This window comes from Psammomys obesus, unplaced genomic scaffold, assembly GCF_907164565.1.
Source record: "Psammomys obesus unplaced genomic scaffold, mPsaObe1.curated_primary_1811, whole genome shotgun sequence".
NCBI classification, from domain to species: domain Eukaryota; kingdom Metazoa; phylum Chordata; class Mammalia; order Rodentia; family Muridae; genus Psammomys; species Psammomys obesus.
The window spans coordinates 3,558,695-3,630,783 of NW_026596069.1; the positions used below are offsets into that span (position 1 = coordinate 3,558,695).

General features: G+C 39.7%; 1 protein-coding gene across 1 annotated transcript; it reads right to left on the reverse strand.

Moving 5' to 3' along the window:
- Positions 1 to 7,499: 7,499 nt before the first annotated feature.
- Positions 7,500 to 38,642, reverse strand: Wdr36 (WD repeat domain 36). The gene is made up of 23 exons (XM_055625708.1): positions 38,376 to 38,642; positions 36,294 to 36,321; positions 34,534 to 34,634; positions 33,613 to 33,730; positions 31,738 to 31,870; positions 29,979 to 30,033; positions 28,642 to 28,774; positions 28,278 to 28,453; positions 27,865 to 27,985; positions 27,208 to 27,273; positions 26,404 to 26,490; positions 22,754 to 22,899; positions 21,493 to 21,607; positions 20,941 to 21,106; positions 20,638 to 20,746; positions 18,634 to 18,713; positions 14,205 to 14,312; positions 12,247 to 12,344; positions 11,747 to 11,892; positions 10,385 to 10,504; positions 10,149 to 10,230; positions 8,680 to 8,867; positions 7,500 to 7,679 (listed from the first exon to the last, which is right to left on the reverse strand). The coding sequence occupies exons 1-23, from the start codon at positions 38,535 to 38,537 to the stop codon at positions 7,530 to 7,532; spliced, it is 2,688 nt and encodes an 895-aa protein (XP_055481683.1). The 5' UTR covers positions 38,538 to 38,642; the 3' UTR covers positions 7,500 to 7,529.
- Positions 38,643 to 72,089: the final 33,447 nt, after the last annotated feature.

The window sequence follows — 72,089 nt, forward strand, 5'->3', positions numbered from 1 at the left end:
TTGCTGCGCCCCAGGTAGTTCTCAAACATAGCTTCATTAACCCCACTGCGTTCCAGGACTCTCTGGGCCTGCCAGTCTTACCTTAAGCCCCTTTACTTTCTTTCCCTCTAGCATTCCTCTCGGAACAGGAGGGGTCACAGCATAAGCCACATGGCCTCCTCTCCTCTCTGATTCTTCTCAGTGTTCCAAGTGCAGTCAAGCCAAAGGCCTGTTAACGGCCTACACTCACCCCGACCCCGATGCCTTTACCGAGGAGGTTTGGGGCTGGGCCTGGGTGATACTGACATTGCCTGGGGGTCTGCTCCTTCTGAAAGCCGGTGTCCTTCCCTGTGACCACCGCACATTCGCGTATCTGCAGTTAGAGATCCACACAGGCACTGTGGTCTTCACATAAGTGAACGTCATATACTTGTAGATCACTGGATCTCTAGCGGAAGCACATGCAGGGAGCTTCAGGAGTCAGCCTCCATACGGGAAGGGCTGCAACACGTGGCTCATGCAGTTACTACTGTTTTGAAACAAACGACTGTGGCTTTGGGATCTCAGGATCTCAAATCGTTTCAGTAGTAAACAAGACAGAGCACAGAGCACAACTCTGACAAAAGTGTGCAAGAAAAACGCCTTTCAGACCAAGGACCTGGTTTTGTTTTTTATTTCCAGAAACATCACTTCTCAGGTTGCCTGAAGCAACCCAAGACTAGAATGTTCTTGACAGAGTTGTCAAGTAAAATAACATAAATAACTAATACTCAAGACACTGACAATAAAAGGGATTTTTTTTTTCTTTTTCTGTGAGGTGATAGCTCTCTCCCTGGGGGAAGGAAAGGAGTAATGGAGGGAGGGCGAGAAGAGAAAGCAGAGGGTTGCCCTTTCTGAGCTTACTCTCCAGCCTCTCTAGGTAGTAGGCTCTGCTGCATATCTGGGGGGTTACCTGCCTTGATATGAAAGGAATGAAATACTATGAAAAAATAAGTAGGCTAAAGTCTGTAACTCAATGACAGAGATATCACTTAGTGTATCCTGAGACAAGGGCACCATTAAATTCTTAAATTATCCTTCCTAAACAAACACCAAAGACTTCTCCAACTTGTGATCAAGAGCCCTAAATACTGTGTAACAAAAATAAGAACTTAAGGAGCTGAAGAGATGGTTCAGTGGCTAAGAGAGCTTACACCCTTAAAAAAAATAATACTGTGTAGGGTTGACACCTTAGGCTTTCCCTTATATGGAACAAGAATAAATGAAAACAGAGGCCATGAATTTGAAAGAGGTCAAGGAGTTTCAGTATATGCAGTTCTCAGACTGTGGGGCACAATCCCCAGTGGCATTCAATATCAGATATCCTACATACCATAGATTTACATTACTATTCCTAACAGTAGCATCTTTAGAGTTATGAAGGAGCAGTGAAATAATTTTATGGTTGGGGGTCACCACAACGTGAGGAATAGCACTGAAGGATCGCAGCATTAATAAAGCTGAGAACCACTGGTTTGGAGGGAGGGGAGAGGAAAATGATACAATTATATCACAATCTCAAAAAAATTAAACAAAGAACTAACGAAATTAATAAAAATTGATAAATAGTAACATGAAATTGATGACTAAATAATTAAAGAATATTAACATTGGCTGCACAGGGAGTCACATTATTAAAACCTTGTCTTGTCTGGGCTTCTTCCTGTGGCTGGGCTCTGGATCATAATATTAATCTAACTCCTCAATACAGAAAGTATGTATTTCAATCACTCTACATCTCTTCCTATTTATAGTGCTTTTACTTAAAAAGAACATGCAGGCAGTAGTAGTGCACGCCTTTCATCCCAGCAGTTGGGAGGCAGAGGCAAGCAGATTCTGCGATTTCAAGGCCAGACTGGTCCAGAGCAAGTTCCAGGAAAGGCCTATAGAGAGCCCTGCCTCTAAAAACAAAACAAACAAATAAAATAAAACAGATGGGCTGGAGAGATGGCTTGGTGGGTAAGAGCAGTGGCTGCTCTTCCAGAGGATCTGGGTTCAGTTCCCAGCTCCCACATGGCAGCTCACAACTGTCTGTAACTCCAATCCCAGGGGCTCTGGCACCTTCAGACATACAGGCAGTCAAAACACCAATGTACATAAAATAAAAATAAATCTTAAAAAAAAAAGTTTTCAACTGCACAAATCATGCTCCCCTGGTTCCTTTAATGAAAAAAAAATCAGTTCTCTAGGAAGAAATACACTTTTAGACATGTTTTTATTTTTGCCACCTTCCCCTTTTATCACAGAACACATTTACCTCAATCCATGTGGTTTTGTAGCTTCTTTTCCTCTCTCTCCCCTTTCTAGGCTTCAGTGAATGACTCGGGCCCAGCTAATCAAAGCTGAACCTCGCTGGCCACTCTAGCTGATTCAAAGGTTAGGGAGATTCACTATAAACCTAATCTGGGTCTCATTTTGTAACAAGTTTAAAAATAATACATGTGGCTGGAGCACTCAGGGGTTAGGTACACACACTGCTTTTGCAGAGGATCTGAATTCAGGACTCGTGACAGGCATCTCAGGAAATCAAATGCCTCTGGCCTCTGAGGGCCTACACCCCATGTTCCTACCCATACAGAGACACATAAACACACATAATTCTAATAGAACAGTGGGTGAGAATGGACTGAGCAGGGAGTCAGTTATGAGACTGGAGGGACACAGCAGCTGACTATCATGGAGCCCGCCAAGCAGCAGGTCAGACAGAGACAGCTTTATTCCTGGATTTGTTAGTGTCGGGCTTCTGTCCCATGTAACCAATCCACACAAATGCACAAGCCTTCATTAAAGAGCACAAGTCTACTTGAAAATCTGGATAAAATATGATTTATAAAGAACACAGAATTTGTCCATCTTGACTAGAGAAGAATCTTAAAAGTAAAGTAACCACAGAAGAAATGAGACAGAAAAAGTAAGAAGCAACAAAGTCAGGGCTTTTCACTCCCTCTGGGTAGGCTAAATTGTTGTGTTTTAAAATCAAAGTTAGATAATTCTATCAAACATATGAAACAGTTTTCATCTGATTTATAAACTGTGCTACCCTGAGAATAGCATTATTTAATTTGGGAAATATTTGAAATAAACTATACTAACTGAAGATCTTGATTTTTCTTTTAATACAAGTTTCAAAAAATGCCTTAATAAAATTCTATATTCACCTCCACCTATTGAAAAAGCATTAATAAAATGGCTCCTGATGACATTCTGTTATACTCACTGATTAGCCATCATCAGAGAAGCGTCCTCCTGCAGCAGACAGGAACAGATGCAGAGACCCACAGCCAGACATTCTGTGGAGAGACCTTGGAACACACAGCTCTAAATGGGATCTTTGCACCAAATGTGTCCCCTCAGAGCTCAGAGAACCTTGCAGAGGAGATGGAAAGAGTGCAAGAGACAGAGGGGACAGAGGACACCTGGAGAACAAGGATGTCTGCACCAACAGTGAAGCAGCAGCACAGGACCAACGCGGGTGTGTGCACCAGGGCCTCTATACACACTACAGCTTTCAGCTTAGTACTCTTCATGGGACTCCCGAGTGTGTGAACCAGGGGGCTCTGATTCCTGTGCCTGTCCTTGAGGCTCTTTTCCTTCTGTTGGATTGCCTTATTCATCTCAATGTGATGGTTTTTGCTTTATCTGGTTATATGTTATTTTGTCACCATTGGTTGTTATCTCTTAGAAGCCTGTTCTTTTCTAATGAGACATAAAGGGAGTGGACCTAGAGGAGAAAGGAGGGGAGGGGCCGGGAGGAGTAGAGGGAGGGAAAACTGTAAGCAGGACATACTGTATGAGACAGGAATCAGCTTTTAGTAAAGGGAAAAATGAAACAGCGCTGTGTTAACATATTAGAACGTAGTGAAGCACGCTATCTAGCAGACACTCAGGGATGCGTCATCCTGTAACAACAGACCGCTGAAGGCATCTGCGCCTAAGAGGGCAACCAGACAAGCGCTTCTGCAAGGCTCAGCTAGTAGTCTATGCAGACCCGGCAATCCTAACACAAACCAATCAGAGGGAACGGAGACACTGAGTAAGAAAGCCTTAGCAACTGCAAGACACTGTCTTGGAATTTTTAGGATAACATCTTTTTTTAAAAAAAAATATTTATTTTTATTATGTATACAATGTTCCATCTGCATGTACACCTGAACACCAGAAGAGATACCAGACTTCATTATAGATGGTTGTGAGCCACCATGTGGTTGCTGGGATTTGAACTCAAGATCTCTAGAAGAGCAAGCAGTGCTCTTAACCTCTGAGCCATCTCTCCAGCATTCAGGATAACACCTTAACACTTTAAAAAGAATTCTGTATTGTCATGACAAACCAGCACATAAAAATAAATGTTTTTTTCAGTCATAGCAGTAATGACAAAAATCCCCCAAAATATCAAATATGTACTTGCACACACACACAGTGAAACTAAGACACTAGCTAGCCTGCCCACAAACATCATGTAATAACACTCACTGTTCTTAAAGAGAAATACTCAATTTTGTACTTTTTTCTAAACCAGTTCTAGAACTTAATGCCACCCAAATCCAGACTTCAAGATATGCTCAACTGAAGGCAAGAAATATTTGAAAATTATTTAAGAGGATCTTATTCCACAAAACTACAATCAAGAGTACATTATTATTAAAACATGGAATAGCTCAAAAATTTAGCCTACAATGAAATAGCATTTCTGCTCAATGACAGAATAACTGGACCTTCAATTCATAATTTTCAAACAAATGAGCAGCTGAAAGCATTTCCATACCTCGCCTTCATCACACTGATCTATAATTATAGCTGAAGACTTAGCCATTAATCGCTCACACAGATACAAGCATGTAAACATGGGAAAAACAGCTTAAAGAATGGAGGATTTATTTTGCGACTTAGAATAAGACAAAAAACACTATCAACCTGACCATAAATAAAAAATGTAAAATGCCTATAAAAGAATCCCAGCAAACTAGAAACATACAACCAACTAGAAGCTGCGATAACAAAGATCAATGCTTAAGTTACATCAAACCTCAACACGAGTGGACATGGTGACAACATACCTTTAATCCCAACGCTTCCGAGGCAGGGGCAGGTCTGTGAGTTCTAGGCCAACCTGGTTTATATAGTGAGTTCCAGGCCAGCCAATGAGACCCTGTTTTAAAAAAAATTAGCTGGGTATGGTGGTGCACACCTTTAATCCCAGCACTCAAGGAGACAAAGGCAGGTGGATCTCTGTTCAAGGCCATCCTGGTCTACAAAGCAAATGCAGAACAGCCAAAGCTACACAGAGAAACTGTCTTCAGAGGGGCGCGGGGTGGGGGGAATTAAAACAAAACCCTTCAACAAATTTACAATAGATGACTCAATAGAACACACAGGTATGAATTCTAATATGAGACATGTATCCTTACCATCCTGAGGAATTAATGAATTAAAACACAGAAACAACAGTTGTTTTTGTTGATTTTATTTTTTATGTATGTAATATTTGCCTACTTGTGTGCCCACATGCCAAAAGAGGGCACCAGATCATGTAGATGGTTATGAGTTACCATGAGCTGGGAACTGAATTCAGGAACTTTAGAAGAACAGCTAGTGCTCTTAAGCTCTGAGCCATCTCTCCAGCACCTTTTATTCTTTTAATACAAGTGATAAAAGACATGATGCCAAATATCCTAACGTTATGAGATGCCAGGGACTCAGTGTCTGCTGAGTGGAACTAGGAAACAAAACAGAAACCCCCAAAACTGATACAACCGGTTTGGAAGTACAGTGGAAGCACCTCTTCAAATTAAAAGTGTTTCTCCTCTGGCCCATCAGTTCAAATCCTTGGCACAAGCTACACAGAAATCCTTAAATGCAGAGACCTGTGCAACATGCTTTTTTGAGCAGGCAGCGGTTTGTACAGTGTGTGTGGGGCGGGGGGTATCAGAGGAAAATTCCCTAATTTTATGACAGGCAAAGTAGTTTATAAGACATATGATATACATTACAAGTTAGAGTCTACCTCTCTTTATGTTAAAAAAGATGAATGCTACATTTTATTTTCTTTGGCTATGTACTGGAATTGAAAACTGTTGTACAAATGTCTGCATTTTTGTAAGCAAAATGTAGTCATATTAAAAAGTAAAGAAGTATGCAGAGACTGATAACATTTTAAGAAAAATATGTTCACAAAATAACACTTTGCATTTTTTTCCTTCACTTCCTTGGTAGCAGGTATCTAAGGTTTTGGAAGGTTATTGACAAAGCAATGTAATATTGTCTAAAGTCATCTCTTATAAAAATGGCAGCATGACCAACTTTGCCCTTTCACTTGAAAAGGTAAAAAAACTCAGTTCATGATTTATAGAAAAAAACACTTAGGCTGAAAGCTCCTATCATTTTGTGTTAATGTTACAGTATTGCTAAGAAGGTGATTATATGCACACAGGTTTAAGCTACTATCTTCGGAACATCCAGATGCATTCTAGGAGTCATTTTTCAAAGCATGGGGCTTTAAAAAGTGCTTACTTTCCATTCTTTATTTTTGTTGAGACAGGATCTTATGTTTTCCAGGATAGCATCCAGCTATGATTTTTAGTCTTTGTAACCTTTAACCCTGGAGTGTTGGGACTGCAGGGGTTATAACACCAAGGTTGGTTTACATGGCTTTGTGCTGTATCTCCAGCAACCCAAAATGCTTAATTTTAATTCCTGTGTTACTAAAGCATTGGGCCATAACAACAACAACAAAAATGATGCCAAGTGTAGTCAGCAGTTTCTTTCCAAATAAACAAATCTTCAGACAAGGAGGAAAATCAGAGGGACAGCCCTCAGCGAGCCTGGAATCTCCCAAGCAGGTCTGGTTGCACTTCCTCCTGCTGCTCCTGCCTGGGGCAAGTGCCTTTCACATTTCCATCCACTGAAAACTAGTCTAGGAAGGAGGCAAGGGAGAAAGCTCTAGGCTGTGTGCTATAAGCTAGCCATTTCACAGATCCCACCCAACCCTTGCCTCTCCTGTGACATGGGAGGGCTGTGCCAAAAGCTCCAGACATAAAACACAGCTCCAAGGATCAACAACCTATGTTTCCTCAAAAGCCACCCAGAAAAGAAACGCTCATTTTTCTAATATGATATTAGCATTTTTTTTCAAACTACATTACAGATCTGCTTTACCTGACATTGTCAATTGAATTCAGTAAAATTTCACACTAAATAGGCATGGTCTCTTATATGTGACATATGAAAAAATACAAAATGGCAATAATTAAAAAAGCCTCATGTATATGTCTAGTATGATGAAACTCATACTAGAATTTATTGGTGGTCTTATTTCCTAGGTGTTCAGAGGAAAAAGAAGGTAGAAGATATAGTTTTACATGCAGAAAGTTTTTTGCACTTTTGCTAGTTACAGAACACTAGCTGGTCAATAGTGCCAGCAGCCCATTCCACACTGAGCTGGGAATGAAGACAAGTTAAACAGAGAGCACTTCACTCACAGCTTTGATTTTTCATCACTTAAGTTTATTTTTTTACAACAAAGCACTTTTGATATAATTTAAAACACACATGCTTTGATTGAACAGCGACTGTAAATGAGTCCACTCTTCTTCTACCTGTGATGACAACCTTTCCAGTTCTTCTAAAAGCACTGGCTCTGAAGGAAGCATTTTGAGGTGTAACTGAAAAGAAAAGTATGATGGTTAAGGTTAAGTTGGACATTTTATTTAAAAATACCAATATTTTTTTCTGTCAAGGAACCTTAGAGGATAGTATCTAAATATTTTTCTTAAATGGTGGGTTACTGTTTTCTGATTTCTTGCTGTTGCCAACTATTTTTTACATCAAGTTTTCTTTTTTAAGCCATGAGCTCTCTTAACAGAACTGATGTAACTCTACTCTTCCACAACACAGAACCCCCAGGTAACACTGTTTCTGTGCTTCCACGTTTCCTTTCTCTATAACCCACTGATGATGACAGTCATTTGCTCTATTTCCTAAAGGTGTATGTAAATTTGTTTGTAGGGACTAACACCTGGTAAACACAGGAAAACCTACACAGATAATCTGGCATCTCTTTAATTAAGCTCTCTGGTCCTACCTACAGCTTTTAAACAGATTTAAAATGCTTGCATCAAGTAAAGACTCCCAGGCCTGGTGGAGAAGCACACACTCCTGAAACTAGCACTACCTATTCCTTCATCATGTTATACCACTAGCGTGGACCTGCAAAGAACAGCTTCATTTTATTAATCAAAAAAGCAAGTTGTGCCAAATTACTTGAAACTGATGGAGGTGAGTAGTTTGATTTCAGCAGAAGACAAAAATGCACAAACAAAAGAACCCGACTTTCCTTTATGATCACAGAAAATGTTAATAAATACTTAAAAGAAAGTCAAGGTCCAGCACAGGCAACAGATGACAAATATGGGTAAGTCAAATTGTGCCATCGAGTAATGACAACAATAGAGACTACAAAGCGCACGGCGCAGCTAGTTCAGGGTGGCGGCAGACAGCAGGCCCGTGCAGCTGCTGTTCAGTCACAGCTTGTCATCTTTCAAGTATTCATCAGCCATATGACGAGCGGCTCCCTACTTGACACCGTGGGTGCAGAACAAGCCCATCTTTGCAGAATACTGCTGACACTGCTACAAGGGAAGGGAGGTACCGTATCTCACTCACCTTCAAAAACAATGCAAGGTATGCCTGGGCCAACTCAAAATCACGCTTTCTGTCCAACATCATCCCGACCATTCTCAAAAAACTCTGCATGACTTCTATAGATCCACCATCATCGGGAGACAAGTTCCGAAGCTCTGTTTCAATCCCTGATGGGCCTAATTCTTTCAGAAGGTTAAGGGCAGTTTCATCTGCAGATTGTAAAAAGAATCTAGTTATTTCTTATAATTCCTTAATCTAAGAAGCTATGATCTTCCTTCATACCCAAGCAATATATATGTAAATGGCATTAACTTTCTGTGAATAATTTTTCACATTATAGAACAATGAACCCCACGATAAATGAAACAGTAAAAATGTAATACCAGTAAAAGTACTAAAAGTCTTTAAAGTTTTGTATTGTAAGGAATTTAAACTTTTTTTTTTTTTTGCTTTTAATGAAATCCTAATGACTCACAGTAGACACTTTATTAGTCATAATAGAAGAAAAAACTAAAACAATAGGTCATCAAGAAAGAGTGCACAAGGTATTAATAGTGATCACCACCAGAATGAAGTGGGGAAAGTACCTCTTCTTTCTCCACTTTCATTGTTATAAAAAGTAAAACTATCACTTGGTTGTTAAGAAGCAGCAATAATGCAGAAACAGGTACAGGGAAGACTCCAGGCCTCTTCTATGAATCCCAAGGCTGCCTGGGAGTTTGCAGAACTGTTTACTCTGCAGCCCACGAGAGCACACTAAACACATCAACACAACATTTTTATCAATCCCTTGCTATTTCAGTGGCAATGGCTATGATGTTAGTTTTTGAACCATCACAAGAGTCTGATCACTTTCATTTTCTGTTCTTTAGTAAACAATTCTGTTTATTCTTCATTCCTTGATAAACAAGTTATTAGTACCATTCTCTGACTTCTGCCCAGTGATACTGCAAGCATTTCGACCATAAAACAAGATGAGTCAAATTTCTTGAGTTTTTAACAATTACATATGTACAGTATTAGAAATGCAGAAATCTAAAAAGTTGAAATGAAACTAAATTACAATTTAATTTTCCGTTTCTTTTAAAACTATACTTCTACAAGATGATTTGGAAATATGTGAAATTACCTAAAACCCCTGTCTTTGCTGTATTAAGAATCATGTATCTAACCAGATTTTCAAATGAAAACGAAGAAGCTTGAGGAGCCCACTAGACAAAACTCTGACAGTAAAACAACTGAAAACCACATGCTACATGTTGTCCGTAAATTCTCCATCTCTAAACACAATCCCAGCAGGACTGTGCAGGGTGTAGTCTCAGCAGATTTACTATTAACATATCAGTCAGCATAGCTTCAAAGCTACACTGGTGTACCTTTAGTTTTTACTCTATTCTTTTTAACTAGTATGAACTCTGCTCAATTTTCCTTTCAGATAAACTAAACAAAAAGTGAAGATACTTGTTCAAATATTTTACAGTTTAACTTACATTGGTTATTTAGCAATCCTTCTTCAAGTGTCAGGTAGAAATTTGATTTTTGAGCCAGAATCCCAAGGTTTACCACCTTAGACTTAAAATAAAAACAAATACATATGACTTAAAAGAACATAAAAACCACCCAAAACCTAGCTTATCTTAAAATGAGCACTAATGTTCTCTGACACTGGGAGCCACATGAATGCCAGAAGCAGATCCCCATGAACTTGGACTGATGTGGTTCTCACCTGCTGGGGGTCACCACTCTGCTCGGGCACAGCAAACCTCGGCACGAGCCCCGGAACCGTTGGGATGAAAAACGGAGCTGACTGGGGTACTTTGGGTGGTTCTTTTGGTTTATTTTTTTTCTGATTAAGAAAAACGAGAAGAAAGAAACACTATTAAGTACTTATCTTAGAAACCGTTTCTAATGTCTTATTACACATGAAATTTAAAACCACCAAAATGAACTATAGGAATAAAACCTTTCCATACTACAATGCTAAAATAAAATCCAATGAGCAATGCTATAGCGTCTTCACCCAGGCTTCCCAACATAGAAAAAAGAAATAACAGCGTTAAGACAAGGCTCATCTTCACAAAGTGAATTGTTACACTCAGTCTCTCTTCAGCAAAACAAAGTATAAACAACTTAATAAAATGGCTTATTTCCAGAAGAAAGTTCAGAACCTCAAGTGCAGACTTCTCCATTAGAAATAATTTGTTAATATTTTGGAGAAGTATGACTCAAAATTCTTTTATTTTGTGGAAATTTTAACTTTTCTTTAGTACTTTTAAAAAGAAAACACTATTGCCAATTTATAAAATATTTCATCTCAATAAAAATCTGCTGGAATTTCAGCTAACAGAATTTTTTTTCTTTGCAAAATTTTATTTTTATTTTTTAAATTATGTGCATGTATGTATGTGTCTGTGGTTTTGTGAACTTTAGAACAGTGACCACAGAAGCCACAAGAAGATGTCAGATCCTCAGAGCTGGAGTTACTGATGGCTTTGAGTCACCCAGTGTGGGTGATGAGGATGACTCTGGTCCTTTGCAGTACCTCTTAGCCATGGAGACATCTCTCCATCGGGAAAAATAATCTTAAAATTGTACTGCCCTCAAAAAAAAATGGGCTTACTTTGTTTTCAACACTACAGTATTGATACACTGTCTCAGCCCTACTACATGGGCTCACTAGCCAACCTGATACAACAGCTCTGAGAGTCTACTTAGCAATAGAAAGAATATGGAACAATAAGTTAAATTGTGGCTTAATAATAACAAAAGTAATAATAAAACTAGTAAATTTTTCTGTATAGCAGTAAGACACACACAGTTAAACATCAACTCTTCTTTCTTATGTTTTGAAAGCAAGATATGAAACTTATTAGACTGGATACTGAAACAGCCCAGTCTGACACTCTACAGTTACAGACTGATTCCACTCTATCCAAACCCACAGTGCTTTTCGAGTGGACATACAGATGGGACCTCTGTGAAATACCACTCAATTAAGCAGTAGTGTCTTGACTGTCATTTTCCTCAAAGCAAGAAATGCTCATGGAATACAGGCTGGGGAACAGAATCAAGAGTGCTATGACATTACCTTGATAACATCAAGATTCAGAAGGTTTTTCCAGCGTGACTCAGGGAGAAGTGAGAGAGTCACCAGTTGCTCACTCAACTGTTCTGGCGACTCATACTCTATCATTTCATCACTTGGCTCAATCTGTTCTTCTAATACGTCCATGCCTGAAAACAGATACTCAGGTAAGACAAATGAACACAAAAGGAAACCATCATATAAAAGAATCTACTTCTTTCCACATTCGTGTCTTACATTAAATCAATTAGCTTTGTGAATGAACTCTTTTCACCTGTTTCTTTTGCTTATTCCCCCTTTCCTTATAATTCCCATCAATATTATTTTGTATCTTAAGGATGTATCATTAGTTATGGCTTTCTATAAACTGAAGTTAGTCAACATATATTAAACCAGTTAAAACACTTTGATTGGATGAATTAAACTGATTTTTTTTTTTTCGCAGCAATAACCTAACAGATTTATATTACACCTCAACAATTATTCTGTTGTTCTGTGATTACCTTCGGTCTGACAAGTGCCAGGAAGTGTCACCACTGAAGGGACATAATCTGGAGGAAGTGGCCGCAAGGAGACAACTGAATAGAGGGAAACATTCGACCTGAGCAAGCAGAAAGCAGAATTTTATGATAACAGCACCACTACAGAAGAAGCATTATCTTCAGAGAAACTTCAATACTTGGTAATGATCTCTATTTTAAATCTGGCCAGAGACTATAATCATTAACTAGTTAAGACCTCAAAGTGAGATTACAAGTTTGAAAATGCAATCATTAAAAAACAAAGCTGTATAAAAACCTTAATGGTGGCTGGAGAAACAGCACAGCATTTCAGAGCACTGGCTGCTTTTCAAGAGCAGTGGGATCAATTCCCAGCACCAACATGGTTGTTTCACAATTCCGTAACTCTAGTTTCAGCAGATCCAATGCCCTCTTCTGGTCTCAGCCGCACTGCATGCATGTGGTGTATAGACATCCATGCAGGCTAAACACACATATATATAAAATAAAATAACTGAAGATTTTTTTTTTTTGACAGGGTCTCTGTATGCAGCCTTGTCTGGCGTGGAGCACATTATGAGCAGGCTGGTCTTTAACTCACAGAGATCCACCTGCCTCTATGTCTTGAGTGCTGGAATTAATGGCTTGTACAAACATTCCAAGCCCAGAGTCTCTGAGGTTTTGTTGTTTGTTTGCTTGTAGAGAGGCTACACAGGTTTCTCTGTGGAGCCTTGGCTGTCCTGGACTAGCTTTGTAGACCAGGCTGACCTTAAACTCACAAAAATACGCCTGCCTCTGCCTCCCTGAGTGCTGGGATTAAAGGTGTGTGCCACATCCGGCTCTGAGTCTCTGCTTTTAACATAGTATAAAAAGTTGAAGAGACGCTAGTAGTAGGTAATATTTTTATGAGATACAATAACTTCCACATAGTGTTTGACAAATACCAATTTTTACTCAAAAGAAAAAAAAGCCTAACAAAAAGAAAGACTGAGAAAGTAAGTTAAAGTAAATACCCTAATTATATTCTTGGGGGCATTAAGTAGTCATTAATTGGCCTTTTCTGAAATGGTTAAGTAGCCATGTTTCTGCTCTGCATGTGCAAAGCACCATGGGTGAGTATTCAGGATAGAAATACCTGTGCCAAAGTAAGGTCAGATTTTCCCTACATTCATAATATGAATTTCAATTACAGACAAAAGTTGGGTACTCAGGCCTCAAATCACATTAACAGCTGTACTCTACGGAGAAGCAACACACTCCCACACAGGCCTCACAACTGCTACTAATCTATTAAGTGCTAAAGCTTCACAGGCTCCAAAAGACAACACATTTTGCTTTTTAAGAAATCAAATTTACCTTTTTCTACTTGATAATTAGAACTAGAAAAGACTGGTATGGTAGGACACCTGTGCAGTGCCAACACTTGTCAAACCATGACACGAGGAGAATAAGCTTAGGAGCAGCAGGCAGTAAACATGCAAGGTCAGGCCGCTAAAAGAACTGAATGTATAAACTCAGGAAAGAGATAGGTTTTTTTTCTAGGTGCAGGTTATTCACCATTAACTACAGTGTCTTCCGGGTTCAACCCAGCAGTTTGAAGAGGCAAACATTGTTTACGTGGTTATGGAAAGACATGCAACTAGGATGCATCTTCCCAAGCTCTGTGCTCACAAAAGTTCAGAAGTGATCAGTAAAAGCATACAGTTCTAGACACACAACATATATATATATAAATATAGTAGATTAAATATAACAACACAAAACATGTAATTTAGAATATGCATTTGAACAAAGCTGTCTAACTTACAAAGCATCAGTCGTAGATGCATGGTCGGTTAATTAGGCTGTGTGATAGATCCACTGTATGAAAACAAGCTAAACGGCAATTTTAACAACCACCAATCTTGACCACTGACATCTTCCTCCTCCCCCAAATAAAAGAGGTGTATGAAAGAGCTCACCATAGGTAAATTCCAAGGTGATCCACATGGGAAGTTGCTAGAAAGTCTCCAGTTGGGGACATAGTAACATTGAGAGGAGCTGAGTCCAACAAAAAGCAGTCAATAAGGCTACAAAAAAAGAAAGAAAGAAAAAGAAATAAAGGTACTTTTTACTAAAAGAAACAAGCAATAAAAGTTTTCTTTTTTATAAATTACAACCAGAAAGTTACCATAACCACTGCTTAATCAACTAAGCTTCTGTGTAAAAACAATTAATGAAAAAGAACCAGAACATTAAGCAAACTAATTAGCTAGACTCAAAGTAAGAAGAGTCTAGATGAAACACTGTTTTCTTGACCTGAGCTGGCATACTTATTGGGAGCAATTTTAAAGCCATCACACTTAGAGGAGGGAGAGGCCGTTACTCAGAGCACACCAACATAACCTTGCACAGCGTGATAGTAAGCCACTAAATGTTTTTGAGAAGATAATAGTAGATTCTTTTATTTAATAAAGAAATTTTCCATCAGGATGCAGAATATATTTGAACAGAAGGAACAATGGGATTGTGGTAGGAAATCATTTAGCAGTAACAGGATGGTTAGTGGCTACAGGGAGTAAAAGTAGGCTAGGGAGCAAGAGAATGACTATAGCACTAGCTCCTCAGGCTGAGGAGAATGACTTTAGCAAAACTGCTGAGGTTTTTTGTTGTTTTTTTGCTCTGTATCGCTGATTTTTATTTTACTTTATGTGTATGAAAGTTGTGCAAGCATGTATGTATGCCACAAGTGTACCTGCTAGATCCTTGGAACTAGGATTATGGACGGATTTGAGCTACTACTATGTGTGCTAGGATTCCAACCCTGGTCTTCTACAAGAGCACCAAGTGCTACTAGCTGCTGAGCGACTTCTACAGCCTCCAAGATTAGTTAGTTTTAAATTCAGCTGTTAAAAAAAAGTCACTATGTTAAAGACAATGCATTTTCATGGGAACATATAAGAAACATTTAAGTTCAGTCTCTAAGCTCATACAAGTGATTTAATAAAGAGATAATAGCAGTTAACGCATCCCTGCTCCTGTGTTTTGCAATTACAAGGGTCCTGATCTGAGCTCTTGAGTGAAATGACTAATGCCGTTTTTACAACCTGAGACAACAATTATCTTTACCATATTGGATCAGAAAACCAAGTCTCAGTAATATTTAAAAGCTTGTTTAAGATAGAAAGCAACTGACCAGGATTGGTGCCCAGGAAGACACTTTTAACTGTAACTGTAATTAAAGATGTAGCAAGCAGTGTGTAGGACACACCATAAGCAGTCCACTGTCATGACAGCTCTTCGGGGAAGACATTACATGACATGGTTGCTTAAAGACTCATTAACAATGTAAACCTTAAGTGACAAACCTACATAGAGAACAAACTGACTACAGTTAGGAGTCTGAAAAGTAACAAATGCCAAGGTGTGTTCAGGATAATTGCTGCTGGCCAGTTCTCAGCTATAGGAAAAGAGGAAGAAGCAGTTTGGTTTCTGCTTAGGTTTGATCAGGGACTCAGAAGAAACCACTTGTGTTAAGGGATTGAAGAAAAGGAAGCAGTCTTCAGCCAAGTAAAAGCCAGTGATAATTAACTGTCAGATTGTTCATCTTAATTCACTTAATCTGAACAACCCAGAGCAGACAACACACTATTCCAGCATTCCAAAGTAGCTTCCTCTTTTTGTTACTTCTCCTTTATCTTTATGCAAAGCAGAGGCTTAAACATGTAGGGGTGAAACTTCCTACCATGTTTTAATCCAGCTGTTCAGAGAATTAACTGCTCGAGCAAACTTGCTCTACTTCAGAATTCAATTTTGTCCATTTCATTGTGCAACTTCATTCCGACAGCTGTGGTGTGTGGGTAGACTGGCCTTCCACTATGTAAAAGCACCAAATTGAGAAAGGCAGTTTCCACATAAACAGCATATTTTCCACTGTTACCTTAAGCCCAGAGCAAAGCCTCCTGGTAGTCCTATAAAATCAGGAGTAACAGGTATGCTGTCATACCTGATGGACATTAGGAGCATTCCCATTCAGAGGCATCTGATTTTTTTTAACATCAGAGCCTTTGCATATACTAAGTAAGATTAAGTTATTTTCCTGTAATTCCAGAAAGCTCAGCTAATGTTAGTATGTTTATTGCAGAGGTAATGGGATCATGCTGCACAGGAATCTTCACTAGAAAACAAATGGGTGGTTCTGCCTGAAATGTTAAGTGCTGTCTGTTCCAATGTTTCCCATGTTAAAAGTTCCAGACTATAGAGCTGGGGAAGGACTGATAAAACAAAATGCAAACTTCTGCTAGAAAAACATTTAATTTTATGTATTTCTCATTCAGCCTGAATTTCCAGTAGATCAGAAACCACAATAAAACAAAGTAGCCTGCATTAGCTGACTGAGTAACTTGAGGGATTATGAATTCTACTTACATCTGTGATCAGTAAGGCTGAAATGTGCTTTAAAGGGGATCAATTCCAGATGGATACATCTGGATGGAACGATATTCAAATGTTTACTCCTACATCCCCTCACTTTTTAGGTTACATAGTAAGTACACTTTCTTTGGTTTTTCAAGACAAGGTTTCTCTGTGTAGCCTTGGCTTCCTAGAACTATGTAGACCAGGTTACCTTGAACTCAGAGATCTGAGGCCCAGATCTCTGCCTCCCAAGCACTGGGACTAAAGGTGTGCGCCACCACCCAGCTCATTTGTAATTGAGGATACTTTCTGTGTTCGAGCATTTTGCCTGCTGAGGCCAGAAGACAGTGCTGGATCCCTTGAAACTGGAGTTCAGACAATTGTAAATCACCAGCCCCCCGGGTTTGGGGGCTGGAACAAGGTCCTCTAGAAGAACAGCAAGTGCTATTAACTGCTGAACCGTACCTCCAGCCTGAGGATATTCATTCTTCAAACATTTAACACGCTATATAAATGATGAAAATGCTTACTGAGGGGAGAACAAGGAAACTCTAAAGGTCAGCTATCCTGGTATGGTTATAAAAGCCAGGAATACAAATAATGCAACAGTTCCCTAAGGGTCAAAGATATGACCCAAACACTTCTCTGTTGTCTACACCGGGACATTGGCGCCATCCTCAGACAGCACAGCCCCAATGGGCAAAGCTGACAGGAAGGATCGCTCTCCTGTGCTCACTGTGTGCTCAGCCTCGTTTTCCTAACCTGTCCAACAGAACTCATACTAACAACAGTACCATGTTTATTAGGATACTAAAAAAGTATAAGTATGAGAAGAATCCAATAACAGTGTAAATGCTAGCTTAGTGGACATCAAACACATTAGTTGTTTGATACTGATTTTCAAGTTATTTGTTCCACTCCAAATTTAAGTCCTTAATAGAAATACACTATTGTCCAACCGATGATTTCCCTTTCTTGTAACAACTCATGTCTCAATTTTTCTTGCTTTTGCATTAACCTTAAATAGTGTTCATCTAAAAACTAAAAAGTTTGAAAACATATCAGATTTAAATTTACTCAACTAGTTACTAAAATAATAAGTTCAGCAAAAGGCCAATGCTGAAACAAAACTTCAAGGCTTTAAATGTTACTTTCACATCCTAGTTTTCCACCCCAAAGATGAACTTGCTACTAAAAAAGTCACCATTCTTATTTAATTCCAATTCTATAACACTGGTTTTTAGAAAACTACAAGAGCCCAAAGAGGTAATAAATTGTCAATATTTCTAAGTGTCTTTAAACTTCTGTTTTCAAAGTTGAAGCTGAAAGTACACTAACTACATTTTACTTCACTCTGTAGTAAGTGAAAAGGTGACACACCTGTGGACAAAAGTCCCTAATGATGAGGACTGGACTCACTGAGGTTCTTCAGCTGTGCCTACTCTAGATCAGACGCATGTGCTGGAAGGTGGGTGTGCTTTCTGCCTATAGCAAAGTTACAGGGAAATGAGAAATTCGGGTTTTTCCTTTTTAAAGGTCACACCGCTGCTACATTTGAAGTTAACTAGTTCCTGAGAATGTGCTGGATTAGCAGTGAGTTTCACTCATGCAACAGATTTCTGACACTGCCATATTACTGAGAGAAGGGAGAAAAACAAAACTGAGGAAAGCTCTAGCTTTTTTATTTTTTAGTTAAATTCAGTATGCACTATAGCAAAAATCCTCAAGATTAAATTTGAGGCTCTACTTAGAGCACCAAGACCACACGAGATTTCTTCAGATTGATCATTTCTGGATCTCTATTTTGTAGGAATGAGTAAGAGAGATTTGCATTTTCCTTGCTATTTTTTGTCATGCTAGTGCCGGATACTTAAGAGATCAAAAACACTACACAAACAAAACAGTGTGCCAACTACATAGCCATAAACAACAGGCGAAGTCTCATGTTCAGAAAATGACTGAAAAATCATCCGTGAGACTTGAAAATGAACTCACCACCCGGATGGAAGGTCCCAAGTCCTAATTGAACAATCCATCGAAGCACTTATTAACCAACGGCCATCGGGACTGAACGTCTTTAACACAAAACAAAAAATATGTAATATGTAATGTATACATATATATTAGTATGTATATATGGATACATTTATATACATAAACACCTAAAGCATATAAAATTTGAAAAGATTTTAAGCTTCATGAAATGATAAATGTGACTATGAAAATTTCAGGCTTTAATATAAATAAAAATATATTTCCTAGACATCACGTCTCTGGGACTTACATAAGTACTAGGTTTTAAAGTAAATTACAAGTTAACAAAATTAAGAACATTATGCCAATTTTTACAGCAATATATATTTACCAAAAGAATTAATAAGCTGTGACTACACATCATTATTGAAAGTAAACTTTTAAAAATTCAAATATTCTGAGACTATGTGGTTAAAGATATTCTGCAGTCTAATTTCAGCTGTAACTTACATATAAATGAAGCCAATGTTGTTTCTCAGACAACTTATCTACTATACTGACACTCTAGGAATGTTATCTAAATCACTATGATTCTGAAGAAAAAGAATAAAAATTCTGTTAAATATGTTAATAAAGAAATTCTAATTTTACTTGTAGCTTTATTTAAAAATCACCTTTTCTCCTTTAATGAAAGTTTTATTTCCAAAATAGTTTAAAGCAACAGTGATCAAAAACATTCTACTTTATCTGTTTCTAACCATGAAGGATGGACAGGGGCTCCTCTTCTATGTAGTGCTGACAGCCTTAGCTTACCAGGGGAAAGACCCAAAAGGAAAACTGTAAGGTTATGGTAGCTACACCACACGGATTCTTTCTTATTAGCAATTGTTACTGCAGTAAATTCAGTGCTACCTTCTTCACAGGCTGCAGCAAGATTACTACAATTCAAACTTCAGGGTACAGAACAGCTCAAGTTAGGGAGGGCGGTGCAGATGGTATAGGATGGGAAAACTGGTTCTCAGGGATAGGCCTGTGTTATATCGTGTGTAAACACCTCTGCGCAGGAGAAACTAGATACCAGTGGAGAAGTAAAAGTTACAAAAGGCAAAAATAGGAAGAGCAAGCTGACAATGACAGATGTTTTTTTAAAATGCTACTTCATCATCACATCCCACTCCCACCCCTAGTTCCTCCAGATACTGACAAAACAAAATCCATTGAAGGCTAATTTTGCCCATCTCCATGTTGTACAATATAATTCCCCGACCAGTTTCTCCTACTGCTAAAGGAAAGGGTAAGGGATTGTGCCAATTCTGACTTATGCATTTACCTCTGATAAGGGACATGGCTGTTAACTACAAACTTTATCATGCAGTAGTTACCATTTTCTTGTTTTTTTTTTTTTCCTCTTTCTGAATAAACAGTGGATCTGCAATTAATACTAAATGATACCATGTACTCAATACAGTCGTCAGTTAACAACTTTTAGGCTTATTTAAATAAAATGACACTTTAAAACCAGATTACACTGTAACAGTATCACACAACCCATTGAAAAACACAGTGCAAACTTCATCATACTTTTATTGAATCCTTTCAGAGTTTAGGTATATAAATTCTACAGTAATACTACATCAGAGCATATCAGCTGTTTCAGACTACTATGAATTCATTATAAATAGAAAAGGAAATAAATTCTCTCAGCTTAATTTAAAATCAAATGAAAAATGATATATTCACACTTAATGGAACATTCACGCTACAAAATAAATTATTTGATATTATTTAAATACAAAAAGTCTAGCATTTATACTTCAACCTGATAGTATTAATCCTTGAAAAGTAATAAACCATCTCCCAAATTTTTCTTAAAATCTCTTTGAAAATTAGCCTGCAAATTATTTTTTTCTGGAAAACCTTTTACGATAAGAATAAGGATATTAAAACAGATTCAATTACTTAAACATCTTTATCCTAAATAGAAGGAGATGAGTTAAGATTATTTTCAAAGCTGTTAGGTTTTACCATGTCATTTATTTGGCCTTGGTGTCCAGAAAACTCTCTGACAATCTTCCTAGTTTCTATGTCCAGGACAGTAATGCTGAAGTCATCCAAGGCAAGCCCCAGAATGCCACTGGGAAGACAAATGCACAAGTTTTAATCAACAAAGAAAAATAATCTTAACCTAAATTTTGTTAGACAAATATATCTTTGAGGAAATTAAACTAAATGCAGTTATTTACTATTTACTTGGTAATCTGCTTTACGTAGGAAATCCAACAAAAAACATCGAAATGGAGATCTTTGTTAGTACAAGGAAAAGTTTACCTGTCCCTGTGTAGCAGCACCATGTTTGGAGATGAATCAAGGCTCAAAGAATGGATTAAAGCCTTGCTTTTAAAGTTCCAGAATTTGAGTAATCGTTCACTGCCAGCTGTAACTGCCAGCTGGTTTAGTCCATCCACCGCGACACCTCTGACAGAGCCTGTGTGGGCTGTTAACACACGGAAAGAGAGATCAAACTGGCAGGATCTGTTCGTGCAATAAATCAAGAGTGACCCCTTTATCTGAACACCTGATGTCCCACTATTGATGAAACCTAAAATCTTGAAATTAAACTGATTTACAAAGTAGGGAGAAAACTCTAGTTATTAGACTATTCAGGCAAAAACAGTTGATGCCATGAAAGATAATTTAGTAAAATAGTTAAAATTTTGTCTAAAGCAAAGAAAAAAATAATAATTTGAATCTACTTTCCCCTAATGTATTCATGACCTTTCCCCTTTGAATATTTCAATATGGTCTTTATATCATACATAACAGATGGACTTGTAGAAACCCTCTAAACCTTATTTTTTAAAAAGGGAAAAAATTCAATACCTTTATCATCTCCAAAACTTCCTCGGTGTATCCCAGATTGCATGTTATACACATCTACATTTCCTGAGGACAGGCCAATTACTGCGAAGTTTCCACAGGAACTTATATCTACCGCCTATAGTCGACAAGGATGGGGGGGATTAAGTTTAAAATCACACAGAATTTAATTACTGCTTTTATCATACATGTTTTCCCAAGTATTTTCAATTTATATCTCATCTTGATTTATTAATTTTATTAAATATAATGTATTATATTACCATATATAATTCTATTCCCAATTTAAGTAAGTGTGAAGAAATTATCTTAGGTGGCCCAGTGTGGTGGAACATGCCTTTAATCCAAGCAAGGGGCAGAGGCTCGCAATCTCTGAGTATGAGGCCAGCCTGGTCTACAGAGTAGGTTCTAGGACATCCAGGGCTACACAACCCTGCCTCAAAAAAACGAATAAATAAATAAATAAACAAACAAATAAATAAATAAAAGAAAACAGCAAAAACAAAAATGAATAAAGAAAATGTTCATAAATATTAGCTGTAATTATCTTTACTACTTGTATGAGAACTGTTATTCAAAATTATTATAGGTAAACTTCCTAAACAAGCTTAAGATTTCTGAGGTTTGAAAATCCATAAAAAAAGCTTAAGATCTGCTTTTCATACAAGAAAATACTGCATGCACACATACATGTAAAGCAGTTTGTACAAAATAGGGTGAAATGCTTCATTATACTATAATAAGCATGTTTAAAAGCAGAGATTCCACTATAGCTCATTAGGATGAACAGTTCATCAAGGTTGCAAGATGGATATGCAAATGCAATTTATATCTTGATATATCAGTAATCAGTACAATTTAAAAGCAATTCCACTTATAATAGCAAACATTTTAAATACAAAATCCCAATTATCATTTCTGTAAAATTCACAGGAGGAAAAGAGCCCAACCAGTCTTCAGACAAGAACAGACTTGGAGGAATCATACTTCCGGTCCTCAAACCTTAAGAAAAGCTAACAGAAGACAAGGCAGTCATGGTTACGAATAGACACAAATAGCCAGGGCCACATGAAAAGATGCTGGATGCCACGAGTCCTACAGAGACAGCATTTCACTTAATAAAAATCTCTACAACATTAAGCCTTGTTTTTTTGTTTGTTTGTTTTTCCATTAGTAGTATTAGTAAATGTGAAACAATATTAGCTAAGGGTGTTTTGTTTTTTGTTTTTTAAGGAGAAATGCCATAATCAACAAGGTCACTTACTGTTGCAGTGATCTCATTCATCTTTAGTCCTTTGGGCTTGAGAAAATAAGCACCTATCGTAGATCTTTGATAATTCCACGTTGAGCAAGACAGCTTCCCTTGATGGCAAGCAATGATACCATCCCAGTCACTCTGCCGAGCTTCCTCTTAAACACAGCAAAATCATGAATCAGAACGCGTACCCTCCCATTCGTTCCCCTCTCAGCTAGGCATCTAACAGCCCACATGCACATATGGTGTCAAGACACAGTAGTAAAGCAAGCAGTTATCTTAAAAAAAAAAAAAGCAACTTCCCAATAATGGATTATGAACAAATAAAAATCATATTATAGTATATTGTTTGACATATCCAACATAAAATGGCTAAATGAAGCTAATACATCGCACTATAGATTCTGGTGAAAAAAATTCATAATAATAATAGAGGATGATGGCATAACAGTGTTTTCTCAGGGGACTTAAGAAAAATTTACTGAGATTTTAGAATAAAAGAGCTCACTGAGAGTGGTAGTAAAACAGAGATTGAGCTGTAAGGCATTTCTTCTCAATTAGTGATAAATGCAGGAGGGCCCAGCCCACAGTGGGTGGTGTCATCCCAGAGCTAGTGTCCTAAGTTTTGTAAGAAAGCTGGCTGAACAAACCATGGGAAACCAGCCAGCAAGCAGCACCCCTCCATGGTCTCTGCATCAGCTCCTGCCTCCAGGTTCCAGCCCTGCTTGAGTTCTGTCCTGACTTTCTCCAATGATGGAATATGATCTTATAGTATAAGCTGAATAAATCCTTTCCTCCCCAACTTGCTTTTTGGTCATAGTGTTTTGCTGCAACAACAGAAACCCTAACTAAGACAGAAGCTGATGACAGAGACTGGGGTATTGCCATGATAGGCCTGACCATGCTTTTGTTTGAAGGAATAGGGACTTTGGAAGTTTGGATTAGAAAAGTAGTGGAACACTCTAAGAACTGCTTAATGGGTCATAATTGTAGAAGCATAGAAAGGAAGTGGTGCTGAGGGAGATTTGAGCTGTGGGGGCCTGGCTCAAGAGGTTCCAGAGAAGAAGAATCTTAATATGTTGCCTAGAGATCATTCTTGTGATGTTTTTGGTGAAGAATGTGACTGCTTTGTGGCCTCATTTGAAGATTCTATCTGAGGCTAAAGTGAAGATATTTAGATTAATTGCATTAGCAAAGAAATCTCAAAAAGGATTAGTATCGACTTTGTTGTATGGTTCCTAAAGTTCACTCATATGAAGAGCATTTTGATGAAAGAGAGCAAGCTCAGCAAGGAAAAATTTAAAAATGTACAGACTGAAAAGGAAAAAAAGTCACCAAAAAGTGGAATGGAGCTAAGTCCTATGTTCAAGGAGATAAACAGATTACAAAATGGAATAAAGGGAATGGTGGCTTCAGGGCAAGATCTCACCCAGCTAAGTTTCCATCTTGTCTAAATGAATTAACATTTCAGGTCCACTGCTGGTGGAACACACCTTTGATTCCAGCACTCAGGAGACAGAGGGATGCACATCTCTGAGTTCAAGGTCAGCCTGGTCTACAGATCAAGATTCAAGTCAATCAACTTTAGGCAATGAAGAAAACCAGACTGATGGTGAAGATGTAATTGAAAGAGAAGGGTATGTTCCAGCCCCAGCAAGCAGCAGAACTTGGCAGCTTCAGCCATGTGGTTCTGGCTTTAGAGTCAAGGATAGAAATAGGGTTATGGAATCTCCCTCCTCAACTGGAAAGCCGCTGAGACCAGGCATGTGGCAGGGCTGTCCCTGCATGGAGGCCCAGAAATGCCTTTGTGTGAAGCTGTAAAGGTGAAGCCTGGAATGCCTTGGACACATCAAGGGGTTGGAGATGCCAGAGCCCTGGGATACCTGCCAAGGAGAGCTGCTACCAGGGAGTGGAGCCAGCAAAAGAGAAAGAAGTGTGCTGTAGGCAACAAAGCTGAAAGGATATTTGAAGAATGTTGTAGAGGAATGTTAATTCAGAATATGGCTATCCTAGCAAGATATCACATCCAAAGACCTTCTAGGCCTGTATAATCTGGCTGGATAATAAACATGCCTTTAATACAGGAGACAGAGGCAAGCAGATCTGAGTTCAAGGCCTCAAGGCCAGGCTAGTATAGAGCAAGTATCAGGTAGAGAAAAGCTTAGGCATAGTGATGCCATTAATCCCAAACAATGAAGGTAAAGTTAGTTTGTAGAAGGAAGCACCTATGTTCGAAAGTGATGTTTAACTGAGTGGCAGAAACAGTGATGAATCAGAAAAAGATTTGACAGAATAGGATATGCCCAACTCTCATGAGAAGAGCAAGCAAAGGAAAGCTACTTAATGGGCAATACAGAGGAAGCAGTTTTACCAGGACAGATATACAGAGACAGGTTGAAGAGAGAACAAGTTAGACATAGATAAAGACAGAATGTCAGAGACTGAGAAGGAGCCAGAAGATTAGAGCAGATTGTTGGAGTTAGTTTGAGGCCAAGAAGAACAATTCAGAGGCCAAGAGAAAAGCCAGACTGAGTAAGTTAGCTGGAAGAGGAGTTTGAATTGAACCAGGCAGCCCAGAGCTCAGAAAGAATAAGAAAAGGTGAGCTTATTAAGCAGGAAGTCTCAGAGACTGAAAATGTTCTGGGCCTTGGTTAGACTGTGGAATCTAGAAGCTTCAAGGACTAGGCCTCCATTAGCAGATGAAGGCAGCAAGCCAACCAGACAACAACAAGAAAAAAAGAGTGAATAAAAGTTACTTTTATAGAATGTTTTGACATCAGACATGGAAATGCAGAGATTAGAGTTTGCCCAGCTGGTTTTCAGTCCTGCTTTGGTCTAGTATTTCCTCATTATGCTCCTGTCCCTATGTTTTGGAACTGTAACATATATCATGTGTCATTGCACATTGGAAGTACGTGATCTGGTTTTTTGTTTTTGTTGTTTTGTTTTTAATTTTATAGGGGATTACAATTAAAACAATGCACAAATGTCAGAAGAGACTTTAAACACTGTTAAGACTAATAAAACTATGGAGACATGCATTTTGTACAATGTTATGGCTACATCGATGGGGACCAGACAGTGCAATGTGTTCGTTTGAACAGGTATGATCCCAGACTCATGTGTTTGATGCTTGGCCATAGGGAGTGGCATTATTAGGAGGTGTGGCCTTACTAGCGGAAGTATGTTACTATAGAGGCTTTGAGGTCTAATATATGCTCAGACTATGCTCAGTGTAACACAGTCTCTTGCTGCCTTGGGGATCAAGATACACAACTCCCAGCTCCTTCCCTAGTACTATGTTTGCCTGTAAGCTGCCACGCTCCCTGCCATGATGATAATGGACTAAGCCTCTGAAACTGTAAGCCAGCCCCAATTAAATGTTTTTCTTTATAAGAGTTGACTTGATCATGGTCTCTCTTCACAACAATGAAACCCTAACTAAGAAAGGGACTACCCTAACTAAGACAGGGACTATAAAACCAAATGGCTGTTACAAGAAAAGGAGATTAACACAAAACAACTTCCTCTAGAGTAACTTTTACAGTGTTCACACAAGATCAGCATTCAGGTGAGGTCACCTTCTGAATATTTTATATACAGAAAATTTTATTAAAATAGAAGATAAAAAGACAAAACAAAAGTGTCAAGTTACTCACCAGCAGCAAACTTTGTAATAGGTGGAAGCCTTACTGACATGGTGTTCTGAAGTCCTTTACGTTTAACTATCTTTTTATTTATTAAACCTGGGGTTGGATGAAAGGGATAATAGGAAAGTTTCATAATGAAAAAGTATGTTAAGGAAAGGGTTTCACTGTTACAGTAAATATATAGAACAAGATAGTCCCAATTAAGAGGCAAAGCAAAGAAGATATTACCAATTCTATTAAATAATTTCTGAGGTCATGAAAATACATTGTATGACATAACAGAAAAGATGAAACACTATTACTTTTCAAGGATACTACAGTCATAGTCGAATGAATAAGAACGAAATAGTGTCAGTCTTAGATTCACTGAGATGGTACAGAACCATAGAGAGAAAACCCAGTTTAGTATCTAACACTGTAGCAGCAATCAGATAAAAATATAATTTAAAAATGTACATGCATATTAGCAAAAACAAAACAAAACTTGTGAAGTGTCACCGAGTAACACTGTAAGTGTGGCAGCAGCGTGAGAATCAAAACTACCTCTGAAAGTCACCATCTCTCAGGTGAGAAGAGCTGTGAAGCGACCACCTCTCTCCTCTTACTCAGAAGGAATTACTTTAGAGATGGGAATGCGAGCACATGGGCAATTGTTTAAATAACATCTCCTCCATACAAGTTTCAAAACATTCTCCAAGAGGAGACATGAATTAATGTTAACTTCCCTCAAGTCCCTCACAAAATGTTTCTTTTCTTTCTTTCTATTTTTTTTTCGTGACCAGCAGCTTGTTTTCTATCTTGCATAGGACTTACCATGCCCCAAACTCTTATTGAATTTTTCATGGACTGTAGAAAATGACTGGAGAGTTCCATCTTGACCTATTGATATGAACAGAAAACCCCCAGTCAGATTTTTTTCAAAACGGTAGAAAATGACTGTCAAAAAAGAGTAGTGTGAAAATTCTGAGTGCTTCTGAGAAAACTCCAAGAAAACAAGACGAGAGTCTTATGACCTCAGTTTTTTTCAAAATACAGAATTTTCTAGGGCTGTTTTTATGTTCCTCCCATGTGTAGCAGACAAGAGTGAGTTTATGTTGAGTGAATACGTTTCTATGAAAAGACATGTTTTGATACATCTGTCTTATCCTTGTGATTAAATACCTTACTCATGTGATTCTATTTCACCTTCAGAGTATAAGTTGCCTAATGCTCTGAATGAAGTTGGCTGTTGCCTGAGACAGTAGTTGACCTCATTTTTAGGCCTCGCTCTCCCATGTTCATACCCCCAACTACAGGATAAACAATGCCAATCCTGGATGTTGGAAAGCTAGGTTCTACGAAAGGCTACAGTTTGTAACACTTCAAAGAACCATTAAAAAAAAAAAAAGGTTGTAAATACCAAACCATTGAATAGTGAGTTTTTAGATCTTAATGTTTAATCAAAATGAATGCTAGAAAGCAGAAACTCACTTGCACTTAAAATTTGCTGTCCATTTTGTCCATAATATCTGATCTTGGTAAGAGAAGCACTATGTCCCATTCTGAATCTCAATAGCCGTCCCTCGCCTGTAGGGCCATCAAATATCCATATCTACAAAGAAATACAACGGTAAGCTGCTTCAATTATGCCATCTGCAGGCAGTAAAGTCACCTTCTGGACACATTAACCAACACTGGGCAGTGTTTGCGATACCACTGTCTCAACGGCGGTTTCAGGAAAAATAAGCTGTAACTCTTCCCCATTCGCTGCAGTCATGTAACCTGCTATGCTTTTGTTCCCTTATCCCACACTCCTCCAGCCCAAAGTCCAAGGCTGATACATTAAAACAAACCATAATAACCCCGGTCCACATGTGCTTCAGAGAGGACAAGAATCATAGTACCCTAAGAGCATTGTCAGCGCCATTTGTAACAAGCAGCGGCTCTCTATGGAGAAACGTCAGCCCAGCTATTGCTGTGGAGTGTGCATTTCTCATTTGATTGATTAGTTTTTTGTCTTCCAGATCCCACAGTCCAATATGGCCACATGGGCTTCCAGCTGCCATTATTGGATGACCATCTGTTAATAAAGTGAAAACATTAACAAAAACATCTCCCTAAGACACTGCACATTTCTATGTGTTCTTGTACTTTAGTATTAATTTCTATTAGTTTAAACAAGAAAATATGTTTTAAAAAAATACCCTTAATTTTAGTGATTAAAGTATTTTTAACTCTTATGATTAAGTTAAGTAAGTTAAAAGTTACCTGTGCGAAATGAAATGGAAGTAATGGGTCCCCAGTCCTGATGGAACTTCATTAATGTTTCGTCAAACTTAATGTTGTGAATGACCACCTGACCAGACAGGAGGCCAACGGCGACAACATCCACAGCCGGTGCCTGAAAATTAAATAGCTCAGCCTTTTATTTTCTTAGACTTCCTGATGATGCACACTACTATGTGCTATCAAAAGAAAGAAAACACCTTCTAAAAGGGAAAAGAAAAAATACCCACTACTATAACTATTCTGGCATTACCAGTTATTAACATTCAAGTATTTAACAATGTGTTTGACAAATTATTCCCAGCTTCAATTTTGCTAGTCAGTCTCTTCGCAACTCTTACGCTGACTTGGTTAAGAAAACAGTTAAACAGAAAAGAGGACTGACCGTGTGTGAAGTCACTACAATTTCTGACTAGAACTGGGAAAGAGCAAATCTTAAAAACATGGAAAGGCTTACCATAAACAGGGAAACATAAGCAACCAACATTATAAAACCAACAACAGCAAACAGGAAAAATCTAGAACATGTTAACATTCTATAATTAGTCCATCCCAATATTGATAGTCAATAATTACAATAGCCTTTAAAATGGCCTAAAAGAGAATGATCTAAGAAGAGAAGGCTGCCCTTATGATTTAACAAACATGACTATCCAGTATCATGCAATGAGTCACGCTACACATTTCATTAACGGGCTGTTAAGTGCCTATTACACCCTAGATTTTAGAAGGTAAAGCTAACAAAATAAACAGGATCCCTGTCCTCCAGAAACTTCCTGGAATCTTCAGGGCAATGGCGGAATGCAAATAAACTGAGCTGGTGCAGGCAGTGCACCAGTAGATGAAGCAGACATTCTGCAGATGTACAGCCATGCACACGCTTGGCTGCCTAAACGTGAAAACAGCAGTTGTTTATGGAAGATTCCACCATCTAATAAACATCAGAATTTGGGTCCCCAAAAATTCAAACAGCAAAGTCCTGTATCCTGATGAATTTCTCTGTATGATCCATAGAATCCCTTCTATCACAAACAGTTATCTCATTTCTGCTCCATATAAGGCACAGGACAAGCTCATGAATGAAATCACTAGAAAATTCCAACCGCATAAGATTACCCTAACCTTTATAGCAAAGACATTTCTTATTTTCAATTAAGTTTCTAGCACATTATTTCTTCAGGGTAACAGTTTAAAGAGAAACAAAGCGAAGTACTAATTTTTTTTAAAATGTAAAACAGTGTTACTCTAGGAAAAGTAAGATTGTCTTCTACTAGCTTTGTTTCTTCTTAAATTAAAAAAATATATACATATATACTAACCTGCTGAAGAGCTGTCACTCCAGCCTTCCACCCTGGAAATGTATACAGAAGTTTACTACAAGAAAGAGATAAAAATGTTAAAAAACAAAAACAAAACCAAAATCAACTATGTATTCACAATAAATAACAGGTTCTGTTTATTATTTTTATTTTTAATCATGGGGTAATATATTCTTTCTTTAAACAGCTGCTTATTTTTTGTTTATGTATATGGGTATTTTGCTTGCATGGTACACCTGCGTACCAGAAGAGCGCATTGGATTCCTCTGAAACTGGAGTTACAGACTGTTGTGTGCGGCCATGTGGGTGCTGGGACTCAAACCCAGGTCGTCTGGAAAAGCAGCCAATGCTCTTAACCCCTTGGGCCATCTCTCTAGCACCCAGGTGCTGGTTATTAAATTCTTGCTTCAGTATGCACTATTTTCAGAACATATATTAATTTACTTAGTATTCAAAATGTAATCACATAAAGTAAATGCTATCAGCAGTCACCATTCTCCAGAAAACAAAACAGAAGTTTAAGGTAACACAGCTAGTGAGCAATGGAGCCCAGATGGATTTTAGACCCCAAGCTGTAACTGCTGGTTCTTAAGAAAAGTAACACTATAAGCAAAAGCCACTTTAGAGTACAATACCAAAAATAAAATGTAGATTTCATTTTTTATTACAAATTGTTTCTAAAAACATTACTGATGGGAGCAGCATTTATATATTACATGAATTATATAGGACAATTCTGATGCTGCCTTGGGTTTCAGACTCAAACAATTAATAAAATAAAGGTCATGAATCAAAGATATTGGAAAACAAAACAATCACCAAAATATCAAATCATACATTCAATTGTACAAATGGGCACAGTTTAGATTACTCAATAATTATGCAATGGATACTTAAAAGTACAACAAATAATGCAAAAGAAAATAACTTCAGAGATAGAAACAGATCTTTGTCAATAACCCTGAACCTATCACAGGGCAGGCAGTCAACAGTGCTAAGTTTAACTGAATACTGCTTGAAAACTATGAACTAGGGTTAACACCAAACCTTCCCGTTGCAAATTTATAAAGGCTTCAGAAAGGACAACTGGGGAGGACTTAAATATTTTATGTGTACATGTGAGTGTCCCATGTATTTATGCGCACCACCACGTGCACGCTTGGTACCTGAGCAAGAGGGCGCCGCATCCCCTGGAACTGTAGTTATAGGCACTTGTGAGCCACCTGATGTGGGTGCTGGGAACCAAACCCAGGTCCTCTGCAAGAGCAGAAAATGCTCTTAACTGTTGAGCCATCTCTCCAGCCCTTGTTTGCTTTTTAAAAGACTACATGAAGGTTGAGCTGCCTTCCCTTCTCTTTGGATAAGTGGTCAAATAACAGGTAAATATATATTTAAAATCATTTAGGCAGTCTTCCATCTCTACTAATAGTTGATAACCATTAAACTGGTGGTGATTCAAGTAATTTCTGTTTAAAAAGTATTTCTACTAGTCGCTGCCCAATTACTTTATGGAAACCTTCACTATAAACGGATTCTTCACACTGTTCAATAGGCATTCATGATGCCACTCATCATGACCAGGACAATATGCCAGCAAAACATATGCTGTCAGGAGCAATATTTCAAAGGTAATATAAGGGAAACAAAATAAAAGGATAATATAAGGGAAACAAAATGAACAGTGAGACTTCACAATCCTTGAGGAAGCAGTATGTACAGATAAAGGGAGAATTAAAAGCATTTAAAATTAAGTGCTTACTTGGATTTTACATTCCATAACTGCAGGCTTCCCTGTTCACTGCCCAGTAGGACTTTATTCAAGTAGGTGCTTGGATGCAAAATTGTAGAAATTTGAAAAACTGACTTATCAAAAGTCAATTGAAGGTATTCTTCTACAAAAGTAAAAGTTGTTAACAACAGTTACTGTTTATGAAATAGTTTTACACACTTTTCATGTACTCAAATCTACTACATACAAGTACCTGCAACACCAGAAACAATATAAATAAGACTTAGATATTAACCTACCGACACTTATCTTAAAAAATTACTTCTTTTGTGTATGTGATGAACACAGATGTACACAGTATGCATGTGGAAGTTAGAAGAGAGCCCACAAGAGTTGGTTCTCTCATTCCACCATGCAGGACTAACACAGACTACTGGGTTTGGCAGCAAATGCCTTTATCTGTTGAGCCATCTCACCTGCCTTTTATCCAACAAAATTTGTTGAGATATCAAATGTGATAGGGCAACTTGTAAGTGTCATTTAGACTACCAAAAATGATCAACAAGTTCTAATGTAAATACTACTACTCAAAATTATCCTGCCAAATCAGTTTATGGAAAGGATTAAAAACGATCCTGGAGGTCAGCATTAGGATTTCTATAATTCAATAGAGAAGCAAGAGAGAATGTTCTAAATGAAACACAAAGTATCTGCAAAGCTCTACAAGCCAATGAAATTAAGAGCAAAGAGGCAAGCCTCATCAAAACTGACAGTAACGATTATGAATTCCCCAGAAGAGCGTTCATACAGAAGAAGGCAAGTTATAACCTTGTGGAGTACGGGAGAGGCACAGCGATAACCACTTGCTGTACAATAAAAAAAAGTCTTAGAAATTGCACTTACAATTTCTCTTTATTTGGTTTTTATTTTAGTTTGTGATTAAAACAATATTTCATTACATTTGCCAAAAATTTAGTATCAAAGAAGGCACAACAGAGAAAGATAAATGAAGGAAAATGTGCACAAACTTTAAAGTGCTTTTTAAGAGAGCCTTGCCTTTTTGTATCAGTAGTTTTACTTAAAGTCACTAAAAATAGCTCCATGAAGAATCTATTTCATTCTGCTGTTTTAACAGCCACACAAAATCTGGGCATTAGTATCAAGAAGGAGCCAGATTCTGAGACCTTATGAACACCTGTCTTCATAGAAAATACTTTCTTTTACATGGAGAAAAAAAAAAAAAAGAGGTTTGCTAATTTCTATGAGGACATAGTGTATCTCTAAAGAAAGTTACTAAAAACACACATGCCTCATTGTTCAACTGAGAGGTAACAGTAACTAAAAATGCAAATAAGTAACTTAACAGATCCAATTGAGGATGGACCCACAGCACCTTACTAAAGACAGCTGGGGATACCGTGGTAGTGGACCTGAAGCTTTGAGAATGGCACCAACTCTTAAACAGTGCTACTGCAAAGGAGTATCAGTTAAGTGGCGCTGACTCACATCCTTTCAAAAAGGATGAATAGTTTCTTTCCGATTATAGGATCATCAAGTTTACAATTATAATTACCTTGACTTAAAGTTGATATTACCCAAGAATGACTTAGGTGTAAATGTGTATCCAAATTCATTCACAGAGAAAACCACATCATTACACATCGCCAACCTTGCAGAGCTACCATGGAGTATGTACTAGCTGAGGTGAGCATATTAGGCATGTTGAAAGTAGCTCACCATCTAAGTAAAACTGCTTATGTAGAAACTTTTTTCCATACATGCTTCAACTCTCTGTGCGTTATTGTGTGTATGCAAAAACTCTGGCATAGAACTTAGGTTTTCATAGATTTTTAAGTACATACGTAAGTATGCATATTATCCCAAGGTAAAGAAATAAAGTCTTACCTTCTGAATATATATGCCAAATAATAAGAGTGCTGTCAGTATCCACTGAGATAACATGATCCCCAAAGGGTTGCAAAAGATGGATTTCTGCCTTATGGCCCTTAAAACTATGTACTATCTGTAATGTCAAAGTTTAAAAGAAATTCATATTACTCGGTCCATCAGGTAATACTATCACATTATCCAGAAAGCATGTTAACAATTAGAAAATGCATGTTAAAGAATTCAGTCCAACTTTTGACTAGCTGAGATTAAATGATGAAATAATAAGGAAGCAGGCCTCTCCGGCTGCTTACCTAGGGTACTCAGTAATGAGTAAGTAGGGAGTCAGAAGACATCAGAAAAGAGCGCTTAGCCTGTGCTGCAGTTACAAAAGTGGCATGCAATACACAGGCCCCTCCCCTAATACTACCAGAGCGAGAGCATGTACCCTAGAGAAATAGTATGTTGCAGAAGACTGGCCTCCACAGAGTCGACCATTAGAGACTTCCACATGATTTGGGAAAAATAATAGACTATTTTTTTCCTTACATCTTTCTGCTTTGACAAAGAAACACTTTACAGTAGCTGGTCCTTCCGTAACTAAATTCCTTTCTCGTCCAGGGCTTCAGTCCCCATTATCATCCAATAATTCTACTCTTTGCTTGGTTCTTTGGCACAGGAAGGAGTCAGTTTCTTCACAGCTGATAGTCCCTGATGTCTCCCTGGCTCTAATTTGCACCACTAACCCCTGAACATACAGTGAATACAGTTCTTCCATTATATTTTCCTCATCTGCACGCATGCGCACACACGCATGTACACACACATGTACATTCTCTGTCTCTTTCTCTCTCATGAAACCTATCTTCCTCTAGAAACTGTCATAATAAAAAAATTAAAGCAGGTTAAATTAAAGCTAAAGTAGTTCCCAATACAAACCTCTTTATTACGGGCAAACGCAGAGAAAACATTTCCATACGCAGCAAAGACTAGCCTCCCATCAGCTGCCATGCAACAGATTTCCTGTGGAACAGAATTACCTAGGGAGAAATATAAAAGAAATGTGCATTGTTAAGACTGTGGAATGACTGGAAACCTTAAATACACATAAAATACCTTCACGACTACAATTCAAAAAATATATATTTAAAAAAATGAGAATCAGCATAAAATTTTGACTTTAATATATTATGGTATGCAGGCATAACAGAATTCTAAAGAAAGAAAAAGGTTTTGAGAAATTGGAAAAAATCAGCACTTTATATACAAATTTCTGGTAGATGGGCATCTAGTAGATACAACTGAACATCTAAGACAACGTAAAGTTCATCAATAACTCCAAAATATTTTAAATAGATCTTAACTCGGACTAATCCTGACAAAGTGTATACAGTATTCTATATGTTGACCCCTAAAATAATCACATACAATATGGTTTCTACTCAGTCTTTTCCAGAGTAAATATGCCTATCACCTCTAGCTACTCTCACATGATTTCCTGTCCTGTTTCTCTTACATGATCATAATACCCTTTATTTCTCATTCCTCTCCTAGGGCTAAAGAGTTTAGCAGACAAATGATAGTCTTAAGTATTTTTTTATCCTGTGTGTTCCATTTTGGGATGTAAATTCCACAACAGTATTTTTTTTTGTAGAAATACCAATTCACTTTTACTCAACTTAGTTTACTCTCTTCTGCTTATTTACTTAAAACAAAACAAAACACACACACATATACAATAAATTAATTCCTTAAGTCTTCCATCTCACAGAATTGTATCTAAAGGTAAAACCAGTCTCTCATGGCTGCCAAATCCTTTAGCCTACTAAACAGCTTTCAGAAAAGTAATCATACTTCTCACTGAAAACAACAAACTGAATTGAGACCCCTTTTTTCTAGAAGAAATTAACACAGTAGTTGGTCCTTCCATAACTAAATCCCTTTCTGCTCCTCGGCTTCAGTCCCCACCAGGATCCAACATCACTACTCTGTGCCTTGCTCCTTTGACCCTAGAGGTAGTCAGTTTCCCCACAACTGAGAGCCTGCAATTTATTCCCCTTACCCTGAACATTCAGTGACTACAGTTCTTCCATTAAATTTACTTCATCTGTACACACACACACTCACACACACCATGCTCGTAACTGATTTAGGCAAATACCATGTGAGTGCTAAAAGAGACATTCGGAAGAATAAAGGGACAATCTGTCTCTACATGCATGTTACAGGGTAAGTAGTTAGAAGAAGGTAATTTTAAAGAGAAGCCTCCTCACAAGTTTAGCTTTACCAAACCATCAAAGCTATCACTAACAGAAGTAAGTCTGTGTCTCTCCACACAGCACTGAGAATTCAGCATTATCTCACTCACTGCTATTTCTGATAAAGTGCCTGAATCCAGACTACTCAAACTGAAAACTATTAAACAACAATAAAAAGCTTATACTTCTGATAAGCATAGGTTCTCATCTGGAGACAAACTTCAGTTGCACAGTATCTGCTTAGTGTGTGCAATGCCCACAGGGGGGAAAAATAAGCCATTAAAAAAGTCATGTAGATCATAAAAACAAGTTCTGATAAACTACAACTAAGTGAAATGACAACTAACAATAAAACATGATCATGTCCTGCCCTTTAAATTTATGACAAAATAAAATCTAAATATAGCAAACATGAACAAATTCACAAGAAAATACACTTACTTACTGCAACCAGACTAAGCTTCTGAACCTGTTTTTAAAACAGAAAAGAAGATTTAAACACATTTTCATTAACAAAATCAATTACAATACCTAAGACCCCCAAATTAGGTCATCACCGCCTACATAAATTTGCTATGATGTCCTTTCCTAAGAAAGATACTCACTGATCCTAACTTTTTAAAATTAATAATGCTTGTGTTTTCACCTGTTTTGCCAGAAGTGATTGATGAGAGGAGAGAGATAAAGAGCTTCTGTAAATGTCCAAGGGTAAATATTTTAGACTTTTTGGGTAACACAGAGTTTGATTGTGGCATGAAAGCAAATACACACAGTAGATGTGCCTGGGTGGACTCCAATAAACTTTATGCATGAACATTAAAATCTCATTTTTACATAGTTTTCATGTCATCATATATTTTTGATCTTCCTCCAACCTTTATAAAAATATGTAAACCACTAGTAACTCCCAGATCACATAATAGTGGGCATGACTAGTTTGTACACTGTAACTCACTGATCTTAGTATGTGGGTAGTAATCCAGCTGTGACATCAGGAATTTTACTTAACTACTGTGTGCCTCAAATTCCACCCTTTTGGCAAAAGAAGGGGGGGGAGATTACAATGCATTTGCATGTTATAGGCACATTCAATGAGATTTTGAGTAAACACCTATAAAACAGAATGAAGACAATGATACAGTAAATGTTCAGTTAACATTAGCTACCCAAAATATGTCCTTTCTAAAAACCCGTCTAATTTTCTTATTTAATAAGCTAATCTGTAGGAAGTCTGACAGCATAATCAACACTAGAAGAGAGAGAAATGGTAGAACCGATTAGCTTACAAATGTCTTGGGCATATCAGTAACCTGAACACAAAAGGTTCATATTTTTACTCTCAAGTTATTTCCACTTTCAGACAATGCATGGTTGGTAGAAATGGCACAGTCGTCAAATAGGTCATACTGTTAAGGAAAGAGTAAACGTAAAAATGCGACCAAAAAGAGACCTTCAATGATTCTTTACCAGTCAACTTCAATACACAGACAAGCAAAGGGAACATTTTTATTAAAATTTCTCCATGAGCTCAATTACTTTTCTAACCACAGGATTTGTTTGGAAGCACAGTAGGGGCAAATGTGTTTATGTCTAAAGAGCACCAGACCAAAGACAATTTCAAGAACTCTTAACTGGGAAACGGAATAGTTACACTTCAGCTAGGAAGCTTCAGCAGGCCCACAGTTGGCTAGCAAGGAGGAAGCATCAATACACTCTCTTTCAGGGTAAATAACCTCGTTGTAACCCACTCTTCTCAACATTCCTAAACCAGGCTTTCAGAAACCCAACAGCTCTTCAGCCACACCTACTCTGGCATTAATTCATCTGCCTCCCAACCTCCAGATGTCCTTATTAAAAATTTACATCTTTTTTGCATTAAAAAAAAAAAAAACCCAGAAAACGACTGCAACAACTAATAGGCTATTAAAAGTAAAACACCGTCACAAGAGGAAAGGCCTTGGCAAGTAACTAATTTTTTCCTAAGGCATACTTCCTTGTATACTCAGGTTGCTGTCAGATAATGAGACCAACCTCGAGTCTCTGCAGTTTCATGGAAGACCTGTGCTATAATGTTCAAAAACGTAGGGAACCGGTATCTATCAAATGTGAACGGGTTCCCTCAATCTTTATCTATTTCTTCCACTGTGATTTGGTCTGAATTTCCTTTTTTTTTTTTTTTTTTTATGGCCAATTATACAGAAAATGCCTAAGGAGTCTTCTTGTGGAAAAAAATAACGAGGAATGGGGTCCTGCTTTATTTGTTTACATCCTTAGGGGTAGGGAAACGTATTGCCAAATGACAGAGATGTTCTCCAATAGTTTTCCCCTGGGCCAGAAGATACCTCCGAAACTCGCCCCCAGGTGGACTGCAAAGGCACAAGGATGCAATGAGGACAGCACAACAGGGAGGGATTACGTAAGGCAGGGTGGCAAAAAGGGAAACCCTAACTAGGTGGGAGGCGAAAGTGGAAGCACACTGGGGCAGCTCTGGTTCCCGGGAAGCGGGTGGAGGAAATCACTCACGTCATACGTGTGGAAGCTCTTGCCCACGCAAGTCGTCACGTAGAAGCGCCGCTTGAGCGCGCTGTACCGCACCACGTGTGGAATGTCGCTGCTGAACAGCCCCAAGGCCCGGAACCCCGCGAACAGCACGCTGGCTGTGCGGCCTTCCACAGCGTTCTCCATCTCCGCCACAGCCGGGGTTCCGCTCAGCTCGCGGCAGGGTGGAAAGCGCTCACGAGGAGCTACAGCACACCTCACGGAAGAGCCGACGCCGGAGCAGGAGATTGAGGACTGCTTCCGGGATCCGGTGCCAGTTGTGCTAGCCCGGACTGCCTTCGGTGTAACACAAAATTGGCTCCCCTCGGAGCCCGCAGGCCAGGTGCAACTTTGGTTCCGCAAGTCCTATTTTTCTAGCTGCCTTTTTCTGGCTTGTTTCTCGGTGGTTTTGGTTTCCTATTGGTAGCCCGGCGGGGTGCTGGAGTCGCAGCTACAAGCGAAGTAAAATACACAATAGCGTGGAAAGGACTTAAATGACTTAAATGGATGAGGGATTATAAAAGAAGTAAAGATAAGAGATCACAGGATATTTGGTAAGAAATTGAACTTAATGCCAGGCGTGGTAGTGAACGCTGTTAATCCCAGCACTCACGAGGCAGAGGCAGAGGCAGGCAGATCTCTGAATTGAAGTCCAGCCTGGCCTACATAGAGAGTTCCAAGACAGCCAAGGCTACATAGACAGACCCTGCCTATAAACAAACAAACAAACAAATAATTGAAGTTAATTTTAATTGTTAGTAATTGCTTTTAAAATTATAAGTGCACACACACTGACATACGTACACATACATGATGTGGCAGCTGTTGTGGGTGACAAAGTCCTGTAATCTCAGCAGCAGCAAGTAAAAGGACGAGCATGGTGTACTGAGGCCAGCCTGGGCTGTAAAGTAGGCTCTACACCAGTTTGAAGTAAGTAGAGACCTGATTGGGAAAACAAAGTGATGTATAAGAATTTACATCTGCGTAATTGGGAATGGGACTAGGTTTAGTTGGAATAAGATTGATAATTGAGCCGGGGTCAGTGGCGCATGCCTGTAAACCCAGTACTCAGGGAGGCAGAGGCAGGCGGCTCTTAGAGTTTGAGGCCAACCTGGTCTACAACTCAAGTCAAGGACCGCCAAGGCTACACAGGAAAACCCTGTCTCAAAAAACCAAATACCAAAAACAAAACAAAAACGATTGATAATTGTTGAAACTATAAAATAATGTAACAATTTATTATATTAACCTTTGTGGTGTCCCACACCTTTCATCATAGCACTCAGGAGGCAGAAGCAAGCAGATCTCTGTGATTTCAAGGCCAGCCTGGCCTACATAGTAGATCCTAGGTCACCCAGGGCTACATGGTGTGACTTGTCTGTCTGTCTCTGTGGTCTCTCTCTGCCTTTCTCTCTTTATCCTTTTCTCTCCCTCCAACCCTCTGTCATTTATTTATATATGTGCGTTGGTATAAGACTGAAATTTTCCAAAAAATATATTTTCTGAAAGGGCCAGATCACTCAGGATGCAGAGGCCCTACAGGCAAGCCTAAATTAATCCCCAGAACCCACAGGGTGGAATGACAGAATCCACTCCAGGAAACTGTCTTATGATCTACACACACATACACATACACACACACACACACACACACACACACACACACACACACACACACACACTGTCAATAGTCCAAAATGGCTTTCCATTTTCTTTTTAATTTTTATTTATTTATTATTTATAAAGTTTTCTTTCTGCACGTGTGCCTGCACACCAGAAGAGGGCACCAGATCTCATTATAGGTGGTTATGAGCCACCATGTGGTTACTGGGAATTGAACTCGGGGCCTATTGGAAGAGTAGATAGTGCTCTTAACCACTGAGCCATCTCTCCAGCCAGGCTTTCCATTTTCTATCTCCTGTTTGCATCAGAGTTACGGAAGTATGTACCATTTACTTTATTTGTGACACACAACTCTTTGATATTAGAGAATGTCACAGGTGTGAAATGACATAGTATCATATTCACGCCCTCATTTCCCTCCTCCCTCCCACAGTGTCTCCCTAACGGCCCCCCTCCCAACTGCATTCTTTTGTTTCATGAATAACCCACTAACACCAGCTAGTGTGTCCCAAGTGCACATGGCCTGGGAGCCAGGCACTGGAGCACAGGAAACCTACTGATGATCTCATCCTCAGAACGCAACGATTCTCCCTCCCATCTCTAACAATGATCCACTGCCAAAAGCTCCCTGGTAAGAGATGGGACCTGGACAGCATCTATCCCATCCATGTTGGGATTCTGGCTGGCTTGATCCTGTGTAGGTTACCGTGGGCTGCTGTGAGTCCATAAGTGTGCTAGCTTGTGTATACAAAAGACAGCATTTCACATCATTCAGTCTCATCCTCTGACTCTTAAATTCTTCCTGCCTCTCCTGTAATGCTCCCTGAGCCTTGGTGAGGAGTGAGGGGTAGATAAAAATGTTACAATTGGGGCTGAGTATCCAGTCAATTATTCTTAGCACCTTCAGCAGCTGTATCTACATTGTTTACTTCCCACTGACAAACAAAAACATCTCTGACCAAAGTTAAAAGCACCCATACATAACTATAAATATATATATATGTATTTTATTTGTTTTGTTTTCTTTTTCTGGAACTCACTCTGTGCTGTAGTCCAGGCTGGCCTGGAGCTCAGAGATCTGCCTGCCTCTGTCTCCCCGAGTGCTAGGATTAAAGGTGTGTGCTACCACTGCCAGACTATAATAGATGTATATTTTCAAACATTTTTTGTGCAGGTCTTGTGTGGCTCCAGACAAAATGCTAGCACTAAGAAGGAGAAGTCAACAAAGTCTCACCCATAACCAACAAGCTTTCTGCAACTGATAACTTCTGGGAAAAGGAAAATCAATCAGATTTCTAGAGTGGAGTATTACTTGTATATCAACCATGCTCCAGGGAAGGCCCTGTACCCAGGAGTAGTTGGCCAGTGAAAAATACACTCCATGCTTTTTTTATCCACTTTTGTTTTGTTTGGGTATATACATATATATGTGTGTGTGTGTGTGTGTCTTATTAGTTTTCCTTTTTGTGTTAGCTCAGTTGTATCTTTTGATTTTCTTTTTTCTTTTGAGAGAGAAAGAGACAAAGGCAGAGGGAGAGACCACACAAACATCCAAAAGCAAAACAAATAAAAAAGTTTTTACTCAGGTGTTAAAAAAGATTATTATTTTTTTATTATTGGAAGCAAAAAATTTCAATATATGATTATTTTTTGGAGGGTTTGAAATTTTTCCTAGTGAGGTCAGTACAGTGCACACAGCCATTTGGTATCCATTTTTAAAAAATATCATCAAACCATGTCAGGAGGTGTTTAAACCGAAAACTATACAACTGTTTCATAAAGGAGAAAAATTGTTTATGGAGCTTAAGTGACTTGCTCACATTTGCAAAATTGTTTAGTGCCAAAATCCAGATCAGCACAAAATTTCAAAAAGAGGAAGAAGGAGAGGGGTCACAGAGGGACAGATGGAGGATGGGAGAGCTAAGAACTCAACAGCTATATTTTCAAGAGAATACACTGGGTCATATGATGGATTTAGAGTCATTAGATAAAGACCTCAAGATTCCCAGATGTTACCGAACTTCACCAGGATTACATAAGCAAAGTTGGTTTAGTAGCTTGGCTTTAGGAAAGTCTGACAGTTGCATTTTCTTTGCGATACTGTGATACTTTCCCTGGGGAAATAGGAACATGCCCGTCTTCCTAGACGGACAGACAAAAGGAACACTTCCACTCAAATCCTGCTTGGTGAACCTATGAGTATTTGGGGATGACTTAAAGAAGCGTGGACAACTCAAAGGCAGCGGTATCACCAAAAGTCCTACCCTAGTGTGGGTAACAGCTCACAAAAGGTGCATCCCCGGTGCTTCTAAATTGCAGTAAGCTACCCCTCTGTATCAGTTCCCAGAAATTATTATTGCTTATGAAACTCTGGGAGAGAAGGCTATTGTGTATCTTGTCACTTTCTTATCTTCGTGGTAAGTTTTCTGATCGCTGAGCAGGGAAACACATTTTAAAAAGAGGAATGGATACAGAAAGTGCGGTACATTTACACAATGGAATACAGTAATTAAATACAGCAATTAAAAGCAAGGAAATCATGAAATTTGCAGGCAAATGGTGGGAACCAGAAAAGAGCATCCTGAGTAAGGTACCCCAGAAGCAGAAAGACACACATGGTATATACTCACTTATAAGTGGATACTAGACATATAATATAGGATAAACATACTAAAATCTGAACATCTAAAGAAGCTAAACAACAAGGAGGACCCTAGGGAAGATGCTTAATCCTCATTCAGAAGGGCAAATAGGGTAGACATCTGAAGTAGGAGAAGACAAGGAGCAGGACAGGAGCCTTCCACAGAGGACCTCTGAAAGACTGTACCCACCAGGATATTAAAAGAGATACTGAGACTCATAGCCAAACTTTGGGCAGAGTGCTGGAACCCTTATGGAAGAAAAGGGAGATAGAAAGACCTAGAGGGGACAAGAACTCCACAAGGAGAACAACAGAGCCAAAACAAAAACCTGGGCCCAGGGGGCCCTGCAGAGACTCCAACCATGCATGGAGAGGACCTAGACCTTCTGTTCAAAGGAAGCCCATTGGCTACTCAGTTTTCAAGTGAGTTCTCTAGTAAGGAGTACAGGGGCTGTCTCTGACATGAACTCAGTGGCCAGCTCTTTGATCACCACCCACTGGGGGTTGCAGCCTTGCCAGGTCACAGAGAAAGATGATGCAGCCAGCCTTGATGAGACCTGATAAGCTAGGGTCAAATAGAAGGGGAGGAGGTCCTCCCCTATCAAGGGACAAGGGAAAGGGCATAGGGGAGAAGAGGGAGGGTGGGTGGGACTGGGAGGAGATGAAGGAGGGGGCTGCAGATGGGATACAAAGTGAATAAATTGTAATAAATAAATATATACATAAAATTAAATTAAAAAATAAAGAATTATTATGGAAAATCTAGCAGCATGGTTACAGTAGAGATGTGTGTTAATGGCTGGGCTGTGTCATTTGAAAGGAATGTTATGGACTAGTTGGGACTTATGCAGTTTTAAGCCAGCCAGAGTTGACCTCTTCCTGAATAACTGCTATACTTCCTATTGCTGTCTGATTAGAGGAAGGAAATTAGGTCCCACCCTTGTCCCTTAGAGATGCCGCTAAAGACATCAGAACCAGGTTCAAACTACAAAGGAGAAGCAGAGTTGGGCTAGTATGGTAGAGGCGGTATGCTGCTGAAAAATGAAAATTTCAGCTCGAGTCAGTGAGTTGGGGATGCCTAATATTTCAGCAAGTGTATGGCTTTGTCATGGTGTCACTTTGAGCTAACACTTTCCTTCTTGAGACAGAATCCTTATGAGACCTTGGTACGCCCCTCAGTCTCCTGCCTCAGTGTTAGGATTATAAACACATGCCGCCATTCCAACATGAACATTTTAAAGGTTAAACATTACAGTTGCTTAGTATTTTATGTAACAAGACTAACAATTTGTTTTGTGATTGACTTGGCATATCATGGTATTGAGATCCCAGGATTTTCTTTAATGATTACTGCTTCCTGGTGTTCATCCCTCATATACTCTTTTGTGTGACTTTTCCAGATGTAAAGTTTTTTTTTTTTTTTTTTTTTTTAAACCTACTGACCCTGTATAAGGAAACAATGAAGGGCCAAAGTAACAATCCTAGTATGGTCCAACTTGAACAATTATAAAATAGGGCTAAGAAGTTACTTAAGCGGGCAAGGAAAACTCAAAGTTAGCTGCATCACCAAAATTTTAGCTCCACCCTGCCTCAAAAGCACTCCACACATTAAAGAACTGAAGGCCTCTTCAACCAATTGCCCTAACTTCTCAGATTTGTGAGTTAACTGCCTTGGAAGCTGCTCTGTCAACCCCAGTTAAGATTTCTGATGACTGCAGCTTTTTTGTTTTTGTTTTTTGTTGTGTGTGTGTGTGGTTTTTTGTTTTTGTTTTTAATTTTGAGGCAGGGTTACTCTGTGTAGTCCTGGCTGCCCTGGAACTTGCTCTGAGGACCAGGCTGCCCTTGAACTCTCAGAGATCTGCCTGGCTCTGCCTCCTTAGTGCTAGGATTGAAGCTGCCACCACCACGCAGTGTTTGACTAACATCTTCACTGAAGATAAATGAACCATCACCAGGAATCATGCCATTCATAAAACTGATTATGAAGCTGTATAATCTAATAAATATTTGCCACTGTTACAGGATACTAAGTTTGAGGGAAGTTTTATGATAGTTTGCTGGTTTGTAGTTTGCTTCTTTTTGGTTGTATTAACTGAACATGGTAGAAATTTAAGGTTTCTAGGTTTGTTTGTTTGTTTGTTTGTTTGTTTTAATTTACATCCTCATTTCCTTCATGAATGAACCACTGTGGACTCTGGATACGTAATTAGATGGTGGGAATATAAGCACTACATAGTCATTCTTTTTATGTTTAGTTCAAGACTCTCTGCACTGTGGGGATTTGTTCTTTCAGGTTGTCCTCTGTCCCTCTGGCGATGGAGGATGTATGAGCTCATCCACCCATCATTGAGTAGCACCACTAGGAGCAAATATTATGTGGGAAAATTGTCAACTGGAGCAGAAATAAGAGATCTGCCTAATAAGCCAAGTCTGTATTTCCAACACACAGGTGATGCACGAGCTAGTTTTCTGTAGGCAGTAACAGAAAGGAGCTGATGAGGAAAGCTGCCAGTTAGTCACGTGTTGCAGTGAGAACAAGGCTGTGGCTGAAAGGAAGGTGAAGGGTTGAAACAGCACAGTCTGATGCATGAGGAAAGATGAAAAAGAAGGCTTCTAGCTAGGCGTGAGATAACCAAGTGAATAGATAAGAATAGGGCAGGACTCAGGTTCAGGGATTACAGCATAGCCGCCTCCCTGAAAAGCTTTGGAGGAAGACAGTTTCGGTACCATGGTTCTTTTACATGTCCCAGCTTCTCATGCAGCTAATTGTAACATGCTAAGTCGCAAGTAAGGATGGGTTTTCCCTCTCTTGGGAATCACTCCTATTCTTGGGAGTTTCTTTCACTTTTCTCTTATTTTTTACTTTCTTCAATCTCTTATTTTTGTCTATAACCATCCTCCATAAAGCTTGCTTCCACTTTGCATAATCCCACTATTGTCCATGTTTGTGATCTCTACCAATGTGACACAAGGAACTCAAATCCACTGGTCCAGGCCAATCTTTTCTGAGTAGGAGTGTTGGGACCTGTAGTAATAGTTGTTGGGTTATGCATAACTAAACCCTGAAAAGTCCTGCTGTTCTCAAAAACCCTGCATTAGAAGCATGTGTATTTTAATAAAGTACAATGGCAATTTTGCTCTGAAGTCTGGGAACTATAGGAAATGCTTCCTTTTAGCTAATTTCCATGAGAAGTTTCATTGTTATTGAATCTTACTCACAAAGGCTCTACCACTTTGCTATGTCTTGGCTCTAGAGATTGTTTTAAAATCTACAATGCAATGGGTAGCTCTCCATCTTGGGGCAGCCCTCTCCAAAGTCTCATTGGAGTGTTTGTTTTTCTTAGCTTTGCTATATAAACTTCTGCTTAAATTGTCCATGTCCATGGACTTGGTGCTTTTAAGAAGACAAGAACTAAGAGACTTTCATAACTCCGTGTAAAATTACTCCTTACACCAAGCTTAATTTGACTTTGCTTGGTTTTCACAGATTTCAACAGTAAGTAGTAAACCCACGCAGAGATAATCCAAAGTGAGTCATCTAATTAGCTCACGGAATGAGAAATCAAGTCACCGAGACACAAGACTGCTCACTTGAAGGCTGATTAACATACTTGCTCAATTATACTTTAAAAGCTCATATTCTTTCCATCCTAGAGTTATGCATTCAATGCCAATTCACAAATTCACCTCACTGCCAATCTTCAGCCACCTATCAGCTGTAACCATCTATGCACATGTCTTCGCATGCAGAGTAAAATTTTTCCATCCTCTATCCCTTCTTCTTTTCAGATTTCCCACAAAACTTATATTAAAAAGAAAACAGTCATATGATCACTCTGCAAAAGACTCATGTCAAAGACTCTATGTGTCTATGGATTATAACCCAATCAATTCTGAAAAACAAGGTTACTGGGAACATCTAAACTGCTGTTTGCTAATCAAAGTTCTTAACTAATCAAGGAGAGAATGGGCTCATAATGAATTATAGTATAAAACTTGTTGTATTAGTATAAAACTTAACAGTATCACATCTACTAGTTAGGGAATGTATATCCTCATCACTTGGTAGAGGGCACTGTAAATTTACCATCTTAAGTAATGGAAAATGCAAGATTTGGAATTAAGCCAGATATCAATGTATTAGTTGTATTACAATGGGTGTTTAATTTGCTATGTGTTTTCTACATGTATAAAGCCAAGATAAATATCACGAGTTTGCTATGGATATTTAAGTACTGGTTTTATGAATGATAACCTTAGTCCTTACTTCATATTATGTGCCCTAGAAATGACAGAGTAGCTTCACCCAGAAAATACTTCAATACTATAGTTGCCTCAACATGACTTGAATAAGAACAGCATCAATGGACAGATAATATGGAAGGAGACAGCCTCATGGGGTCTCAACTCTAGTAAAAGGACTACAGGTAACTAATGAATGCTAAGGGCAAGAGAATTAGTCTTCCCCAGAGACCAACCCTCAGTTGCTATCCATTATCACGAGGTCAGTCTTGAAATCATATGCTTAGAAGCAACTCTAAATGAACTAAGTAAGTGTGTTTACATATTTATGCATTTATGTTTGCTTATACACACATATATAAACATTACAGATTTAATTTTAACAATAAAAAGAGTCATGAATTTGAGAGAGAGATGGAGGCTATAAGAGGAGCTGGAGGAAGAAAAGAGGAGAAAATTATATATATATATATATATATATATATATATATATATATATATATATAAGACAGGGTTTCTCTGTATAGCCTTGGCTGTCTTGGAACTTGCTCTGTACACCAGATTGGCCACAAACTCATAGAGATCCACCTGCCTCTGCCTCCCAAGGACTGGGATTAAAGGGGTACGCCACCAGTACCTGGTGGAATTATATTTTAGCTAAAATTAAGGTAAAAATAAAGACCATGTAATTGATGATCAAAACCTTTTAAAAAATTAAAAAATAATAGCAGAATAGACATAAGGATTATTCCAACTGTGCTGCATAACAGATGGAAGTCAGCAATTAAGGTTACTTAATATGTACTTCTGTTTACTATCCACTACCATAAGACGGTTGGTGAAGAAAGCAGGCCACAGGAGAAAGATCAAAGGAGTAGAATCCTCTACAGGAAAAAAAAAAAATTCAAAAAGGATAATCTGAATACGTTTATAACTCTAGTCACTGCTATTAACATTTTCTGGTTTTGAACTATTTGATGGCATTGAGCACCATGGTGGTTTTGCTTCTGGTGCTCTGGTGGGTTTCTTGGAACTGCACTGTTAGGGTCTTACCAAGCTGGAAACTAGAACTAATGTTTCCTTCTCTGATTTTTCCTCTACCTCTTACTGTACTCTTTGGGACACTCTGACCACACATAGATGAGGCATTTCTGATTGTTTCATGGCCCATTGATGATCTTTTTATTTTTGTTTTTAATTATTTTTACATGTGTTTTATTTAGGATTTTAGCATATCCTTAATTCTAATATTTTAACACCCAACTTCCCGTTAAAACTATTCACTGTGTATTTATTTTACACATTGTAATTTTTTTTAAAGATTTATTTATTTATTATTTATACAGCATTCTGCCTGCATGTGTGCCTACATACCAGAAGAGGGCACCAGATCTCATTATAGATGGTTAGGAGCCACCATGTGGTTGCTGGGAATTGAACTTAGGACCTTTAGGAAGAACAGCCAGTGCTCTTAACCTCTGGGCCATCTCTGCAGCCCCTACACATTGTAATTTTTTCTTCTCTGGGCTTTGATCTTCTCTGTTTTCTAAACATTGTGAAAGAGTTGTAGTAATTAATTTAATGTTCCACTAACTAATTCTGCCTTCTATGTTAGCTTTGAGTTAATGGTACTTTTTATACCTATCAGGGACCATATTTTCCTCATTTTGGAGACAGGGTCTCACTATAAAGCCTGACTGGCCTGGAACTCACCATGTAAATGAAGCTGATCTTGAACACATAAATATTTGCCTGATTCAGTCTCCAGATAAAGGGTGTGCCACCATTCCTAACAGGACACAACAGTTCTTAAAGCTTTTCTGTTCATAAGATACTTTCATACTTCCTTCCTTCCTTTTTTCCTTTTGTTTTCTTTAGGTTGTTGTTGTTCTTCAAAGATTTAATTACATATGTGTATCTTTGTATAGATACATTTGCATGTGTGTGAGACATTATCTATGTCATAAGCATCCTTTGAGGTTGTTGTGGAATGAAGCTAAGTTAGGAACAGGTTTTTCTAAGTATTATTTTTAAATTCATTAGATAAGATTGTTGCAGCCGTTAGTCTTGGGCTAATTATACTTCCATGCAAAGGTAAGATGTTTCTAAACACCTGTCTTAGTCAGGGTTTCTATTGCTGTGATGAAACACCATGACCAAAACCAAATTGGGCAGGAAAGAGTTTATTTGGCTTACATTTTCACATCTCTGTTCATCATTGAAGGAAGTCAGGATAAAGACTTAAGCAGGGAAGGAACTTGGAGGCAGAAGCTGACATGAGGCCATGATGGGGTATTGCTTACTGGTTTAGACAGCTTGCTTTCTTATAGAACCCAGAACCACCAGACCGGGGATAGCCTCACTCATAATTGGCTGGGCCTTCCTATATTGATCACTAATTAAGAAAACGCCTTATTGATGGATCTTACAAAGACCTTTTCTCAACTGAGGCCCCCTATTCTCTGATGACTCTAGTTTGTGTTGACATCAAACTAGCCAGGATAGCACCCTACTCATAACCTAATGTGTTACGAAACTTTTTGGTCTGCCTGGTGAGGACTGGCCATTTTGCTGTCTTAGAGTGAGCAATGAACACTGTTCCCTCCATTGCCCAGATGTCCTCTCTCTTGTATTGTTTCCTCAAGTCATATGCTTGTAAGTGCTGTCCTCAACAAGGGTTATCTTCCAAAGTTCTCCAGGTTTCTTCCTCAGTGCACCTCTTTCCTCTGGTACTCTGTCTTATGAACTCTTCCATCTTGGTGAAAATCAAAATTGCCAACTATCAAAAGTTGTACATTTAAAAGTCCTCGCCTTCTTTCCATCAAAAGCAATGAAAGGCAAAAAGCCCAAAGGCAGAGGCTTGTTCCTTCTGTGTTCCAGTCTTTCGCACTTTTGTTATCAGAGAAGCACTTGAATAACAGCATTTAAAGTATTTTCCTTAGCATTTCCCAAGGGCTCTGTGTTTATTATGTAGTTTAAGTTCTGTAGCCTGAAACTGCCAGAAGCGTTATCTTTAGAGGTGCAGAACCTGAGACTTCAGATGCGTGATCAGATGCTGTTATCCTCAAGTACAAACTGTTACTCTCATGTCTCCACATAAACAAGTTTTCATACTAACAACCATTGAAACTTGATCAGTCGGTGTATTACGGTTTTACTGATGTGAAAAGACACCATGGCCATGGCAACTCTTATAGAGGAAAACATTTACTTGGGCCTGGCTTACAGTTTGGAGGTTTAGTCCATTATCATCACAGCAGGAAGTGTGGTGGTGTGCAGGCAGACACGGTGCTGGAGAAGGAGCTGAGAGTTCTGTATCTTGATCCGAAGGCAGCAGAAGGAGACTGAGACATACTTCCTCCGACAAGGTCACACCTACTCCAACAGGGTGACGCCTCCTAATAGTGTCACTCCTTATGGACCAAGCATTCAACACATGGGTCTGTGGGGACCTTTTTTTTTTGTTCAAACCACCACTGTCACTCTTCTGAAAATAATGGATGTTAAAAAGTGCAGCTATATTTGAAAATTGCAATTTCAGCCAGATGCTATTGCTGTTTGCTATTTGGGGGTGGTTGTGGTGTTCGAGATTGAGACCAAGGCTGTGAGCAGGCCAGGCAACGTTTTTGCTTTTTTTTTTTTTTTTTTTTTTTTAGCTATTCCCAGCTTGCAGATGATATCGTTTTAATTATTATTTACTGTGTATGAATAGTGTGTGTGTGTGTTTGTGTGTGTGTATGTGCACCTGCCACAGACTGTATGTGGAGGTAGGAGGACAGCTTTGCAGAGCTGCTTTTCTCTTTCCAGCTTTGTGTGTGGGGATCTAACTCAGACGGCCATGCTTGGCCCTTCCCCCACTGAACCGTCTCAGTGGGCCCTCAGACAGTGCTTCTAAAGCTATGTCTAACACACATAAACACTCAGTATCGAAGAAGAGAGAACACTAGAGACTCCAGAACGGCTTGATATTATTCTCTGGCATAACACTCAGAGATGTTTTATGATATTTAGGGAGGCTATTCCTCTCTACTTTCAGGGCAATCTGATCTAAGGGTACAAGAAAATTTGCTACAATACTATTTCTCATGGTTTAGTAAAGGGTAGAGTGAACCTCTAGCAAGACAAAGTTAATATATTTAAAACTCAGCACTCCACAACTTCTGTTCAGAAAATGAATGAATGCTGCCCCTTTCTAGACCCTTTTTTCTGGGGTGATACTTAAGGCTCTGGGTAAGGAATTTAGAGGACGACCTTTGGAAGTGTGCCTGACCTGACTTTACTCCAGGCAAAGGAAAACGAGTTGGCCAACACTGGTGTGTTAAGGGCTATTGACAGCTGTGTATTCAGCCCGTTCCAAGCTCCTCTGGGTCCCAGCTCCATCTTACACTTGTATCTAAGTATTCAGCTCAGAAACTTCAGAAACCGTGGCCCACAGTGAGCACTTCTTAAATATTTACTGGATGTTTATTGTTAGCTCTTCACTGACAAGTAAGACAGGCTTGGGGACATTAGACTTTTCTTTGATGGCTTAGTTCCAACCTGCAAAACATTTTTCAGGTCTCTTCCTGGGGGTTTGGGAGCAGATAGGCTGTTTCCGTATAACCTTAGTGGGTTGAGCTGGGCAGCTAAGGTTGCCTTTCCCACCAGTGCTCGGGAGATTCCGAGGGCAGAAGAGAAGGTCCTTTACCACAGGCGTGCAGGAATGAATTTAGCACCCACTGCACACTTTTGCCTGTTTTATCTATGATGAGGCGAGGAAAGATCAACAGTGGAAAGGAGTGGCTAGCTCAAATATTTGAGAAAATGATGCACTCCAATCGTATGTTTAACAGCCAACTGTTTACAAAGACTTTTTCTCCTGCAGGGTGGATTAATAGCACATAAAAGGAATTGTGGCAAATGGGATGCTGCCATGAATGGAGGGAAAGACGTAAACAACCTTGATGTTCCTTAGAAAACTAAGTGTGAAAAATCCTTTAGACAAATTAAAGACACCATTCATAGGAAGCTAATTTATTTGAGAATTATTTTATTAAATGTATCAGCTACAAAGCAGCATATGTATTTTCAAAAGCGCTCACAAAATAAATTAGAAATACATTATATATACAACTCTAAATATGTATCTTGTAGCTGCACAAAGGCACTCGAGGATCTGCTTGTATATCGTACTCTTGTCTGGTAGATCACTTTTAAAGCTGGATTTATAATACAGTCACAGCAGTTTCTTTCAGATTCCACAAGCTTCTTTCAGCCCGCTTCATCATGGCAGTAACTACTCGTACACTTCCCTTTGCTGTTAGTTTCCTCTTTAGTAAAACTTCAGTGTAACAATGTTGGAAGAATCGTTACAGGTAGAAAAATTCTTGCCTTTTAAACAGAGCTTAGATGCTGTCAGTGGTTTCAGCTTTTTCTCTACTTCTCAGTTCTCTTCCTACTATACTTTTACGTTTGCCCTAGAGTAAGGTGTCTGCAGCTACAGAGGAGAAGCCTTGCTCAGAGTAAGATATTTCCGTTGACATTTGAGGGGTAGTGCTCATCTCCCAGTAAGGCACCTACACTAAAATGCAGCAAGTTGACAAGCATCCTTCTGTAATTTGAGAATAAGCATAAGTGTTCTTTAAAATGCCACACCCTTAGTATTATATGTCCTAAAACCAACATGTATTTTCACACTATGAAATGAAAACTAAGTTTACTGTTTTGGAGTTACAATGAGGTAAGACCACAATCCTTTTATTTGTGAGGTTTGATTCAGGCATATGTCTTCGACTTCTTCCTTCATTTCCCGAGTATTACGTCTCTGTGGGATAGGAGAAAATAGTGAACATTAGTTTTGCTTTTTGTTTTTTCTATCTTTAGCAACGGATTGAGTGGCAGCTTATGTTTCTATTCATATTCCTTTCCCAAGAAATTCCCCAAATACTTGTTCACTGTGTGATTGCATCTGCTTCTCCAAAGGAATGCCTGCCTCTCTCACCACCTCCCCCCTTACAGGTTCTGCCAGTGGCTCCGGTGGCTCTTTCTGAAACTCCTCAAGGACTTCAGAGTCGGTGTCATTTCACTTGGCTCTCACTGCTATTGCATCATGGGTATTCCCAAAACACTGAATACAGGGGTTTGTACATCAGAAACGTTATATATATATATTGCATAATTAAATGAATGAATACAATTACAGTTTCATGATCTCTTTGATGAGATAAGTTCCCAGAGGGCACAAGCTGTCCTGGTAGGCAGAACCCAATAAACTCAGTCTGTTCTTTGAGGCCAAAGTTTTTTGGCTCACGCATCCATGCGATTATGCTGAAGAGGATTCCGGTACAGTTCTTCAAATGACTTTCCCTAGAGTCATAGCCTCCCAGGAATAGACTCTCCTCAGTTACTAAACAGTAATCATACAGTCTCCTCCAGCTTCGCCTTTGGACTGGGAAGATGCCGAGTTAAATTCCCGCAGGTTCTCTCCCTCTCACACAAAGTCTAGTCAACCCTCTCTCCTGAGCTCCGGTTATATTGATAAAATACATTGTGTCTATCTGCAGATTTGTTAGCGTCTCCACGAAAAGAAGGCAGACAGCCAAACAGGTTTCTCCTTATGGCTGCCTCGAGCTGTTTTTTCTCCTGCGAGCTCAACCCAGGCGGCTTCCACTTGCCCCTTGATTGTCCACTTGTCCACTTGATTGAACTCTATAGGTTCAGTCTTGAAGCCCTCAGCCACGATGCCTTATTTACATTTACATTCAAATTGTTGACAAAGTCCACTGTTATTTACATATATCTATATGCATGTGTGCGTGCACAAACACACACACGCAGAGAGAGAGAGAGAGAGAGAGAGGGAGAGAGAGAGAGCTATGCCTGTTTTCTTAAGCATGTCATCAGGAAGACAAATATTCTACTTCACTTGCCAAGTGAAATAAATGCTGAGAAACTATTCTGTGCTAGGCACGGTTCCAAGTGCTTTCACATGTGCTGACTCATTTAATCCTCATAATAGCGCTGCATTGGATGCATTAGTATCATACTTTTTTGGACTAAAGCACCGCAGGCAAAGAACTTCATCTGAATGGCTGTAGCTAGAAGTTATAGGACCAGGGCTTAAAGGCTCCGGACTTCCTACTCTGAATTCTCCACCCATTCATGTCCAACTGTCTGCACAAATAATTTAGGAAAAGAGACTGCCAGTCCATCCACACAAGCAATGAGGTGGAAGAGGGTCGAGACGAACGTAAATGTTTAAAAAGAGCACATTCCTACAGTGATGTTCAAAGTGAATGAACAGCCCTTGAAGGGGCGCCAAATCCGGGAATCTTGGCGGTCTAGAGGATGTGCCCTGGAATTGGGGTTTTGAATGGTCACGTTTCAGGAGTCACTAGGCTCGCTGATCGCACCTTGGAACACCGTCTTAGATTCTGCTATTGTGCTTTAGATAGTAGAACTCTAGAGATAGATTGTGTTTGGGCGTCTTTGTCGGGGTAAGCCCGACTGATATCTGGTCCATTTGCTTCTGAAAAGATGAAATCTAAATAATAATAATAATAATAATAATAATAATAATAATAATAATAATAGCCCTGCGCTTCAAACTGGGCGTTTATTCCGAACTCTTTCTCCCCACTCACTCGGTGCCAAGGCAGCACCTGCCGCTGCTTTCCGCTCACCTCGGGTTCACGGTAGCCTGGGCAGCAGTCCTTAAAGAGCTCTTTCGTCCTCAAGGCGAACGTTTTCCTGGGGAGCGACGGGCAGCCAGGGATCGGGTTGAGAGTGTGGTGCTCGATTTTCATCAGGCATTCCGTCTGCTCACAGGCGGCGGAGTTTCGGGAGCAAAGAAAACGCCAGAAATTAAAAAAACTGAGTGAAAGGGGCAGGGAGGGGATGGAGAGGGAGGCGGGAGACCCGAAGAAGGCGTCCGGAGTCAGAACCTGGGGTCCGGGTTGGGGGGAGGGAAAGGGAATCACCCCGTGGGAGGAAGGCGGCCGAGCGCCTCCAGGAAGGGCTTCCACCCCGCCAGCTCCGCCCAGCCTCCGAGTGGCTGTCCGCAGCCAGTGCTGACACCAGACGCCCCGGGACCCGGGGAGGCGGTGTTTCCACTTCGCTCCTCCGGGATCCCCGTTGGCCTTCCTTCCCTGGGCAGAAGCAGATGCCTACTGCAACCTTGCTCCGCAAACCGAGGCTTTCCCTTCTGAACTGGAGACGCGGCGTGCTAGCCTGACCTGAGCCTCTCTCTGGCAGCCCAGAAGCCTCAGCACAGCATCTCCTGGAGCTCAGCTACAGCCCGGGGCTCTTCCCCAGCTCCCTTCCCGGACGCCCGCCAGCCCCGGGAAAGCCAGCGCTGCCGATCGCTTTACTCACCACGTTGTCACAGGACTCGGATTGGCTGAACTGGCTCTGGAAGAAAGCGAATTAAAATAAAGATCGGAGTCGGGGCGGGGAGGGGAAAAGGGGGGAGCGGGAATCGATCCCCAGCCCTTTGCGTCCAGGCTTCCAGGGCTCTCTGAATAGTTTGACTTGACCCTATGTGGTGGACATTTAGTTTTCTGCTTTTGCTAAGTCTCGGGGCGGGGGGGGGGGACCCTAGCCCCGCGCAAGCAGGTGTCCCCGCACCTAGCGCTTCCTACCCACTTACAGCACATCCTTTGAATGTCTGCGCCTGCTTTATAGCCATCCACACCTGCCACTCACTCACACTCTGCCTAAGAATGTGCGTTATCTGAGAAATAGTTACTACAAGATTTTTTTTTTTTAATTGAGGCGAGCCATGTCGCATAACCCTATCCTGAAACATCTAGAACCCCAGAAAGTTATGAAACAGCTCTATGCCTTAGCTGCCCCTTCTCCTGGGTTCTTACCTCACAAGGATTCCCTCTCTGTAGCAAGGGGGAGACCAATATCCACATCCAGCACCACTCTCCTCTTGCTTGGTGAAAGTTAAGTGGATAAACGTTTTATATGCTAAGCTATTTGCCTCCTCTAAGAAAGTTTTGGGGTAGTTTTTCTAAATTGTTTTCCTTTCCTTGAGAGTTGAACTGTGGCTTGTGTGATATGTGTGCCTACTTTTTTCATGAGAATACACACACACACACACACACACACACACATATATATATACTTCAGATAAGTCTCTTCACTTACCCCATTTAAATATTCGTTCAGGTCAACAAAAATTATTGCGTCATGTATATTCAAAATCTTCTCTAAGTCACAGTTAGAAAAGTTGTAAGTTAGCACCAGCCGAACCGCTTGCAAGATGAAGAGGTTCCTGAGAAGAACTGAAAAGACACATAGTAAGAAAGTGTCCACTGGAACCCACTTCCAACTCTTTGTCACATGGAACTTTCCCCTGCAAGCATGGAGAGCCTCTAGACCTTCAACAACTGTGCTCAGGCATTGGCCCTCTCTCCCCCTTCCCAGTCCACACACAGCCCGTATTCACCCATGCTGTTGCCTGAAGTTGGAGTCTCCCTGATGCTCCAGTGCTTTCTGGCTCTATATATATAACACCTAAACGCCTACGGGCTCTTTTCTTCTAGGCCAATGATTTTCTTTGATGTCATTCTTTCTTTATAGAATTCTAAATTGATGATGTAAAAGAAAAGAAACAGGGCTAGCCAAATCTATGGAATTTGAACATTGGCAAAATCATCAGGAATTTCCCTCACTTTTCTCCTTTTTAAACTTTGCCCTAAACCCTTGCTGCATGCTCAGATATGCTTTTAGAGATAGATACCCTGTCATCATTTTGACAACTTGCTCCTAGTGGGCAGTTTCTATGACTGATCCTTTCTGCTTGGGAAAAACACCTTTTAACACCTGCAGTCATTCTAAGGGACTGGTACTGAAGCTTTCCCATCTTGCACACCTGAACATTTTTCTTGGTCCAGTTTGAACTGGTGCTTTCCCTCTTCATGGCTACTGAGAAACTCAGTGTTTGTGTATGATATATTTTGGAGAATGAGTGCAGCCTTGGACTAAGATAAGTTTTATTGAAGGCATTAAAAATGGGATGATTGTAGCCGGAACACTGGGAACAGGAACAATGAAAGACTGAACCCTATGAGGAAAGGTCCAATGAGTCTCATCTTAAAAAAACTCAGCATCTGAGTGAGTGCCTAAGCTTGATAAAGTGGAGAGGGGGAACACTTCACTGACTGAAGACTACTCTATCCAATTCTAAACGTGTTAAGATTTTTAAAAGCATAAAGTCAAGTACCCATCCACTGTCACAGCTCATTATCTGGGCCTCTATGGAGTACAGATGCCGCACAAGGAATAGTGGGGTCTCCTTGTAAGGTGCGCAGCAGCGATCAACTGCTGGAGACCTGTCCAGCATGCTCACCCTCGGGAGGAGCCTCTCCTGACCTGCTTGAGCTGCAGCAGCTCAGACTCTCTACCGAGGCAATCAGCATGGAAAACTTTGGGTGGCCTCAGGCATGTGTCCTGGCTGTGCCAGTGTCAGGGATGGAGAAAGGAGCTGGATGACGGGTTCAGATTTGTACTTCAAACCCTTGTGGATCCAGGAAAGGGAGTATAAGAGGACAGCAGCCAAGTGAGTCAGAAAGAGCACTTGAGAGGATGTCTAGCAGCCTTCTGATTGGAACAGCGCCAAAACCGGGAGCAGGGAGGGAAGGCTGAAGTCGACCCAGCTGTTGAGATGAGCCCCTTCTCTGCTGGAGCTCAGCCGGATGCCCCAGGTTCTCCTGACACCCAGTTCACTCCTCCCTCTCTTGCGTGTCAGAGCCTGCATCAATCTGGTCCTTGGGAAGTTCCTAGGAGTCATTGCTCAGAGTGATGAGGTTGGGAGATCCACGTGAGTCCCTACAAATGTCAGAGACCACGCTGAGCCAGAAAGCAAGGATTGGCAAATGATTTGGGAAAAGCACAGATTGGAGTCAGAGCTGAACTTTTTCCAGAAGGCCTGCAACAGCTGGACCAGTTCAGCTGGACCCAGCTCTCTGGTGTGAGAACTAGGAATAAAAGGTTGTAGTGGTGGGGTGGGGCGGGGTGAGAAAGCATCTGCTCTGCTGATGAATTTGAAGACCGACCTTTTTGGACCCCTGCAAGTCTTACAGCTAAGTTATGATAGCATGTCTGGAATGTGGCATCCCACCTCCCTTCCCATCGCCACTTCTCACAGTGATATGGGAAGATGCCAAAGCCTGAGTCATCTGGTGTGACATCAGACATGATTCTGATCATCAGCTAGATATTGCACAGGCACAAAGAGACTAGAGATCCCGATGTGATCACTGAATTGGGATAGTTCCAAGGGACAAAGGAGAGGAAATGGTGGCTGATTTTTGCCTTCCCCTGTAGGGAACCAACTTTTTTACTGGTAATTGTGTGGTCTTTTGGGTCACCTCAATTATTATTGCTTTTCTGCTCAAAACTTGTAGGTAGATTCATTTGCTGGAGGGCCCAGGAGTAATTGATGATTGGGGCAAGAATGTTAGACAGTAGCCTGTTTTTCCTGATAAGGTTTGGCTTGCATTTCCCTGATGGGTGCACCCAGCCTACCTGCCGTTCTTTTGTTTCTCCTTTAAAACATCTGTCTACAGTCTATGTATGTCTAGGGAGATGGGAGGCAGGCCTGGATCCTCCTTCAGGGATTTAAGAAAGCATCTCTTTGCTAAGCACATAACCTACATATCTGTCGCTGTGGCATCCAGCTTCCTTGCTGGTTATTATATGATGTCTCAGGCTAGTTTGATTATATTGACTTTTTCCGTCACAAAACTTTCTGGTAGATTCACAGTTACTTTAAGATTTTCAATCATCACTCCCCTGTTAGCTCCAAGCTTTCTTTCTAAACTTACCTCCTTCACTTTCCTCAGGCTTCCCTCAAACAGTATTCTAAGGTAACATATTCTGAACATTTCCTGAACTTGCCTCTTCCAAATCTTGTTATGGGGTTCTGATCACAGAGATGCAAAAACCAAGGCTTCTTCAGGAAAAACAACTTTTGATTGTGCTAGCATAGCTGGGGGTTCGAAAGAACTGAGTCCAGGACACAGTGAGACAGCATTCTTTTTAGGATTTTTGCACCTTTGTCTCCCGTACATGGTACCTTATCATGTCAATGCTTGTATTAAACCCATGGGGTGGCATTCTAATGTGAGGGGAGGAGAAGAGAGAGTTTAGGACAGCTGTGGTAGAGGGTCCCGAATACTCTACGGTGGGGGGAGCTACAGGAGAGAGAATTACACACACTCAAGGACACATAGTCCGTGCCACTGCTCTTTCCCCTCGATTTGCAGGACTCCCACCCTGATCTCACCTCCTCAGGGGTGGGCTCACCCTGTTTTACATTTCTCTGACCTGTGTGTCACCCCATTACCTTTGAGGCTATATTGGATGATTTGATTACATATTTTGTTTTGTTTTCCAGCTCTCTCTCTCTCTCTCTCTCTCTCTCTCTCTCTCTCTCTCTCCACTGTGAGATCCTTAAATCTGGGCATGTTTTGTAATAACTGATTTGTTCAGTATTCATTTACTCTGCTCTGAGGCATTTGGAGTGATTATAACAGGGCCAAAGCTAAAACGCAAAACAAAACAGAAAACCAAGCAGGTGAACAAAAACTATTTAAGATAAGAATAGAATCAAGGGGTGAGGAAGTGTGCTCAGGTACACTGAGGACAAAGAAAAGCCATTATTAGGGCTGGAGAGATGGCTATTCTTACAAAGGTTCTGAGTTCAATTCCCAGCAACCACATGGTGACTCATAACCATCTATAATGAGATCTGGTGTCCTCTTCTTGACAGAAGCTAATTTTCTTGAGTTGTATTTTCCCTTCCAGTGTCTTCTGTAATGCTGGATTTGTGTGTAGGAATTGTTGAAATTTGTTTTTGTCATTGAATATCTTGTTTTCTCCATCTATGAGGACTGAGAGTTTTGCAGGGTGTTCTGTAGGCCTCATGTATTCTTATTGGCTTCTCCTTTAACTTGGGGAAATTTTCTTCAATAATTTTGTTGAAAATATTTTCTGGGCCTTGGAGAAGGGAGTCTTCTTTTTCCTCTATTCCTATTATTCTTAGGTTTTGTCTTTTCATATTGTCTTGAATTTCTTGGATGGTCTGTGTCAGGAATTTTTTAGATTTAATATTTTCTTTGACATATACATCGATTTCTTCCATTGTATCTTCTACACCTGAGATTCTCTCTTCCATCTCTTGTAGTCTGTTGGTTATGCTTACCTCTGTAGTTCCTGTTTTCTTCCCTAAATTCTTCCTCTCCATTATTTCCTCCATTTGTGTTTCCTTTAATTTTTCCAATTCTATCTTCAGGTCTTGAGTTGTTTTGTTTACTTCCTACACCTGTCTGGCTGTATTTTCCTCTTTTTCTTTTAGTTCCTTCAATTCTGTTCCTTTTACTTCTTTCAGTGATTTAATTATTTCTTGTCTGAAGGCCGCAAGCTGTTTGGCTTCATCTTCCTGCATTTCTTCACGGATGGTCCTAATCTGCTTGTCTTTATCTTCCTCCATTTCTTTACGGATAGCCATGATCTGTTTGGTTTTATCTTCCTCTAGTTCTTTACATATTTTATTTGTTTCCTCTATTATCCTCTTCATCAGCATAGATGTAAGGTCATCTTCTTGATTTTCTATTATGCTTTGTTGTCCAGGGCTGTTCGCCCCTGGATGGCTGGGTTCTGGAGATGCCATATTGCTCTGTCTTTTGTTGGTTGAGCCTTTACGCTGACCTCTACCCATTGGGCTAATTTAGGTGTTGGCTGTTAGTTTCTGTACTTCCTGGAGTCCTGAGGTAGGGAGAATCTCCTTGGCCAGAAGATGATTTTTCCTGAAGGAGTCCTCCTCTGCTTTTTGGTTATGGTCACTGTATGGCCAGTGTTTCTCAGGAATTGCCACTGCTCACCCCAGGTTTATAGCCCTGAGTAGTAGCTGTGGTCTTTGTTAGGCAGGGGGGGGGGGATCTCCTCTTACCCATAGAAGTTCTCAAGACAGCTGCCCCACTGCTGGGTTTCTCGTTACAGTCCTCTTGAAGAACCTGCTGATTCCCTAGCTGTGGGGTTTTCTCCCAACAGAGAAACTCAGTCTGTTATCCTGGGGCACACAGTTTTGTCCGGGAAAGTGAGAGTTGAGCCCAGCAAGTCTTTGGGCCAGAGGCTGAGTGCTCCGCTCTGGGCCTGGAGAAGGTGCACCTAGGTTGAGTTGGCGCCTGGGGGCGCTGCTCTGGTCTGGAGGCTGGGTGCCTCACTCTGGACCAGAAGCTGTGTGTCCCTGTCTGGGATGGCAGCTGCAGGCACTACTCTGGTCCAGACGCTGTGGGTGCAGCCTTCTTGAAGGACCAGGGATTCCCACAGTTTTGTCAGTCTAGCTAGGGATAACTGGTTGATCCTTGGCACAGTATCTGAGGGCTGCTGTAATGGCTCTCTGGCTTTTGTAGGTCTGAGGATGCAGCTGTGTGTCCCAGTGCCCTAGGGGAACTCAATAATGGCGGCAGAGCACAGCGCTCCTGCCTGCATTAGAAAGCTAAAGCCTAGAGTCTGCGTGAATCCAGGAAGTCTTTTGGTGCTGGGTGTCCTGAGTGTTAGACCTGATGATCCCCTCTGCTGGGGGTTTCCTCCTGCCAGAGACACCCAGTCTTTGCTTTGGGGACCGCTGTTCTGTCTGGGGTGGCGAGTAGAACCCAAAGGCACAGATGCCCGCTTGTGGCTCCGCCTTTCTGGCCTTTGGGAGCCTTGGCGGCTGCCTAAACTGAGTTATTTTTCCAGAGACCTTTTCGGGGTGGGGGTGTCAGCTGAGTGCTCTGAGATTAGACCAGCTGTTTCCCTCCCTGTGGGTTTGCACCTGACAGTGAAACACAGTCTCTGGTGCCTGGTGCCCTGGTGCCCACAGTTCTATCTGAGGTGGCGAATCAGGTGCGCAGGCAGGGCTCCATGCGGGCACCTGTTTGCAGGTGCCTGGGTCCCGGCTCTGGGTCCGGGCTGGCTCTTGGGGCACCCGCGGAACCCGAGTCTTTTCCAGGGGATGTTTGGGTGACCTGAGGTCGGTCCCAATTGTTTCCTGCTCCGTGGGGTTATCTCTCGACTGGGAAATCCAGTCTGTGGTGTTGTGGGCCCACAGTTCAGTCTGGGACTGTGATCAGATTGTGCTGGCGTGTAGCTCTGGGCTGGCGACCAAGCACCTGGCGGAACCAGGATCTCTTCCGAGGTTTAGCCGGGTGAGTTAAAGCTGATTGAATCTCCCACTGTGGGGTATCCTCTCACCTGTGAAACACAATCACTTGTGTTTTATGGCTGCGAGTTCTGATTGCTGGTCACTGTGCCAGTCCTGCTGTGCTGCTCCTCAGAATGAGAGTCCTCCCGGCGCCGCCGTCTTGCCCCGACCCTGGTGTCCTCTTCTTACCTGCACGGCACTCATGCAGGCAGAATACAGTCTAAACAAACAAACAAACAAACAAACAAACAAACAAACAAACAAATAAATAAATATTTTTTAAAAAAAAAAAGAAAGGAAAATCATTTATAGAACAGGGGGAAAAAGACAGCTGAGACAAAGGAGTGAGCCAGGCTTCAAACCACTGAGGCACAGTGCAGATTGCAGCAGGCCTTCGAGCTTGCTCAAGCATTAGAAGAAGCTGAGTTCTCTTAGACCTGTAGATATCACCATAGCCACCACAGGACGTTGCTGCCACCTTCTTGGAATCTACTGAGGTCTACCTGAGGCAACCATTAGGGCAGGGCATCTTGGAAATTCCTGCTGGTTGAAGAGCTTCCTGTTTTGTTTTGTTTTGTTTTTTTTATTATTATTGTTGTTGCTTTATTTTTGTTTTTTAAATCTTCTTCTAAGTATCTAAATGCTGAAGGTATGAACAATATTTACACATGCTGTTTGGATCAAGACTGGGGTATCTTCCATTTGGTAGGAAATAGAAGTGAGATCATTGGTAGAGTTGTGTGACTATTCAGGGAGTTTAGCAATATTCTTCTTACCCATGGGACAGAAAAGATGATCCATGACATAGCCATCCTTTCTCCCACTCTTACTAGAAAAATATTCACTGTTTCCTCAATTTTTTATGTTAATAATAGTTCTCATTTTTTGTTTTGTTTACTCATTCTTTCTCTTTTCCATTTACAAAAAAATATATATCTATATAGTCCACACAGTGTCTCACTGTCTACCTCAGGCTGGCCTCGGGCTTGTAGCATTTCTCCTCACACAGCCTCCCAAGTATAGGGACGACAGGACTGAACTACCAGGCCTGATTTTCTCTTTCTTTCCAAACTTACTTCTTTATCCCATGTCTTCAATTTGCCCTGAATCTCATTTTTTTTCTCTCATCTTTCTCCTCTTTCTTTTTAAAATCTGTCTTTTCCTTTGTTTATTTTTCAAGTGGTCTTGTCCAGGCTGGCCTCAAACTACCAAGCTCCCTGTCCCAAATGTCGCCAGACCTCGCCTGTCCAGTATATTTAAAGTAGTTCATTCTTCACACAAAACTAAGTTTAAGTTTGCAAAGTAGAGCTAAATTTCTATGGAAAGTCTGCTTTATTTTTAGACTTTATTAAATTATAATAAAAATTTCAAACTTAAAAATGGGAAAGACAGCAGACAGATTTTATTGAAGAAATGGAGGAGGGAATGACACCATCCTTAGCATGGTACCATTTTAAGATGTTTAACAGTGGACCTTTCCTAAAAGAATCATGGTTCTCTTTGTGTCCTGGAGGTAATGTATGTCTTTTTGGAGGCTTTTGGTTGCTAGTTGCACAATCACTTTGCCTCTTGGTGTTCATTCATTCATGCACAAATGGAAGCACATATTTTCTGAGGTGAGCATTTTTAAAAATTATTTATTTTTATTTTATGTGAGCAGATGTTTTGCTTTCATGTGTGTGTGTATCTCATATATGTTCCTCATGCCATAAAAAACAGAAGAGACTGTTGGATGCTCTGGAACTGATGTGAGCTGTCATTGTGTATGTTGGGAACTGAACCCAAGTCCTCTGGAAGAGAAGTACATGAGTGCCCTTCATTGCTGTGCCATTGCTCCAACCTCTTGTTTCATCGTTTATGTTCTTCTTTGATGGGTCATGGTTTGGCATAGTAACTAGGCAATATGCTATAGGCTGTGTGGTTTGTGATGCCTATGATGGTTGTCCATTTTGCTCACTTGTTTGTATTATATATTATGTTCAAATAACTTTGCTATTGGCCTGAGCCATTTAATTAAAAAAAGTCCTTCTAGACTTTTTGGGATATAAAAGACTAGAAAGTGAAATGAGAAAAATTTCCACAGCCAATGTGACAAAAATCTTTTCATTTTATTTTGCACTGTTGAAAAAGTACATAATCGGTCCATGACTGAGAAATATTGGGAAATGTTTGGACCTAGAGCATTGAGGCATAACACATTCATGAAAGTGTAATACTTGCAATCTTGTGATACTTGTAAAACACTGTATAGATTTACTTTCAGCGAGCAGGGAAAATAGGCTTTGCTTTATTTTTCTATATTTTTATGCTACATAAGAGGTGGCTAACGGAAAAATGGTATACGAAGAGTACAGGAAAGGAGCTTACTTATAATGTTCTGGAAGAATTATAGATGAACACAGACACTTCATGAATACAGCTCTGATGTATAGCTTGCATTTTTCCTCTCTGTAAATTCTCTCTGCCCTTTCCTCTCCTGCAGAAGATGACCAATGGGTTTTCACTCACAGGCTCGATTGACCTTCCACATTCTTGTTGAATGTGAGATATTATCAAGAAATCAAAGAGAAGAGGGAGAATAAACTAGGATTTTTTATTCACTCGCTCTCCTCTGTTGGGCAGTTGTTGATTGGATGCTTTCTTCTACTGAGGCACAGGTTATTCACTGAGCCTTTTCATCTTGCTGTCTGACAGGCTCTGTGAGCATTCTGTCCTTTTGTCTTTTTTTGCTCTAGGGTTGATAACAGCTCCACATCATTTCTCATGGTTATCTCAACATTTACAGTTTGGATGTGCCAGACACATTGGACTGGAGTAATTTATTAATGAATCTTTCCTTCACTTTCAAAAGTGGAACAATTTCAGTGATAAATTAAGTGGTCATTATTGATTTATTTTCTTACACCTTTTGTAGATAGTTAATTTATTAAACCACATTATACTTACCAAGGTACACATGCGCTCTGTTTCCTTTGGCCTCTTATTGACTCAGTTAACTACAGTAGTGACCAGTGTGTTACAGGAAGTCAATATATAATAATTTATTTTCCACCATGAGTCTACTTTGTGATACCATAGATCTATAGTCCTTGCAAAGAAGACAGAGGCTTTTAATACAGTGCTTTAATATCTAGAACCTATCACTTTATTCTGAACTGTGAAAGATGAGTTATAAGAAATTCTGCAATTTTCCATTTTAACCGATCTTTTTCATAGCTTGCAACACATGTCAGGATTTGCGAGAAAACCATGAAGCTGCTACTAGAGGCTGTTATGTAATTTCCTCATAGTTTAGTCCTATTTTATGCACTAAAATCTTAAGAGTGGTGACTGTTATGAAAGTCAGGTGGTTGCCAGTGGCTTCCTTCCCATGTAATGTGTCTGAATCTCTCCAAGACGCTTCCCTGCATGAATCCTGGTATTTCCAGTAGTGGCCTGTGCTCTTGGTTGAATAATTACTTTAAGAATTTCTTCTCTCATCCCCAGTCCACTGATGGGGAGGTCCTTCTCCCCTTCCATCTGCCCCTAACCTATCAGGTCTCATCAGGACTGGCTGCACTGTCTTTCTCTGTGGCCTGGAAAGGCTGCACCCACCTCATTGGGGGAAAGTGATCAAAGAGCCAGCCACTGAGTTCATGTCAAAGACAGTCCCTGTTCCCATTACTAGGAGACCCACTTGGACACTGAGCTGCCACTGGGCTACATCTGAGCAGGGGTTCTAGGTTATATCTATGAATGGTCCTTAGTTGGAGTATCAGTCTCAGAAAAGATCCCTGTGCCCAGATTTTTTGGTTCTGTTGCTATCTTTGTGGAGCTCCTGTCTCCTTCGTTCATAAGATTCCCTGCATTCTGCCCAAAGTTTGGCTATGAGTCTCAGCATCTGCTTTAATACCCTTCTGGGTAGAGTCTTTCAGAGGCCTTCTGTGGTAGGCTCCTATCTTTTTCCCTCTTCTGATGTCCATCCCATTTGCTTTTCTGAATGAGGATTGATCATCTTACTCAGGGTCCTCTTCTTGCATAACTTCTTTGTATGTACAGATTTTAGTATGTTTATACTATATTATATTTCTAACATCAACTTATAAGTGAGTATATACCATGTGTGTCTTTCTGCTTCTGGGTTATCTCACTCAGAATGATCTTTTCTAGTTCTCACCATTTGCCTGTAAATTTCTTGAGTTCCTTGTTTTTAATTGCTGAGTAGTATTCCATTGTGTAAATGTACCACAATTTCTGCATCCCTTCCTCCATTGAGGGACATTGGGTTGTTTCCAGATTCTGGCTATTCAGAATAAAGCTGCTACGAACATGGTTGAGCAAATATCCTTGTTGTATACTTGAGCATCTTTTGCATATATGCCTGGGAGTGGTATAGCTGGATCTTGAGGTAGCACTATTCCTAATTTTCTGAGAAAATGCCAGATTGCTTTCCAGATGAGGAGAAGAGGGAGGAAGAACAGGATTGGGAGGGAACAATGAAGGGAGCTACAGCTGGGATGCAAAATGAATAAATAGTAATTAAGAAAAAAATTAATTAATTGTAAAAGAATTTCTTCTCTCAAATAGAATACGTCATTAATATTCCTTAAAATTCTCTCTCTCTCTCTGTGTGTGTGTGTGTGTGTGTGTGTGTGTGTGTGTGTGTGTGTGTGTGCATTCTATCCTTAAAATCCACTCTATTTTCCTGAATCCCAGGCAGGGTTTCTGAGAAAATTAGTTATTTCTCTGAATTTGATGTATAAAATTTGCTGACATGAATAAACATTAATATGTACAAGTATATATGTGTACATAATATCTTTAAAAAGAATCATAAAAGAACGTGAAGCTATATTTTTTGAAGTTATTTTTATTACTTTTTGAAAGTGTACAAAATGGTGGATCTCATTTTGTCATTTTCACATATATGCTTTGTAATATTTTGGATATCTAAAACATTTATATGTATGAATGCAGATGATAAACATCAAACTCAATGCTGAACTAAAATTTGTCTTTTCATTCATATGTAATGCTATAAGAAATAAAATGTCTAATATGAAAGAATGTCAAAGATAATAATGTTATTTGAAGGGAAACCCAAATAGCATACACTAATAGTATGGCTCATAATGGCTTGAGTGTGACATGCCAATCATAGTTTCTTTTATTTAAACACTGGATCACCTCTCTGTGTTGCTGTTTTGTTTGTTTGTTTAGTTTTTGTTCTGTTTTTGGACACAGGGTTTCTTTGTGTAGCCCTGGCTGTTCTGAAACTAGCTCTGTAGACCAGACTGGCCTTGAACTCACAGAGATCTGCCTGCTTCTGCCTCCCAGGTGTGTGGATTAAAGGTGTGCTAGCACTCTCCAGGATACTATTTTATCTTTTAAGACATGTTTTATTATTTTTTTTTATTATGTGTACTTGTGTCTCTGCATTTGTGCACATATTACTCAGTGGTGTCCGAGAGCGCTGGATCCCCTGGTGCTAGAGTTATTAATGTGGGTACTACAGGAACTCAAATTCAGGTCCTAATGCAAGAGCAACATGTCCTGTTTTTTGTTGTTATTGCTGTTTTGTCTTTTATTTGTTTGTTTTTGTTTTTGATTTTTAGAGTCTCACTGAGTACTCTTGGCTGGCCTGGAACTCACTATAGTGACAAGATTGACTTTGAACTCATAGAGCTCTGCCTGCCTGTCTCTGATTCTCAAGTGTTGAGAGTAAAGATGGCCACCACCACGCCCAGGCAGGGTGTGCAGGTGTGACCTCTGAGCCAGTTCTCTTCTGTGGTGGTGCTTTAACAAGGGGAGGAATCGTGGGGAAGTATGCCTGCCTGGAGGACGTGGCATTGGGTATGGGACTCGAGGTTTATAGTCCGCCCCCTTTTCAGGTCCATTTTCAGCTTTCAGATCTGTCTACCACCATGGACAGAGCTCCCAGCTCTGCGTCTTTAGCCAGGAAATTAAGAGCTAGAGTAACTGCCTCTCCTCCAAATTTACTTCTCTTTCTTTCTTTCTTTCTTTCTTTCTTTCTTTCTTTCTTTCTTTCTTTCTTTCTTTCTTTCTTTCTCTCTCTCTCTCTCTCTCTCTCTCTCTCTTTCTTTCTTTCTTTCTTTCTTACAGGGTTTCTCTGTGTAGCCTTGGCTGTCCTGGACTCACTTTGTAGACCAGGCTGGCCTCGAACTCACAGTAATCCACCTGCCTCTGTCTACCTGAGTGCTGGGCTGACGTGCCTGGCACCCCCAAATTTCTAATCAGGTATTTGAATGAAGGAAAAAAAAAACATTAATCTAGTACACCATATGCATGAAAATAGTATATAAATAGGCTCAACCAAAATTTGGATCCACATACATGCACACATGCTTGAGAAGGATGGAGAGTAGAAAGCATACACTGTGATTTCAGCGTTTGGGGGTCTGACTCTGAAGAATAATGGAGAATTCAAGCCTCAGGAACTTAGTAAGACCCTGTCTAATAAAAACACAACAGAACTATAGAACAGCTAAAAAAGTACAGTCAACTGTATTGAAATTTCTAACTTGACAGCTATTTTAATGTTTGCTACTTGAAACAATGCTCAGCAAGCAACCTTCTGCACTTATCATCTAGCATGTTTTTTCCGGATATAAATTATCTACAAGATAAAGTCCTGCAAGTAAAATGTCTAGATTAATTAAATATTCATTTGTAACTTAAACATCATCTGTATATCTATCCATTCACTATCCACCTATAAGCATACTAGTAAAACAGAATTGTACAATTCCCTGCCAACGAAGAAAATTATCAAAATTATTGATTTTTTGCTAAATTATTAGCCAGAATTAGTGAAATATTTCAGGGTTGTTTGAATTTCATTTTATTTTTGTGATAAGCTGTCTGTGTTTAGGTGGTTGCTTTAGAGTTTATAGTATGTGTCTTGAGTTCTGTGAGCATGTGCTTAAGTGCTTTGCTGGTGTGTAGTCTAAAAGATTGTTGACAACTCTCTTATTAATTTGAAGGTTATTTCAAAGTAGGGAAATGATCTCTTTTAGTCAGATGACCTACAAATTTGTGGTGACTTATTTTTTTATGTTGCTTATTGCAGATTTTATCAACACAGATTTAAATTTGTTTTTTGTTTGTTTGTTTTGTTTTGTAGTAAAATTCACCAGTGCTTTTGTTCTTCATTTAAGAGTATCTGTATATTTCTAGATAGCCTGACTGGAAGAAGTAAAAACACTATTTTTAGAGGTATCAGAACACATTTTCCTTTATTCATCTAGCCATACCACTTTTTGAAAAACCTTTTCTTTGTATTTATGATATTTTCTTGACGAAATTTGTAGTTGAAATCATGACAAAATTTGTGTCAATAAGGTGGCTCAATGGGTAAAAGTGCTGACCATGAAATCTTGATGACCTGAATTTGATCCTGAAAACCTACAGTGGAAGGAGAGAAAATCTCCTGAAAGCTAACTTCTACCTGAACTCATACATACACACACACACACACACAGGAAATTAAGAATATTTTATAAAGTTGGGTGTGGTGGCACACAAGTTTCTCTGTGAGTTTGAGGCCAGCCTGGTCTTCACAGTGTGAACTCTGTTTCAAAAACAAAACAAAACAAAGAACAACAAAAAAAAAAAAAGAAAACTTGGTTAAAAAAAAAAAAAAAAAACACCTGACAAATTTGATCTCATTTTTTTACTATCTTGTTTAATTTGACTTTTAGAATTTCTATTCTCAAATCCACTTTTCCCGTGAGCTGTGAATACTGAAGCATTGCTTATTTCCTTTGTTTCTTCTCTTCTCTAATTTATTCACTTACTTCACTTCATTTCAAACACTTGCTGGTGATTTGCTTTTATCTACAAGCAAACGTGACTTCACTGTTTTGTAGATAACAGCAGGAGCAGCTTGTGTCTGATGAGGGCTAGTTGGGTTTGAATGTCACCCTCCATCATCTTCCTGCCCCAGCCTTCCGGCTCTGGGATTGCAGGTGTGAGCCCCAGTGCCAGCTCACTGGCTCCTCACGGATGTGGTTTTATCCTTTTTCTCCCCCTCGTCTCAAGTACCTTACCACTCTCTCTCTCTCCATGATTATCAGATTAGTCATCCTTTATTGACTCTGCCTGTCACTTCCTTTAGTGGCATTCTAAGCATTGTCCCCAGCCAGAAAGACAAGGATAAGTAATGAGAGAGAGGTTATAGCAAGTTATTACCAAAACTGGTGATCTACCCAAACGCATGCTTTGTTTATGTACAATTTATTAATTTTAAAATTAAACTTCATGCTCTTAATTTTGCTCACACAAAGTTCATGTTACATCAAAGCATTTTGATATCTCCATTTACTTTTAATTATTTCAATTCTACCTCTGCTTACTTGCTTTGCTTTTGTTATCATATCTGCTTTGGACCTTGCTACTCTCCTAGTCTAGCTCTTGCCTTGCCATCCTGAAATCCTACCTTCCATTTTAGCCTTCTTTTTATTTTCATTCCTACTTTGTAACAGGAAAACAGGAAAGCGTTTGCAGCAAATTATTAACGTTGTAGATACTGGAATGATGGCAACTCTTACATCCTGTTTACGGTAGACAGATTCCAGCTAATACGCTTTGGCCTCATCCTAATCAGCAAGCTTTCATGAAGTAGCTGTCCAGTGTTGCATTGTGCTGAGTATTACCAATAGAGTATTATTGTTAGTTTCTTTGCCCATCGTTCTGATAAAATACCTTTACAAAAGCAACTTAAGGAAGAAGTTGATTTCAGTTTAGAGTTTAAAATACAGTGATCAGGAAATCAAGGCAACAGGAGCTTGAAGCATGGCTTCATAACATCCATAACTGGGGATCAGAAAATGATGAATGAATGTGTGCTCAGTTCATTCTCCTTTTATAAGGTCCAAGATCCATGCTTAGGGGAAGGTGTTTGCCACTTTTAGTCTGAGTTTTCCATCTCCATTAACATGATCGAGCTGACCTCCCACTGACATGCCCAGAGCATAAATAATCCGGGGATTGTCTCCTGCATGATCCCAGCTTCCGACACACTGAAAATTTGGGTTAACTGTCTTCTGGAAGTACACACAGAATATTAACATCTAATGAAGTGCTGGAGATACTTATATCGGTATATATTGAAGGACATGAAATAACAACATAACTTGAAACTACTCATTAAAATTGTTTTGATGGCAGTGGAATAGTAGGATTAGAGGACTTAGTTTCTGGGTTGCATGCTCATTATACTGAGATCTGACACAAACAGGCTTACAAAAATGTTAGAAGATACCATCTTTAAAGAGATACTGATTTTTCATTATTTTTAATTTTCAGTACAACTCAGTTAAGTATTATTTTATTATATTTTGTTTGTGAGTATTTTGGCGATCGATCACTAGATGTCATTCACAAACATTTTTTTCCTTGAGCTAATGGAATTGTGACTACAGAGTTATTCTTCAGTTGGGCCTGCCTTAAGAAATCATGACATTTTACCCACACAAGGCAAGCAGGATAAATCTTCTAGCCCAAAGTTAAATAAGACTGTAAACTATATCCACTATTATCTTGTAGGGCATGCTTCATTTAGAAAGCCACTAGCTCTAGCTTTACCTGCTTTAAGTCTTATGAACTTGAATCTTGTACCCTGTCCTTTAGAAGTCAGTCAGGTCAAGATATCTAAAGGAGCCAACAGCTGTGTAACTTCCCTCTTGGCTTTGTATTCTATCAATAGCACTTTCTTTACTTTTCTCTGAATTATACTGTTTATTACAAAATATTTAATGAGAGACAGTAGCTTGAACAACATTTTAAAAGGTGCTTGTTATGGCCAATTATTTATATCTAAACTTGTGTGCATTGGTCCTGAGGTCCCAGAGTGGCAATATATGACTTCAAAACTATTTTAAGTTCTTGGGCATAAATTACATGGAAAACTAAAGTACAAAGTTCAGGAAGTGGACTCTGTGGACTCCAACTGGTTTAAATTGTTGATCTCACTGAGGATGACAAAACGTAGGGAAACAGTAAAATTAAGAGTAGTAAA

Bases quoted from the DNA above. Each gene is read 5' to 3' on its own strand.
- Wdr36 (XM_055625708.1), bottom strand. From the start codon at position 38,537: ATGGAGAACGCTGTGGAAGGCCGCACAGCCAGCGTGCTGTTCGCGGGG. The intron at 33,731-34,533 runs GTTTGTATTGGG...TTGACATTACAG, and splicing joins CGTTTGCCCGTAATAAAGAG to ATAGTACATAGTTTTAAGGG. The intron at 11,893-12,246 runs GTAATCACAGAA...ATCTGTTTTCAG, and splicing joins TGGCACTTGTCAGACCGAAG to GCATGGACGTATTAGAAGAA.